Source organism: Thamnophis elegans, chromosome 6, assembly GCF_009769535.1.
Source record: "Thamnophis elegans isolate rThaEle1 chromosome 6, rThaEle1.pri, whole genome shotgun sequence".
NCBI lineage: Eukaryota > Metazoa > Chordata > Lepidosauria > Squamata > Colubridae > Thamnophis > Thamnophis elegans.
Genome location: NC_045546.1, coordinates 35,900,426 through 35,972,514, shown reverse-complemented (window position 1 = coordinate 35,972,514; position 72,089 = coordinate 35,900,426). Strand labels below are relative to the sequence as shown.

At 36.6% G+C, this 72,089-nt stretch overlaps 1 long non-coding RNA gene across 1 annotated transcript; it reads left to right on the top strand.

Annotated features, from left to right (window-relative positions):
* Positions 1 to 14,642: 14,642 nt before the first annotated feature.
* On the top strand, positions 14,643 to 64,423 carry LOC116510020. Its single transcript, XR_004255596.1, has 3 exons — positions 14,643 to 14,741; positions 15,175 to 15,275; positions 64,326 to 64,423. It is a non-coding gene; the product is annotated as an uncharacterized LOC116510020 (long non-coding RNA).
* Positions 64,424 to 72,089: the final 7,666 nt, after the last annotated feature.

The following is a 72,089-nucleotide window of genomic DNA, read 5'->3' as shown; positions in this document are numbered from 1 at the left end:
TTTCATTCCTTTCTGCCAAATTTCAAACAAAATGCAAAGCTCACTCTCTGGTCATTCCATTTAAAAGTTCTTTCTCCTGCATTTAAAACAGACTAGTAAGTCTATTTAAACACCAATTTCCCAACTAGTGGAAAAAGAGGGAAGGTAAGCATTTCTCCTAGAATATGCTAAATTTAAGAGAAGAGTGATACAGATATAGAGCCGAGGTAGCACAGTAGTTAGGGTGCAGTACTGCAGGCCACTTTAGCTGACTGTGATCTGTAGCTCAGCGGTTCAAATCTCACCGGCTCAAGGTCGACTCAGCCTTCCATCCTTCCGAGGTGGGTGAAATGAGGACCCGGACTGTGGGGGCAAGTTGCTTACTCAATTTGCTAAAAATTTGTAAACCGCTTAGAGAGGGCTGAAAGCCCTATGAAGCGGTATATAAGTCTAATAAATAGATAGATAGATAGATAGATAGATAGATAGATAGATAGATGATAGATAGATAGATAGATAGATAGATAGATAGATAGATAGATAGATAGATAGATAGATAGTCCTCAATTTACAACCTTTGTTACAACAGCACTGGAAAAGTGACTTAAGAACATTTTTCACACTTATGGCTATTGCAGCGTCCCCTGGTCACTGGATGGAAATTGAGGGGCTTGGCAACTGGCTCATATTAATGACGGTTGCAGTGTCCCTGGATTGAGAACTTCTAATAAGAAAAGTCAATGGGGAAGCCAGATTCACTTTACAGCCATGTTACTAAGTTAACAACTGCAGTGATTCACTTAACAACTGTGGAAAGAAAAATTGTTAAATGGGCCATAATTCACTTAACATCTGTTTTGCTTAACAATGGAAAAGTTGGGCTCAATTGTGGTTGTAAATTGAGGACTACCTGTAATAGGTATACTGTTGGAAGATGTGAAGCACTAGGATAGGGCCAGATCATCATAGGCAACATCTATATGATCATTAATAGTGAACATTGGATTAACAGGACATAATCAATCAATCAATATGCTAAAAATAAGAAATTTTTGAAGCACAGGTCTAGGGGCTTAATGTGAAACACCCAAACATTTCATGTTCCTCCCAGTCTTCTCAGTTTTATGCTCTAAGCCTGTGGTACCTCACTGGCTCCTCTTCCACATTCCTGTACACACACACTCTGGTCAGCTGGCCTTCGCACATGTGGGAGTGCTGGAACCTGGAAGAGCAGCATTCCGGTGTGCATGTGTGTTCCAGTACCCGAACTTATGGGTTTACAGCTCACACATGCGTGATGGCCAGCTGTACATCAGGGTGCTTCTGTGCTAGAAACCAGAACTTTATGCCATTTCTGTCAGGCAGGTCGGCACATGGTGACATAAAAAGTTAGCCATCTCTGCTCTAAGCACTGGTCTTCAGTAAGACCCCAAATTGTACGAAAAGCTACATATGGTATTTATTGGCATTGATTTTAAATGAAGTTGTATTTGTGATTGAGATTAAGAGGCTTTGGAAGCATCCATGTTTCGCTCAGGATAAGGTTACTTTCCTTGGTGGCCAAATTAGACCCGTTGTCCCCAAAGGCGTATCCATCCCTTTGCTCAAAAAAATTATGTGACCATGTTTTAAAGAAAGAAATGTTCTGTTTAAGGACTTTCAGAGGAAAATGGGATGAGCTGATTGATTGACTGAAAGAGACAGGGCAAAAAGGGGGCGACTGATGAGAAGAAATGAATAATATGAATACTGAAAGCTTTGCATGAATGAATTTTAAGATCCTTCCATGCTTACTAATAGGGTACATTTTTACATATTTTTACTTAGAATCATAATATCTACAAATATTATTCTACTTTCTAGAATATACGTGGGCAGGTATCATGATATCAATATAAAATATCAGAATCTGTGTGTAAGAGATTAAAGATAGTCAGACAAGAGGAACACGTCAGATAAAAATAGAAGCTAAAAATGAGATTAGCTAAAATAAAGCAGAAGTACTTTCTCATGAAAAGTAATTGCCTGGTACAAGGGTTTGAGAGAATGATAGGTGTGATAAGAAAAAAAAATCTTGCAGAATAACTTTTTAAAATTGGATATATCCAATCTTTACAGGAATAAATGCAATAACTGAACTGTATGATTAAATGTAGAGACAGCTGGTTATCATGTATAGCTGTTCAATGTTGCAACAACTGTTGTTCAGGGGAATTTAAACTTTTGGTCCACTTTCATGGCATTCTAATTAGTTTATGGGAGATTAATAATTTGAATGTAACAGTTAAAATGGGAAAATAGAGCTCACTTGTGGCCTATGTGAATTTTTATTTCTTGGTAACTAGTTAAAAATAAGTGAAATATATGTAATGATGTTCCCACTGATTTGAAAGTTGCTGACATTAGAAGCACACATTGCTGTAGAAGAAGGACTACAATACAATAGCAGAGTTGAAAGGGACCTTGGAGGTCATCTAGTTCAACCCCCTGCCTAGGCAGGAAACCCTATACCGTTTCAGATAGATGGTTATCCAACATCTTCTTAAATACTTCCAGTGTTGGGGCATTCACAACTTCTGGAGGCAAGCTGTCCCACTAATTAATTGTTATAACTGTCAGGAAATTTCTCCTCAGTTCTAAGTTGCTTCCCTCCTTGAATAGTTTCCACCCATTGCTTCTTGTTCTACCCTCAGGTGCCTTGGAGAATAGTTTGATACCCTCTTCTTTGTGGCAACCCCTGAGATATTGGAACACTGCTATCATGTCTCCCCTAGTTCTTCTTTCTCTTAAACTAGACATACGCAGTTCCTGCAACCGTTCTTCATATGTTTTACTCTCCAGTCCCCTAATCATCTTTGTTGCTCTTCTCTGCACTCCTTCCAGAGTCTCCACATCTTTTCTACATCGTGGCGACCAGAACTGAATGCAATATTCCAAGTGTGGCCTTACCAGTGGTGGGTTTGAAAATTTTTTGGAAACTCTTCTGTAGGTGTGGCTTGCTTTCCGGGTCCACTGGTGGAACCTCTTCTAACCAGTTCGGTAGATTTGACGAACCGGTTCTACCGAACTGGTGCGAAGTGGTAGGAACCCACCTCTGGGCCTTACCAAGGCACTATAAAGTGGTATTAACACTTCACGTGATCTTGATTCTATCCCTCTATTTACATTTGTTCTTTCATGGGGCAGTTTCAAAAGCTTGCAAACAGCCAATAGCAAAATAAAGCAATGGACTGAAATGCATTCATTATGAGAAATAAAATTTAAATGTCTACTCTATAAATATGAACTGCATTGGAAAAAAAATAAAGCTAATATCAAAGCCTGCAAAACAACCATTGGCAGATTTACTGCATTCTCTAATTGTTTTCCTGATGTTTTTTGTTTGTTTTTGTTTCAGTCTGAGCAAGTCTATGGAATAGTAGAAGCAAAGATCTGCATTTGTTTGGAGGGGAGATGGATGATTTATAAGTTGATGTGGTTTTTTAAATAATTAATAAGCATTTCCTTAATACGAAAAGGCAGCAGTAGGTGCCCATTACTGGGGCAGATGGGAAGATAAGTGTGTTTTACAGGAAGAATACTACTTTATCACTGCATTTAATGCATATTATTAGTAATTTAGTTTCATTTAAAACATTTCATTTTCCCTACTGTTTCACCAGCATCTGTGACTTGGAAAATTATCCTCTTTCCTATGTGGCATTTCTGTAAGATTGAAAGATGAAGAGATACTTGGCAGCAGCTGTTAACCCACCTGTGGTGACAGCTTCTGTTTCATTTCAGTTACAAAATTCTCAAGCCATCAGACAAATGTTTACTTGTCCACAATTAAAGGCACTACTTGGTCTGTTGAGATCCAGGGAGAAAGGAATGTCAGAGCTTTTCAGCAGGGAGACCAGCACTATTCTTGGTCAAATATTGCACCAATATGTCTGCTCTGAAAGAAAGAATGGCAGATAATGACAGGATAATACCGGCAAGGCTGTGGCTTGGAATGCATGGGCCAACCCTACTCAATTATTAAACTTATTCCTTTCTATGTGAACATCCACAGAGAAAGCTATCATTGTAAAAACTATTTAATTAAAAGGGAAAAGTTAGCAGAGTAACATGGAACACACTACTACAACAGCAGCAGCATTATATTGGTGAGCAGACATACAAAGGAAGAAAATGAACTAGCTCCTATCTCAAGAAATGAAATATCTCAAAAAATATTTGGCAAAAGTAAATAGAAGAAATGAAAGGATGCTAATCCTCAGATTTAAGTGCTGCTTTAGGTTTTTTTTTAAACTTATTCTTAATCTATTTTCAAACTTTTTCTGAAATGGAAAAACGTAACCAATCTCTCAACACTTCTAACATTTTTTATAATAGATGTTTAAATCACTGAATAACACCAATCAGGTTACCTTATTTTTTTCTATAACAATGCTGCAATATAGGATGCTGTATTCATGACCACCAATGGAAGAGCCTGAAGGGTCAGGTAAGACACAGATCATCCTGGAAAAGCTCTATCTATTGTATGTGGTTACTAAAAGTTGGTAGTCTATCTATCATGTTACAGTTCCAAAATAGCTGTAAATCATTGCTTGTTCTGGCTGACCAATGGCTGAGTGTGTTTTGAGGGCTCATCCACATTGGTGAAAATGTACCAAAACCTCACATAATTCACCCTCAAGTAAAATAATTTGTTTTCATTTTGTTTCTACTATGTATAAAAGAGAATTCAACAGTTTCTTATAGTACTCCCTGCTAATTCAATCTCGAAGCTAGAATTCCAGATAAGACATTACTGTATGACTGAGGTGATTTGTAGAGATCCTAGTTACCTCATTAGAAATATAATGGTATATTCCAAATCTAATTGCAATGGAAGACAATGTGTATAAGGAATAACTAATTTAAGAAAATTTAAATAAATGTAAGCTTAGTGTGCTATGAGTTGAAAAATCAGTCGCTGAGCAATGTTTGAAAAATTGAGATTGGCCATCAAATCAGTTGTAATGTACTAGAGCTGGCAGGGCTAATGGCTTTTTTATTTGAGGAAATAATTAACATTCTGGCTTTGGAGATACAATTTTACTGAGTATACTGAAGCTTTCTATAATGTGTTGGAGGTACAAAATTGATGGAGGAAGTAGTGGATCAAGTTTCACTCCATCTGTATCTACTGGTCTGAAACTAATCTTCAATATCAAATGTACCTGAAAGAGTTACAACAGAGGAAAGGAAATACATTGAAAAATATGATTAAAACATTTATTGGCTATTTCAACAGTAGTTGGATATTGTTTCAACTAAATTTAATAATTTATTTATGACTATTTGCTAAACTACAAAGATACCAAAGGAAAGTTTGTCTTGTACAAACCAAGCTGAATATTAAATTCTGGATTGAAATCAAATTAATTAGAATAACATTTACATTTCCTACAAATGCCAACACTAGCTATTCTTTTTTAAAATCTAAAGCCACGTTATAATGAAAAGGCTAAGGCCAGAAAGAAGTATTGGTGAATGAAAATAATAGCATCCCTTAATCTTGGTCTTTAGACACAGAGTCACTTCATTTGGAACTGGTAAGATATCTTCTGAACAAGCTTGAAATGTCACAGTCATTTTGAATGGCCCTGAAGAGAAGCTAGGTTTCCCCATAGCTTTCCCAAATGAAATGGCAAAGGCTGTGATGGAATATGATCACTTCAAATAGAAAGAAATTGCAGTGTAATTTTACTGGTGATAAATGGTAAAGGCTATAAAGTATTTGGCTTTAAAGCAAAGGAGAAGTCTCTGCAGAGCCTTTAGAATGAAATGTTTCTGATGGAAGTGACATTATGAATTTTTAGTCTAATATGAAAAGTTTCAGATATATTAGAATTAATCATCAAAGAGGATGGGGAGCTGCAATTCTCAAACAAGAAATATGTAGGCCTTCATACTTCTATATTGTTTTACCTTTTGTTTTGGCAAAATTTCTTATAGTCTGGAATTATATATTTTTTTCCACAGAATCTTTTGTATCCATAGAAAAATCACTAGACCAATTATATTTGCATATAAACAAGGTGGTGGAGACATCTACTCATACTATTCAAGATGAACTATAATTGTAGCACAGATTTATCCATTTACCTGCTTGCTGGCCCAGCATAGTGCTCTGTCCTCCTTTGCAAGACTTCCTGAACTCTCCCTATGCTTGAAGATGTGGCAGCTTGAAGGTTTTGGAAACTTGAAAAATAAAAGCAGACAGTAGGAACTGTTTTGATAGACAGTATCACCAACAGCAGAATCTAGCAGCAGATGCCTTGACAGTCAGGAAGCAGCTGTCCGGTGACTAGACCATACTGAGAAACAGAGACTAACAGCACATACCTTGCAGTCAAGGTCAGTAGCAAGTGGCTGTAAATTACCCCAATTATAAAAGTCAATGTGTTGCAGAGGTGGGTTGTACCGGTTCACACCGGTTCAGGCAAACTGGCAGTGAAAATTGCAACTGGGTCACCAAACCAGTAGGGTACGCTGGTTCCCCGGTTGCTGCGATATGGTTTTTTGACATTTTTGATGTTCTGCGCATGCACAGACTTCTTTACAGGCAACTGCCAAATCATGTGTGCACCGAACTGGCAGTAATGCCAGCAGAAACCCACTCCTGATGTGTTGCCAGGGTTGACAACACATCCTGAGTGATAAGTAAGCAGAGCCTGGTCAGGTGGGAAACCATGATAGGGCTCCAAAGATCTGAGTAAGATCAAGACCTTAGTAGACAGACTAACTCTTGGGAATAGGAGTAAGACTAAAGAAAAATTACCATATTTTTTGGAGTATAAGATGCTCCAAAGTATAAGAGACACTTAGCTTTTGGGGAACAAAACAAGAAAAAAAAATCTGCCTCCCAGCAATTTGCCTCCTTGCAGCAAACAGCAAGTTCCAGTTCCAATTTTCAGTTTTGGGCCTCCCGACGATCCTCTATTTCAGGCTGCAGAGACTGCCATAACCTATTGCTGCCTCTGCATCTTATTTTCAGCATCTGCAAGCTCTGTTTTCGGCTTCTATGTGCCTCATTTTATACCCGTTCCGGGCAACAGGGATCAAACTAGGCAGAAAATGGGGTGTGTGGAGGCAGCAATAGGAAATGGCAATGCAGCCTGAAGCAGCTGATGGTCAGTTGGCTGATCCAACCGACAATCAGCTGCTTGTGCTAATCAGGTTGTGCTGAAGGTGAAGCTGAAACTGAAACAGGCTGTTTATTGTTTGCTGCAAGGAGGCAAATTGCTGGGTGGCAAAGGCCAAAGGGTGGGGGTTGGAGGGCGGGCAGGGCTACATTCAGTGTATAAGATGCACCCAAATTTTCACCCTCTTTTAGGGGAGGAAAAATATGTCTTATACTCCAAATAATACGGCATTTTTTGGAGAAGGTCTAACACTATCTTTAAAAAACTGGGTTATGAAAAAACCTGGGGAAGGAACAGGATAGAGAAGTAAACTCTGTTGCCTGTCAGTAAAGCTCCACAACCATGAGATTGGAGCCATTCTACTTGTATGTTATACACACTAGGAAAAAATTACAACAGCATCACATGATCCTTTTGTTATTCCAGGAAGCATTTGAGAAGGCTAGCTTTTGAAAAGGAATTGGAATACTATCTCAATTTTTCTGGTGGCTATTTTTGGTCTTGAAAAAATGTTGGTGGGAATGGAATGCCATTCCCATTTTCTAACAGCATAATTTATGGTTGTATGTTTCACAACTCTAAGAGAATAAGTTGCTATATAATTCAATCATATTTTTGTGTTTTCTTTTTATTCCCAGAAAGTAAAGAAGCCATAGAAATTCACTGACATAATCATATTCAAAAAGGTACTATACATGCACTGAAAGCAAACCTGGGTAAAACTCTGAGAAATCAAAAAAGGATCAAGAAAGTCCCCATCTCAGATACACTTTTAAGAAAAGAAGGAAGAAATCTTTACTGTTTTTGCTTTTGGTATTTGTTCATCTGTACCTTAGGAATGACCAAAAGCAAAGTAAGAAAAGAAGAATGCCACCCACAGAAACCTCATTATAGCCTATGTGAAAAGAATCAATTCAGATTAAAGAGCAGTGGGCTGAAATTAGAAATCATTCATTTCTTTTGTTTTATTGTGCTTTTCTTTTTGTGCCTTTCAATATTCTTCTAGTTCTCTAACTTTGAGGTACATAACAAAAACTTCATGTTTACCATTTTGCCAAGATCAAGTGGTTGCCACTTTTTTTTTTGAGAAATTACAAAAAGAATTTATTCAAGGAAGACTGTAAGACAGAGGTAGTCAACCTTTTTATACCTACTGCCCACTTTTGTATCTCTGTTAGTAGTAAAATGTTCTAACCGCCCTCCGGGTCCACAGAAATGGTGATTTATAAAGTAGGGAAGTAACTTTACTTTATAAAATTTATAAAGCAGAGTTACAGCAAACCCCTACCGCCCACCATGAAAGCTGGAACGCCCACTACTGGGCGGTAGGGACCAGGTTGACTACCACTGGTGTAAGAGGTATAACATTCTATATTAGTGAAGTGACTCTTCCCAGGAGTTGGGAAGAGAATCTGGTAAAGATATGAGTAAGAAATGCCCTAGTAGGAGCCAGTATAATTCACAAATGCTTAAAATAAATAGTTTTGAAAGAGCACATGTAATTTGTATGTGTGGAGGGGTGTATCAGGTGAAATGCATTTTAGTCGGTTGCTGAGTGCTGCATTCAAAGTTTTCTTTGTAAACAGTCAACCCCTTTGGGACGGTTGCAAAATAATACTGATGTAATGATAGCTAGAGCTTCTATAAAATTACATAAGTTAGATGTTAAGTTTTTTTTCCCTGACAGTTAGCTAAGAGGAAAGCTACAAAAATATCTGCAAGGAAAAGTTAACAACTGTTCATTTCTCTCGGTGGACAAACAGATTAAGATGAATTCTTCAGACACCCCTAATGAGTGTATGTAAAAGAATGGATTTCAGGAAATGGGGGCATCTGTCATAGTTGATGCATGGCTGAGAACCTCCACATTCAAATGGACTTGAATAGCTGAATTTTAATAAGGATTTTCCTCCACCAGTATATGTTTTGCATGCATAGAAAGACCTCAAATCCAGTTGGAGCTTGATATGGCTTGTTTTTAATGCTCCCTAATGTCACTTATCAAACTCCTTCATGACATTTAGAAAACTCATTCTTCTGTGCATTTGTTTTCCAAGATGTCAGCAAACATAAAACTAGCTGAGGATGAAAATGTTTCAAGAGAAAGGACAGGGAATAGAAAGAAAAAATACATTGCTTCTTATGGACCAATCTATGCATATATTATACATACATATACATAATACATGTACATGAACATACATACATACATACATACATACATACATATATATGCACACATTTAATTGTGCATAATATACTTCATTAACTATCCTTCAAACTGACTAATTATACCAGATGGTATAATTTGGGGGAGTATTTGGCTTCCCATTAATTATCATTCTACTACTTATGAAAAAGGTATAATTCTTCATTTAAAAAGTGAAAAGTTTAATAAAAATTAAAGTTCTTGTCCAATGCTGAACATTTTGATACCTTATGTTGTTTTGTAATGAATAAGTATACACTCAAACAATAAAGGTCCTTCCATTTGTTTCATTAGAATTTTAGATTAAGATGATGTAAATTAGGATTACATGTACAAACCAAAACATAGTTTTCTGAAGCTAAACTGAGCAGTAACAATACTTTCAACCCTGAAGTAACAATACTGCATGTACCTCCATGAAGACATAATTCCTGGTGTGAAACTTGACTGAAAAGAATTAAGATAATCCATTTCCTTCAGAGCCTTTAATCAGAGGTGGTAGTCAGCCAGTTCTGACAGGTTCTGGAGAACCTGTAGCAGAAATTTTGAATAGTTCGGAGAACAGGCAAATAGGTTGGTCCCAACCTCGCTGCCTCCCGGCTGTTGCCAACCAATACCTTCACAAGAATATTAGACAGGACAAAAATGAGGTTGTTAGGGGCAATATACTCACTCTGTAGACCAATTCGAGAGGGCTGTAAAGCACTATGAAGCAGTATATAAGTCGAAGTGCTACTGCTATTGCAATATACAGCTGGCTCATGCTTACAGAATTTAGTGGCTTGTTTACTTCCTCTGGATTAGCAAACTCCCAGACCACCAAGCCAGTTGTGTCTCAATTGATGTCAGTTCTACCAGGTACACCAGATCAAGAAATAAACTCCACATGAAAACTAAAAAATAGTTTCATTGGAAATGGCTATAACAATAGAATTTGCAAGTTTGATTGCACTATCCTTCTCTTATTTTTATAATCCAGTTAATTAGAACTCAATCTGCCTGAACTACTGCCAAATATTATTTTATTTTTATGGATAACTCAGCCTAAAAAACCTACATAACAGGAGTGCAACTGCAAACAATTCCAAGCATCTTTATTTGACAGATGCCTGTTTTAATGTTACTTTAAGAGGACAGTAGTGGCACTTTTCAGCATTCTATTAAATATATGAAATATGGATCATTGCTGAATTTGATTTTTGCAGGGTTTTCATTCCCATCTTAAATTCTAAACCAACTTAGCCATTCCATTTCTCCAGTGATGTTCTTGAAAGTTTATGCTATTTTGTAACATTTATACCAAATTGTTATCAGGTTCTTTCTAATTTTCTTTTGCTACTATTGATTAAGACAGTAGACACCCTTTTCCTACAATGTCAACAAGTAACATGGAATGCATATAAATCTGGTTCTAAGCAAAAATTAAAGAAAAAATTATATAGAAAAATTATAGAATGTGTTTGTGTGTGTGTGTGTGTGTTCTGACCCCACTCCGTTTGGTGAGTAACGCCGACACAAGCTTACTGTAAGCCATGCTTTATTCACAGTAATTACTCACAGACAAGATGTTGGCAGCGACCCAGACTTCCACAGATAAGAGATACACACAAGAGCTTCTCCAGCTTAGTATAAACGGTTGTGTCCTGCAAAAAGTCTCCTCCCAAAGTATCTTCTTATATACTCTCTTGGGAGGAGCCAAATCACAACCACCTGGGCCTGATTATCTCCTATGAGTCTGTCTCCATAACTGCTGCCTTCACTTCTCCACTTTTCTCTGCCTGGTGTCAAGGACAAACTCCCTTCGATCTTCACCACTGCTCCAGTGCCTGATGTCAGGGAAAGACTCCCATCGATCTTCACCACTGCTCCAGTGCCTGATGTCAGGGAAAGACTCCCTTCAAGCTTCACCACTGCTCCATGCCTCAGGTGCCCTCCTGGTGGCCAACCAGCCTCTCTGGTCCCTGCTGGGAGTCTGAACCCTGCCCAGGGTCTTCTACATCTTCCAGATCCGGCTCATAGCCGGCTCTGTCGACAGCTCCAACAACTCCTGCTGGGCCACAACATACATACATACATACATACATACATACATACATACATACATACATATTCAGGAATTTCTGATCATTGTGTAGATGATTTTCTCTGTACTTAGTTTACATTTACAGATGACTTCTAGGTGAAGATGAAGTGCACAACAGAAGCCTGTGGTCCACTCAGTCCTCAACTTAAACGTACCCTTTATACATCATAAGCAACCAAATACTATTGGAAAATCATTCAACATCAGCAGACTACAAGATCCAGACCATGTCCATTGTACAAGGTTTACAAGATATACTTAACTCTCTGGTAATTTACCACTTGTAGGGATCTGCTTTGAAAAGGGGACACAATTTAAAGATGTCATTACACAGGCTGCAGCCGCATTCCATCAGCATTGAGTCCCTCATTTTCAAAACCCAGATGATAGATATAAACTGTCTATGGTATCACAGAATAACAACCACACTTGCTACAGCAATGGACTTCCAGTGCCCAGATTATGCTAGATTCTGCATTCTGAGACTCGGACTGCAGAATCACTCCCTATCCCCAGATGAATTGCACAATAGTGTGTCTTCTTCTAATCCAAAGGACTACTATAGAATTTATATATGTTCTATTTTATCTGACTAATAAATATTATTATTATGAAATAAATAATATTTATCTATCTATAGTGACAGAAGCCTTAAAGTAGACCTGTAAACTGTAATGAGCCAAGGGGACTTAAATTTAAGTGAACCAAATGAGTGTCCTTCTTTACTGTTCCTTTTTGAAAGAAGTGCTTCAGTCAGAATAAACGCTGGGAACAAATTCCATTTGTAAGCTTATTGAAAGGATTGGATTAGCAAGATCTTCCTCGCATTATATAGTCTTTCTTCTTAACTTGAATAGCTATTTGCCTTTCCTCACAGCATATTTTTAACAAATGCTACCTAACACCCCTTTTGAAACGGTACAATATGCTTTGAAACAGACAAGCCTGAGCAATTAATTGTATTTTTAAAATGTCTTTTGGAGTTGTATGCCTTCGAAAAATTGAAAGGTTTGGTGTTAGGTTTGACTGTCAATTTTATGGCAACACTACTATAGTCAGGCTCAGTGGGAGATGGTCAGATTGTTTGCTGCAGAAAACATGTCATTTGGGTTAGGAGGCCAAGGTTGCCTGTTTTACACCAAAGGGTCTGACTATTACAGTCAAAACCTACTTTTCATGTTTGCTTGACTCAAACCACTGCCTGTTTATTTCTGGATGTCTCTGGGGACTTGGCTTGGTACTCACAATTCCTAACAAATTTGAGAGGGAAAAATATCCAGAAAATACTCTCAAAGACTAAGAATATAAAGAACATTTCGGAGGTTGTCACTGGATTGAAAGCAAGTACATAGGTTTTCTTTCTTCTCAATATATTTATTCTTACTATGCCTTAAAGGTTAGTCATTCCCGACTTTAGTGTGGGCTACTCATCTCTGTTTCAAAGTCGAAGAGCCAGCACTGTCCTAAGATATCTCCATGGTCATGAAGCTGGCATGACTAAACATCATAGGCCCGGAACATTATTACCTTCCCACCAAAGGTGATTCCTATTTTTCTACTTGCATTTTTACATGCTTTCAAACTGCTAGGTTGGCAGAAGCTGGGCAAGTAACAGGAGCTCACTCCGTTACGCAGCGCTGGGGATAAAATCACCATCTTAGTGTCAATAAGCGTCCTTCTTTACTGTTCCGTCTTTACTGTTATGCTAATTTGGATAATATCTTGTTTTGCTTGATTAAATTATATCCATTTGTTTTATCCAGTTAAACAGGGTTAGCAAAATAAAATACACATTTTAAACAAAACATTTTGTTTACATGCAAAGATATTTTATTATGAAATTCAATGCAATAATGTTAACATCTTGTGGTTGGCAATAGTAACCATTTGACATGTTAGCCTTTTCCGGCTAACAAGCAATTTGGCCTCAAAGTTGAATATTACTAAGAGTGGATTAGTGTGCACCTCAGTGCAACGTATGAAGATTGCTGCTTCAACAAAGGTTCTTCATGTGAAATGTAATTGCTGTTCAGTGATGAGAAATGAAAGCTTCTGCACCTGAGTAGGAAAAATCAGTGTACAAGTGGATAATGGGTAATACTTGGCTTATTGTACTTTTGAATAGTACTTGTAAGAAAGATCTGCATGCCAGATGCAGATGATCCAGCAGTATAGTACAGCTGCCAAAAGAGCTATTATGGTCCTGGGCAGCATCAATAAATCTTGGGAAGTGATAGTCCTGCTCTATTGTCCATTGGTCAGAGTGGACCTGGAATACCGTAGTCACTTTTTGTTGCCACAATACAAGAAGGATGCTGAGGGAGAGTACAGAGAGGAGTAATAAAGATAAGGATCTTAGTTTCTCTGAACAATGATTTAAAAAACTAGATATGCTAAATCTAAAGATGAGAAGGCTAAAAGTGTAGACGTAATAGGAGTCTTCCAATTCTTAAAGGACTGTATGGGAAGAGGATATGGATTGATTCTCTGTCGTGCCCAAGAGTAGGACAAGAACCAATGGGCAAAACCTTAAACAGATTAATACAAATTCAAAATTGAAGCAAATTCCTATCCATGAATACTATTGAGCAGAAGAACAGCTTGCCCCATGGACATTTGGGTGTTCCATCACCAGATGAGAGGTTTTCAAAGAAAGGTTGGACAGCTGTTTGTCCAAGAGTATTCCTGCATTGGACAGAAAGTTGACCTAGAAAACCTGTAAGATCACTTCCAACGCTACCATACTAAGGATTCAAAGGGTCTTGTGATCCAGAAATTCTACAAAAAAAAGACCTTTTAATGAGTTCTGTTGCAGGAATAGATACCAATTTTTTTTTTGCCACATAGACAATGCATCAAGCAATAATGGACTTTTAAGATTTCAGAATCTTTGTCATATTAACACCTTGAGACCTCACAGTTTCTAAAAAATAATGAAAAATAAAATAAAAACAGGGTGTTAAGTTTGGAACTAACCTGACATTCTTAATCTTTATTTTTTTTAAAAAAATCTGTAAAACCTACAATAATATGGGAGTATAACTCCATTATCTGCATTCTCTCCTAACCTTTCACTTTGTAGGCTCAAAGATCAATTTTACATCAAATAAATCAGCTTCCAGGGTCCTTGAAAAAAAAGGCCTCTGGCTAGGACATGTAATCAATGTCCCCTTTACTAAAGACTGATGTTTACCCTTGCAAAGTATGCTTTATGCATACCTAGAGCAGTTACTAGGCACCTAAGTGACCGTGCCTTGCAGGACGTGCTCACATGTCTAAAGTTACTATGAATGTATGTATGTATTCAGTTACATCGCTTCAGTTAAACCTTTGCATAAAGAAGTTTAAAGGGTTTTGGTTTTTTGCTAGCTGCATTTTCTTTCAGAAAGGCTCATTGTTCACTAGGTTTGTTTCGCTCATTGCTTTTGGATGAGTTTGTGTTAACAGCCGGCTGTATTGTTAATACTTTTTCCTCCTAAATATAACATAACATCCATGTATGCTTATGTGTTTCAAGTTAATCTTTGCAAAAACATGTGTTTCTAACTTTTAGAAAAGCACTGTAGCTAAAAAAAAGCGATTCTTTTTATTGTGTTTAAGATGATGGTTTTAAAAATGCAGCAAAAATAATTTTTTATTAGGCTATAATTTCAAAAGTGGCCATTTCAATTGGATTTACTCCAATTTCAACTGGATTTGCTTCAAAATATTGTTTTCTCTTTCAGAGCAGTCAAGCCTTGATGTTACTAGAGGTTAAAGAAATCAAGTGGATGGTTTTATTAATCATCAACAAGGACTGGCAAACAACCTTTCCAGATGGGATTAGGTAACGTATCATATCTGGTAGGGTTTGTGATATGTGATTCTGTACCACTTGGATTTAAATTTTTATTTTGATGTAACAGATTGAAACACCTGGTAAGATCTCACCATATATCAGGGCTGTTAAAAGGGCCAGATGTGACACGTACAGGCCACGCCTACCTCAGCTCTGCAAATGGGGAAAAGTCACGAAACATCACATGACAGCAACATGACACCGCAAGTTTGATATATATTATAATGACTCAAAATGAAGTACATGTAGTCCTTGATTTACAACAGTTTGTTTAGTGACTGTTCAAAGTTACAATGACTCTGAAAAAAGTGACTTAAGATCATTTTTCATACTTATGACCATTGCAGCATCCCCATGGTCACATGATCTAAGTTCAGATGCTTGACAACTGACTCGTATTTTTGATTATTGTAGTGTCTTGGGCTCATGTGATGAGCCCAAGACACTACAATCATCTACGATCATCTAACAAGCATAATCAATTTTACGATCATCTAACAAGCATAATCAATAGGGAAGCCAGATTCACTTAATAACCATATAACTAATATAATGACTGCAGTGATTCACAACAACAGTGGCAAGAAAGGTCATAAAATGGGACAAAACTCACATTTTGACCAATGTCTCACTTAGCAACAGAAATTTTGGGCTCCATTGTGGTTGTAAGTCGACCTGTATGTTATATTTATTATGAATTCTTTTGGCCACAAAGTATAAAACCTCTCCCAACATAGATTTTTTTCTGCAAGTATATGTTTTAAAAACACAGCATGGAATGGAAATATTCTCATGTAAAAGAGAGCAGTACAAACAATCAAAACAAGATTTAAATGACACCTATGACCATTAGCAAAGCACAGCATCAGCATGTGGATGAATACTGAGTTTTAGGATACGTATTGGGAATTTCCTATCATTTTTCACTCTCAACGCCAAAATAATTAAGAAGCATTAAAAAGTAATTACAATGTATTCATTGGCATTTTTTAATTCATCCCAGTTGCTATATTTGAATTGTGTCTAGCTCTGCTTCACACAGATCAGTCTTAAGTGTGGCACCTGTACTGAACATTTTAGCATAAAACAGATGAGTGCTCCCTAATTTGATGCATTTCAGATGTCTTGGATTAAAATACTGAGGAATACAGCATTGCTAGTGCTAATGCTCATCAAGGATTCTGGAAGATGTAGGGCAACTTAGCTGGAGGGCATCAGGTTGAGGAAGACGGGAGTTGAAGATCAAGTCCACTGCTAAAGAGAGGGAACTAGGAGCTCCCAGCCAGGGAATAGCTCAATTTATTATAATAAGCAGTGACAGCAGCACAATCTGGATAGCTGCATGACTGAGCAATTTCAGAAACTGTTCTACTAAAAAGTGTACTGCTTTGGCCATCCATTATTATGATAAGTTTTTAAATGATTTCCCAGAGTCTCTGTGTGCATGTCAAAGTATAGCTCAGCACCAGTCTCCTGAAGTGCCACTTCCAGAACTGTTTCATACAAATTTCACAAAAACATAATGTGTTGGTTGGGAAACATAGACATTGTAATCCAATCTTCTGAGAGATGCCTTATTGAAAAGAGTGGTGCGAAACAATGCTTTGTTACACTGACTGTTCTTGTATAGTCATGTCAACAGCAGACCCCTAAAGAGATGAGTGTAAAATAATAAACAGCAATTCACATGGCCTGTGGCCTCCTTATTAAATGCTGTAAATACAAGAACATCACACTCCATTTGAAACACTTTCTGGAGTAATTTTCCTTTCCTCAAAAATAACTGATAGGAAAAAGAATTGTGCAACTATGTGCAACCGTGGGGAATGACTGCCAATCATTTGCCACAATATATATGTAGGCTAATGCGTCTAAACTTTTATTCAGTATAAAATACCTCACTATACTTCTATGGATTATTGTCTTTGCACTCTTCCAATGTAGCAAGAAATTGGCATAAACATTTTCTCATTACCCAATCAGAGTCCCGAACAGTGTCTCACTGTCACAATCAGCTGATCTTGAAAGGCCACCTAACTCTTTATATGTATGTAGGATGAGTCATAGTCATCTGGGAACAATACTCCTATAACAGCTTGAAGTCATCCAGAATTTCATTTTAATGAAATTTCTGTCTGTTGCAACAATAACAGAAGGCAAAAATAATAAAGACATTCATGAAAGTAAAGGCATGATTTCTATGAATCACAGAAAATTAATGATAAAGGATAGTAGAATCTTCTAGTAATCCAATTTATGCTCACTCCATTAGCCATTTCTTCTCTGATGGTTTGGGATCTAATCTCCCATTTTCGTTCAGAAAAATAAGAGTATAAGAAGTGAGCATACAACAAAGAGAAAAGGTAACGGCAGCATGAGATTAAAGCATAACTTTGTCAGTTGAGTAACGAAACCCTAGAATAAATAGATAACGTTTAGACTCTGATCTCACTGAGGTAAAATGCCTCTTTTAACTATCAGTGCATTGTATTTCACTTACTTCAACATGTGATAAGTCATCCCTATTAAAATTCAGATCCCTCTTGCAAATCTACCAACTCAACAGCTGTCACATTAGGCAATTATATTATATACATTATTAATTAGAAAAAATGTAATATTTTTTTATAAAATATTTTTTATAAATGAAATATTTCCTTATCACAGCAAAGCGTCCAAAATTTAAAGTACTTTCATATAGTAATCTAAATTATAATGAGACCATAGAAACCTTTTATACTTTAAGAATAAAGCATACTAAAGAACAGTTGATTGATTACAGCTTTTACTTGGGGGGGGGGGGGATGGTAAAAATAAAACTTGCATACATGCAATGAATTTAATTAAGGGTAGGTGGGTCATGTCATCAATAAATCACTTACTATCACTTTGTCAACACCTTATCTTTAGAAAAACAAATTGTCACTGTCCATACTGACTTTGTACTAGAGATAAAAAGAGAAAATGTAATTTGATCACATATTCTTCCTGGTGATCCTAAACCACCATGTACACAAAATAATGTCCTTATCTTCTTTTCTGAGCAAGTTGCCAAATTACATAAACAAAAATAACATGTGTCATCCCTTATATAATGCAGACACATAGAACCCCAAGAATAACCGTTTTGTTTCTCTTTATATAGAAAAATTGTCTGCTCAATTTCACAGTCCCATCTTTGATCTGTATACAATCAATGTGTGTGTGTGTGTGTGTGTGTGTATATGTATATATGTTTATATATATATATGTGTGTGTGTGTGTGTGTCTATGTGTATGTGTATATATATGTATATGTATGTATATATATGTATGTATGTATATGTATATGTATATGTATGTGTATGTGTGTGTATGTGTATGTGTATGTGTATTTATTTATGTATGTATATACATACATACATACATACATACACACACACACACAAACACACACACACACATATATATATATACACAACACACACGCACACACATACACCTTATGTACTTTAGATTGACTTGCTAGTAAAGTCCCAAAAGAGAAAGAATATGGTTTTTAAAATGTTATTTATTTGTGTAAATATTTTTTATAATGCAAAACTTCCCTGTCCTTGTCTAAACTATAAAAACTGTAGTTTAAACTATAAAATGTTAGAACAATAAAATAAAAAGTCAAAGAGATGTACATACAAAAATAAAGCCATACCAAATAAAACCAAATCTTACATGGTACCATCACCATTGTATTCCAAGAATAACCAAAAATAATGGGAAAATAACCAAGTTTTCAATGCATTCTGGAATATCATTGCAAAAATCAGATAGTACCTTTTGCAACTAACACATTGCATTAAAATAGCTTTCACAAACCTTTAAAGCTCCTACCAGACTTTATTTTTTTGGCTGCCACAGACTTACACTTCCTTTAGAAGACAATGAAGTAAAGATGGGATTACTAAAAGAGTGCAGAATGTTCTGTGTAAGAAAGAAAAATGAGAAAATAGTTGCTTTTAGACAAGAATAAATCTGGACAGGCTTCCTTAGAGACCATCCAATTAGCAATGAAAGAAGATAGAACATTTACTAATGTAATTTTACTTCTGAGTAGTGCAGAGATGGATTGTTGCCGGTTTGGCCTGATTTAGTAAAACCAGTAGTGGAATTCAGGCCTAGGTCGCACAACCAGCAGTGATGCAGGCCTCCCACTCCTCCAAACTGGTTTCCTCGCTGGTTTTTGCCAGTTCTCCGAACTACTCAAAGTTTCCGCTACCAGTTCTCCAGAACCTGTCAGAACCTGCTGGATTTCACCCCAGAACCCTCCCCTGGAGTAGTGGAATATACTTACCTTGAAGAAAAGACTATCAGGTATTGTTCACAAGGAAATAATTATTTATGTGCTAGAAACAAGATTAGGAATTTCCCAAATGAAAAGCTTCATTACTCGTATGAATATGTTAGCCCATATGTTGTTACTTGTGACAGAACAATAAATAACATTCTGACCTCCCTTTCCCTCCTACCAAAAAATATCAGGGTCCCCAATGACAAGATTAGCCATGTTATTTTGTCACCTGAAGCAGAAAAACCACAGAACGATAAAAAAATTGCTTATCCCAAATTCATTTCCCTGAAAACAAAGCTTCTGTTTTTCCATTTTATTCTCCAGGTATAGAATACCTGCTCTACTCACTTGTTTTTCAATTTGTTTTATTGGTGATGATGTGGAACTTTGATATTGCTTTTGTTTTTGCTCCACCTCTTTCCATTACTATGTGCCAGGCTGATCCTGCTTCTAAATCCAAAAAGGAGAAGTTCCCTTATCCATCTTATTTTGGAAATTAATTGAAATGTGGAAAAATGCAGATGCTGCAAGGCAGTAGGGAATGATTGAAGAATGACAAGCAAAACATTTGCTCTGTACTACTTGCTTAGAACTTAGAACTAGAATCAAGAAGCCCATATCTCATTCACTAGAAATGAACAGAATTACTATTCTCCCCTCTTTTTCCTTTCTTTTTCTCACAAGCCTTTTTTTCTTTTCTGTATTTTTACTTTTTAGTTTGTATTTATTTTTATTCATTCCATTGATAATTCTTAATAAAAATTATTTGAAAAAATATCACTGAATTTACAATTACTTCTCCATTAAACTGATTAAAAAGACCGCTCCTGTGTGAAGAGTGGAACATCTGCCAGTTTGAACTGAGGTAACAGAATGTGAGGCAACTGGCAGTTGGAACAGAGTTCTTTTCAGGTGAGGAGGAGGAGTAGAACTCCATAGTATCAGAGCATGTTAATTACTATATAAAAAATACTAATGAGATGATGGTCATTTCAACAAATCCTTTCTTAGTGAGCACCTAGAAGCCAAGAGGAAAATACATGCCAAATTTCAAGTTTGTAGGCTTTATGGTTCTGGAGATTTCATGATGAGTGAGTGGTATTTGCCGTGTGTGTGTGTGTGTGTGTGTGTGTGTGTGTGTGTGTAACGTAATATATTTGATAACAATTAACAAAGTTATGGTCCTTTACATTATTTCAAATTGATTTACTAGTGCTGTGTTCCACAACCTCGGTAACTCTAAGATATGTGTGGACTTAAACTTCCAGGATTCCCAGTTGTGCCAGATGAAGTCCACACAAAAATGGACTTCAAGGTTGAGAAGAACTAATAAATTGTTAACTGAATGGGCATTCCCACCTGAACCCTGGAAGATTATCAACAGACTATAGGCAAGATTTAAAAGCATAGCTGTTTCAAAGGAGCACACAACCAGACAATTGCAATGAGAGCTGGAAATAATGGACGACAAAATGGAAAGGCAAATCTCTGATTCCAAGATATAGAGATGGAACAGAAGGGGTCCTTGGTGCTTTCTGAGCTTGCTTGTTTTCTTACAAATGCTTCATTACCCTAAGTAGGTAACGTCATCAGTGTTAGAAAGGAGTGTTGTTTGCTTTCAGTTTATATTCTGGTGTCTTGCCTGTTTGTGTGGGTGGGAGAAGTCTTAGAGATTCTTTGGTTGACCTGTTTACTGATTGATCTTTGACAGTTTCTTGATTGGGTAGTGCTTCTTGATTGTTGGTCTGAAGTTAACCTTAGAGTTAATCCATGCTGATCTGAGTGTTAGTTACTGGTAGAGCGGTGCTGGAGTCTTTTTCTCTTTGGGGCTGGTTGATGATCTCTTTTTCATAGTCTATAGATGTTGTTAATGTCTATGTGTCTATTGATGGCAGATTTGTCAGAGTGCCAAGCTTCTAGAAATTCCCTAGCATTTTTGGACTTAAGCCTGCATAGGTTAACTCTGCATAGGTTAACTCCAAGGTTAATGTCAGACTACAATCAAGTAAGTAACACACCAATTCTGCAGTCAGCAGAATTAGGCTTCAATACTGCATTCTAACCCCTGCATCACCACGGCTCTTGTTGTTGTGTATTAATTGTACATTATTGTTATATTACAAGGAAAATACATGAATGAAAGGAACTAGAAGCCAAGAATAAAAGGTTGAGTAGGCTGGTGTTGCTTGAAACATCAGGCTCCAAATCACCAGATTAGAAAAAAATTGAATTTTTAGTTCGTCAAGAATAAAAACATATTTGAACTAATTTAAGTGACAGAGCTATTATTAAGCACAGTTTATGTAGAAGCCAATAAGTGCTTTAAAATAACATGCAGTGACATTCTTATAAGAACTCATGCCATATAATGGGAAGGCAGTACCTTAACCATGGTTTGCTGAATAGTTCATAAGAGCTGTGGTGACACAGTGGCTAGAATTCAGTACTGCAGGCTAACTCACTACTCACTCCATTCACAACAGCTCAGTTGTTCCATCCTTCCAAGCAGTGGTGGGATTCAAATTGTTTAACTACCAGTTCTGTGGGCGTGGCTTTGTGGGCATGGCTTGGCTTGGTGAGCATGGCAGGGGAAGGATACTGAAAAATCTCCATTTCCTCCCGATCAGTAGGGACTCAGGAGGCAGAGAATAGATGGGGGTGGATCAGAAGTGGTATTTAAGTTCCACATGTGGTTGGAGAAAATGACACACAAACAAATAGACTTTAAACCAGAGGTCTTTTTATTGGGGATCATACCAGAAACCTACCACAAAGACTTAAAATATCTGATTGTAAATGTGTTAACATCAGCCAGAAGTGTATTTGCAAAAAACTGGAAAAACGAAACAATACCAAAACAGGAAGAAGTTATCCGAAAAATAATGGACTGTGCTGAAATGAGTAAATTGACATTTGAAATTAGAGAGCAAGAGGATGAACAATTTTATAAGATATGGGATTTGTTTTATCGGTGGCTAGGGGGAAAAAAAACTTTGGAAATAAAAAATGATATACCTATGCCTTAATTGAAGAAAGTAAATGATGATATAATTATGCTGTGAAATAATTTAACAATGACACAATAAAGAATTAATATAAGGTCTGGGGATATAATGTATAAGGTTAAGAACTTATTATAATGATATTTCGCTGCTGATAAGCAATTCTAATAGGGGAACAAATGAAAACTGGTATATATAGGCAGCGATGCTTTGTTGAAAAATGAAGGAATAAGATCTCTGTTTGAAGGTATGAAATGCAAGGTTAACAATAAATATAAGTATACTTTCTGGGGAAAAATAATGCTAATGTTAACTGAATATATATTGTAGAATGAAAATGAGGCCTTTAGTTATATTAGATGAAATATTTGAGACAGTAAATATTATTTGAAGATGCAGATGTTAAAACACTTGTAACCAAACGACATGCCGCATGTGATGATGGTTTTTTTTCTTTTTTTTTTCTTTTTTCCCTTTTTTTTTTAAACCCTAGGTTATTGTGGTGTCTATTAAATATACAACAGAGCGATACAGGATGCGTGTATGGGGGGAAACATAGTAGGGATGCACCTGTAATCAAATGACATATTGTATGGGATGATGGGTTTTTTTTTTCGTTTTTTGTGTGTGTGGGGGGGTCCTTTTCCCTTTGCCTTTCTTTTTCTATTGTTATGTGATTATGTTGTCTATGTAGTAAAAAATAATTTTTTTAAAAAAAAAGAAGTGGTATTTAAGTGGTATCTACTCAAAAATTCTGCTACCGGTTCTCCAGAATTGGTCAGAACCTGCTGAATACCACCTCTGCTTCCAAGGTCAGTAAAATGAGCACCCAGATTGTTGTGGGCAATAGGCTGATTCTATAAAACTGCTTAGAGAGGGCTGTAAATCACTATGAAACAGTATATATGTCTAAGTGCTTTTGCTAAGTTACATACATAACTCTAAGATGTAACTGCAAATTATGACACAATATTATATTAGGCTGTATGTGAAAGCAACCTAGTTACTTAGAATTGTGATGTTTCCCCTACTGCTAGGAAGAAAAAAAAACTAGATATGTCAGAAGTTGCCAGTATACAAGGGAGCATTGCTCTGGTATTCTTTCCATACCATTGTTAAATCTTCCTCTCTCCTTTCTTTGCTTCTCTCTCAATATTTTTGGATCTGCCAGAAATATTAGTTATAAATCTGGTTAAATCAATACAATCTGGTTCGTAGGGATTTAAAAGCAAGATCTGTTATACTTCTTTTTGTTTTTGGCCTGTAGTATGTGATTCTCTTCTAAATGTAATATGGACTATGACATCTTTAGATGGTACAAATTAACCATACTTAAATGCTGCAGTTGCTGCCACAGCTGCTCATCATCTTCAATCATCATCATACTCATCATCTAAATATCACAATACTTCCAAATTCACATGATCTGCATTATTATGTGAGAACTATTCAGAACTTTTGTATTTCTTTAAAACTATTAAAATATTTTAAAATATTTATATAATATCACACAATGGTGTCTGTTTCCTGAAATACTTCCCCTATGCGAAGCCATTCATTGAGAAGCCCCCACTTTCATATTACTTGTAAATCATTTTACAATAATAGATTCTGTTAGTGTTTAGTTTGGCATTATTTGCGATTAAAAGATTATACGACATATTGACACCTGTCTTCATTTTATTTCATACTTATTTATCTTCTCTGGGACTGATCAATCTTCTGTTTATCTATTCTGCATCCACAGTTCTTTGGATCTATCAGTGCTCAGTCTGGAAACTTTCATGATTTCTGCAAAAAGAGATAAAAGTGATTCTAGGCATCCTTGTTTTCTTCAGCCTGGGGTTCTAACTATATAGTCAATTCTATCTCTTCATGCCATTCTCATACACCATTTGTCACCTTAACATCCATATTCTAAATGCTAATTTTGTTCAATTATCTTGTCTGTGTTGGACCAGTGCATAAAGCACTTATCTGCTTGAGTGAGAAGCAATTTATCTTGCTTTTTAAAATGAAGTATAGGTCATGGTATGGAATTACAATGGGAATAGAGCCAGAAAGAAGCTATCAAATATTAAGTCTTATTCTTCAATAAGTTTTTAATGTAATTATTGTAGTAACTGAGTTTCAGTAGAAGAAATCATCCCTACCAGTACTGGTAAGAAATCATTATTTCTACTAAATGAAATAAATAAGGAGAGCAAGTACAAATTGTTAATAAAAGCATCAGGCTGTTTTACTTCTTTTGCAGTAAATAGAGAATGTGTTTTTCAGCCAGCTTCAATTCTTCCTAACAGAAAACTTTTTCTGTGCATCATAACTGTGATTTTTTAAATGTTCTGTCCACAATAAATTCACAAATCAAAGTTAGTCATAGTTTTCTGAAAAATCATTCTAGTCTTTTCATTTATTACATATGTCACACCACCAATTGTTGGTTTATATATCAGGCTAAGCCAAACAATTAACATGATAGTTTAGGATAATTATTTCATTTGGCAACATCATATCAAAAGTAGTAGATGTCAGGGAGTTCGTCTAGAATATGATGCAATTCAGACTTCTATTTTTCAGGGGCAATATTAAATAAATTCCTTTTAAAATGTTTTAAAATTATTTAAAATTAAGGCTTACATGGCCTAGGATAATGTTTTTTTTTAATAAATGTTTTTTTTTTGTTACATAAACAACACATACCCACAACAGTGGGGGGAAAAAATAAAAACAAAAAAGAACAAAAAACAAAACAGAGGAAAAAAACACAACAAGTATATGTTATAAAAAAGTATATCAGCTGGTTACAAGTTTTTGTGCATCTCTTCCATTAATTCATATTAATTCAAATATCTTAACTCAAATGTTTACCATATTAACATCATCATACCTCCACTTTTAGTTGACTACAGTTGTTTAAACATCCTTCATCCTTAACTATACCAAAGATTTAATCCATAACCACATGCTGGCATTTCATTTACTTGTTTATAAAATCCTCCATTAACATCAAATCCTCATATCCTGTTTTAGCTAAACATCCATAATATTTAATACCAAAAATTCTATCCTCCATGTATATTATTTATTATCATTCTCCTTTCTTTATTTAATTATATCGTATATCATAGCATTTTCCCCATATTAGTTAAGATTTAACTGTATATAGTTTTATTTTATTTTTTATAATAATAATTATTGTGATTAATAACTTTTATATATAGTCCAAGGATATTTCTAACCTTCCCTTCTCATATCCAATTATTATTTATCATAGCAACTCAACATTATATACATTACTATCATTATCAATTATTATTCAATTATATCTATTACAAATGAATTTAACTAGGTTTAGCTAGTTTTAAATTGTACTCTTCCATCTATCAGCCTGTGTCTCTCCAGTAACAGAACCGCCTTAATCCTGTTGCCATTCGTGGGTCAAATTCTCCAAACATCTTTATGAGCAAGTCCATACAAAAAGATCTTTGCACCTTTTTGCTTATGGTGCCTCTCATATAATGCTGCCGTCCTCCTTTTATTTCCTTTATCAGCTTGTCTTTAATTCTCAGTGGTGGTATCAAAAGTTTTGCAGATGATATTTCATAAAGTATAAATTCTTTAATGCTTCTCACTCCTCCTGTGCCCTGTCTTTCGAAGTAAATCTTCTGTGTGGCTGCTCCCCCTTCAGACATTCCATCTTTTTCTCCCTCAGAGGTAAACCAGTTGCCCCGAATATCAGCAAATTGAAAATCTTTATCTCTGACATCCTTAGCTTGTATTTGAAGAACATTCAAACGTTCAACATTCTCATTTTTTCCCTCGTATTTTGTTGCTAGAAACAGAAGATAATCCAGTTTCCTCTCAATTCTATCATGTGTGGCAGATAATTTTTGTAGTGCCGAAGAAATCATTTGAATAGAGGCTTGAATAGACGCCATATTTGTACGCAGTTAGTATTTTTTCTTTGAGAACTCTGAGGTATTTGCAAGTAAAAACAAGCTGGGAACTGTACAATCTTATCTGATCTTAGACCAATACAGCCAAGCAATAAAAGTGTCAAGTTGTAAGGAGCCAAATTATAGTGAATTGGTTTACAGCCCACTTGCAGAGGATCAGAGGAGATGTTGGAGTAATCTATCCTTTGTCCGTGTAAATAGCATTTAAAACATTTAAAAAATAGGGTAACCACCGTCCATAAACCAATAAAGAGATCGAAATCGCCGCTAGATTCTTCTGTTCTTTAATTTAAATTAGCTTGAATTTTTAGGCGGACTGTCTTTCTCTGAGTAATAAAATCACCTTACCAGCTGAAAACACTTTCGCCATTCTTTGGAGCTATCTGCAGTTTCAGTTAGCCTTATGGCTAATCTGGAAGTCACTGGCAAAGGAGGTTAAATTCCAAGCCCCCAGAGACTTTGCGAACGTCTCTGGGGCCACTGGATCTCCTCCTACCTTTCACTGTCTCTCCGGTACAGCTTGGGTCCAAAAAGGGACCGTCCAAGTGCTTCAGAATAGGGGAATTTCAGGGATAGCCTGAAAATCCGTCTTCTCACTGCTAAGCCCCGCCTTCTTCCCCGGCCTAGGATAATGTTGTAGGATCCAATTTGGGTCAATTACCAGGACCAGAGATTTAGTCTTCTGAGTTTTCAGACTTGTGCTGGAGCCTATTCTCAGCGAAGGTCTCTTAAATTATTATTTTTTCTTTTTAACTTTCCATGTCAAATTCACATTTGAGCCATCCATGAGTTCTATGTGCCATGTTATAAATTCCAACTCTTGGTTTCGGTTAAACCAAGGCAACATCTAGTCTATCCTTTCCCACATTAGCTTCAGATATAACCAGATGCACATGGAACATCATATTCAAAATATATGTGACCATTTATAATTCCAATCCTATTGAAGTCTGAAGCCACAGCTGATTTTTCATCTAAAAAATCTTTTTAGTTCTGTTTTCTTCTCTATTTCTGAGTTGAAATTATATTTTTGCTGTTCTAGAATAATGTTAGGGGTTCCCCAATCTAACATTAAACATGAAAGGAAGTTAAGCAAATGTATGACTAGTGCAATTATCCAGGTTTTCCCCTCATTAAAAATGGCAGATTATGACCAGTTCTTCTTCCTGATTTCAAACGCACAAATATAGTGGACATGTGATAAAGCCAGAAAAAAAATTTGGAGTATGATTCTTACCCTAATACAAAGAATTCTGAAAACGGAGATAGAAATGAAACCAGAATTTTTCCTTTTGGGACTAATGGAAAAAGAACTGGAGAACAAAAATGGAACATTGTTACTATATATGTTGACAATAGCAAGATCTACAAGGCATCAGTATCAGCTGATGCCTTGTAGATCTGCATTTTGGTTCACAATAAAAGTATTGTGAAATACTTTCAATAAAATAGTGCGTATTAGTGACATTTCTTTTTACAATGCTAATGCTATATGGAATATTACAATTTCCAAATATATTTAAATCGTTAACATTAACAGTAGTGGGCACATATGGCTGGATGGTTCTTAAATGTTACTGTATAATACTTTGAATCATGGTAAAAAATAAATCTTATTGTGACATCAAGAAATTAAACTATTTTAATAGTAAATACTCTTTATAAATCTAGATGCTAGAACTTTAGAACAAGAACCTGTGTATTATTCATTAATACAATATAGCATATTTTGGAAGGAACAGGAAATTGAAATGCCAGGAATGTTCATGCAACTAGTAAGCAATGACATGTTTGCAAAACCTGTATTTTATACAAGGCATTGTTATAGGTACCTTACAGGACTTTTCTTGAATGCTTTCTGGGAAGTAAGATGAAATCTTGTCCATACTGCATGTTCATAGTACTTAATGAGTTTTAATGGAAATGCCCCATTTTCTTCAGGAGTAGGGTCATTTTTGTCTAACATATTATGGAAAATATTTTTAGCAATAACTACACTGAATTTCCATTGTTGTGGACAAAACTGTAGGGGCTGTTGTCTCATATTCTGCTTGTCAACTATCTAGAAGAACCTAGTTGAGTACAGAGAGTAGAAAAACCTAGCAGAAACAGCCATTTCTTTCCAACAGTACTTTGCTAAGGTGTTTAAAAGGTAAAGGTAAAGGTTCCAATTGTACATATGTGCTAGTCATTCCTGACTCTAGGACGCGGTGCTCATCTCCATTTCAAAGCCAACCCGCCAGCTCTCTCCGAAGAAGTTTCCATGGTCATGTGGCACTAGGGATTCAAACCGCCGAACTGCTGACCTTTCTGATCAACAAGTTCAGTGTCTTAGCCACTGAGCCACCATGTCTCACCTGCTAAGGTGCTTAGCAGTATATAATTAATTATAGTTGATTGTTTTTACAGCTATAATTACTCTATAATTACTCTTATATTGAAAAACACTAATAGCCTTATACAAGTGTTTATAGCCAAGAACCAATGATACAATTTGGCATTCTTCATCTCTGGACACCTGTCATTAACATAGATGTCTATCTAGCCTGTACCTAATAGATGAATATGCTACTATTTAAACCAAAGCAATACAAGATGATGATGATGATGATGATGATGATGATGATGATGATGAATCTTTGAATGTGAATTGTATATTATTGAATGTTAATATTTCCTTTTTGAAACAAACATTTTCTATTAATACATTAACTCATATTTCTTGAGTGATGTATGAGCCTTGAAATCCAAGGGTAAATGTGCAGTGCAATTGGGTTTCAAGAAAAGAACATCAGGTGGTTCTTAGGTTGACACTGGGATTATGTCAGTGGATCATATGACAATGATGACTCTATGAGCTGAAAATGAAGTTCAAGAGACACCACATGAATGCTTCCAAATATTGCCACAAGAGGGAATCCTGAACAAATGATTGAAACAAAGAGGAAGTAGCGAACCTCAGTCACATAAATCTGTTCCTTTATTCTATTTGTTGTTCTATTTGCTCTGATTCCTGAAATAAATTAAATGATCCCTGAAAGGATTCTTAAGGAGAATGCCACCTTGGACAGATCATCACTTTATGAAATAACAACAATTAGATTTATTCGAGTAAGTAATATCACAAATATATTCACTACTGATTAGCAAATCTTAAAGCATCAGAAAGGATAGATTCTAACTTTAAAAGAAAATGCTTTAACACATCATAGATGCCATGATTTCCACAGATGTTGTATATTAGCAACAGTACATTTTAATTGTGTTAATGTTTTCTATACATTAAATACAAATATATATACAATGCTGAAATCCAGAAATAAGATTACCTCAGCTGCGTAGGATTATCCTTTAAAATAATAAGCCAAGTTTCATATAATTGGAAAGGACTCCATGTTTCTCCAGGGGAAGTTAGTAGTTGACATAAAGGCAAGATGAGTAGCATTATCCTTTCAGTCACATTTTTGTAACCTGAATAAGGAACTAAGACTACTTTGATCACCCTTGTGTATAGGGTGTGGCATGTACACTCCTATTCTAAAACTATTTATTAATATAAAAGTTTATTTCCATTGATATAAAATTATCTTCTTTGTGATGCCCAGGGTAGTTGCAAGGAGTGTTGGACTGTTGGAGAGCTTATTCATGTCTTTATCACCTCATAATATTGGATATTGTTATTTGTTCTATCTGGAATTGCTCTTATATACTATTCATGTAGTTTTCAAGTATAGTTGGTACAGAATGAAATAATAATAAGTACATCATGGTTCACTCACCTTCTTTGGTGCCTGCATTGGTTTATTATTTGCATCTAGGATTTAAGATGTGGTCATCTAAGAGGCTACTTTCTGCAAGTGGCTTTTGTCCATTCATTGCCCTCAAACAGGAGATGTACTTTGCAACTCTCATCCTCTAGGAAATGTAAACCTCAGGGACCCAAGCATGTGCCTTCTCAATATCTTTCCTCTGAATTAGTGTACGTCAATATATAAGACTGGCCTATTTCTGCTACAATTACAGAAAGCTGTCAAAATCTTTTTTTTTAATTAAAATCTTTAGGATGGCTCGAAGTAGTGCGTGAAGGAGGAGACCCATTGATTTTTGTTTTGTTAATTTTATAATTGTTTTTGTGTTTTAATCCATTATTGGATTAATAATGAATAATTAAGCTACTCAGAGTCATTATTTTGGGAAGATCATATAAGCCTGGATAATTACGTTTTATGAGTCTGAGGCTAAGTAGCTATGGGTACCCAGCACTGATATAAATTTAAGCTTATTCTCAAATCAATTACTCCACAAAGCAAAATGCATTTCTTATTGGCTAGACATCCATTTTCACACTCCATTTTAGTATTTAGCTTTATTCCATATTGTCCCATAAAATCTATGTGCAGAAAACATTTTTTCTGCTTAAATCAAAAGGACAAATGACCTATTTTTAAAGATCAGGAACTTCTCTTCTCCCCCTGAAACAGTTCTAGAATTAATGGACTTAAATTAGAGCTAGATTAGTTAAGGTAGATTTTAAATATGTATTGGGAAGTGTGTCTTGATTGTAAGAGTAGTTCAACAACTGAAATTATTACAAGTTGATTTCTCTCCCTCTGAAACTCTTCAAGTAGAGTGTGAATAACCATGAGAATGCTCAGACCCTCAAGTTTCTTCATCGATTAATCTGTCATCCTAGCTGACAAACGAGTTTTCCTCTAGAACTATTCCTCCAGAACTAATTTTCTATGATTCCAAGATGTCTCTAATATTGTTAGTCCTCCCAGGTAAACCAAACAGAAAACACAACAATTCTGTTTTATTATAAGGTACATTAACCAAATCTTGTAAGTCCAAAAGTACAAACTTTCCAATACCAGTTTTAACTGCTTGATCCATTAGGGCAGATATTTCCTGGATTTCTTCCTTTTGACCATTGAGCCACTGGGGGTTCCTGCCTTTCTTGTTTCTTTCCTAGATAGCATCTCTTCCCTTCATCACCCCTCTCCCATTCGTCAAGATCACCCACACATTCCATTATAACTATATCCCTGATTAGGCAAAATGCTAAAGGCAGGAACCTAATTTCAAAAAACAGGCTGCCTATCTTGCAGGACAATTTTCACTGTCATGATGGTTGATTTTCTCCAGGTTTCTTAGAAGTGGACATTTATTTAGGATAAAAAGAAGTAAATCTGAAGTGTGTGATAATCCTAGTTGTGAATGTCTTTTTCTCATATATTTTGCATCTTGAGGGTATGAAACACAAAATGAAAAGTGTACTTTTAAAACAATTTAATGTTTATGATGTTATGTTAACTGGCTTGTTAAATGTGTAATATAACTATTTTCACAATACTGTATATTTTATAAATAAGACATTACATCGCATAAAAATAATATTCCTGATTATATTTTAAAATATTGCTTCTGTGCTCTCTACTTGATTAATACAATATTTTTTTTCTTTAAGGATACTTAAGTATTAATGAAAAGATAACATTTGTAATTTTAAGAAATATTTATTCAGGCATTAAATTAAATTTATCCCCCAAATATAATTTTAATATTAATATATAAAAATATTAACAAGATGTTAAGGTTGTCAGTTAAAATTGGATAAAATAAGTAGCATAGGTATATGAACAGTTTTGCTAAAGCATTTCTTTCCATTTTTCAATATATCAATAACTGTAGTTTTTCCGTTTGCTATTTCAGTAAAGAAACATTCCTATTTTTAAAAAAAAACTTTATGCCAGAAAGATACTGGTATTTTCAAAAACAGATCTGAATGGAACTGTTGTTCTTCTATAAAAGAATCCACTTTCTTTTTAATCTTGGGATAATATGATTATTGGTGCTCTTGTTCAGTCTTTGGTTAGATGTTTATCAATAGCTTTACATCTTTTCTTCACCTCAGGCTTATATCAGACAAATATAGAAAGATGTTTTGAAATGGTTTTTTTCAGATTAGAGTCTATTAAAAACAGTCCACAGAATAGTAACAAATGCTAATTCTTCCTTTCTCAGTGGGAACTTGTAATTGTGCGGAGGTGAAATCCACTCTTACCATTTAAGCTTCGCATCTGATGTGTACCTACTATCTTGGTTCAAAGCCAACTCATGAATTTCCTTTTAGACTGATGCATTTTGGCAACAGTTTGAAAATATTCAATCCAAACTGCAGGCTAACATATTCTGTCTTTAGACAATTCCCATGCTGCGATGCCCTTATAGGTTTTGCCTCTTAAATCAGCCTAGGAATATTTTAAATAAATCAATAAATCAACTATCATAACAGAGGCTTAAACACTGGCATAGCAAAGAGTGCCAATCTTTGTTTTGTTTTTAAAAAGAGACTTGCAGCAGGCAATAGACCTGTTCGGATTTAGTTTGGACTAAAGTGCCAATTTTATATGTCTCTGGGATAATGGGAATTAGAAAAGAGTAACATTTGGAAAGCTTTACCCTCAAGGTGTTTTGCCATCTTTTTATTTTCTTTCCATTTTGTAGTGCTGCTGTGTTTGTAATTTTTGTATGGGGTTTGATTTATGCTGTATTTGTCTATGCAAGTCTTTTCTTAGTAACTCTGGAATAACATTTAATAAATAAACATTAATATATGTGATAAAATGAATCTGCTTAATAAAAGTAATAAAATAAAGGTGTTTAATATATGCATAAAATTAAAAAAGTCATAGAAATAACTCCTTTTCAAGGGTACAGTGTATTTTTTTTACAGTTTTAAATATTACTTACACTCTGTCCATTTATTATAATAGCTTGTAACTTTGCTGCATACCTACAGTGGCATTTGTTTCAGTGTGGGAGAATGATGTTCTGAATCATTTGCAAATCCACTTAGGGTTAGGGTTATGTCTTCCTGCAGGGATGCAGTAGCTCAGTTCCTAAAATGCTGAGCATGTCGATCAGAAAGGTCGGCAGTTCGGCAGCTTGAATCCCTAGCACCGCATAACGGAGTGAGCTCCCGTTACTTGTCCCAGCTTCTGCCAACGTAGCAGTTTGAAAGCCTGTAAAAATGCAAATAGAAAAATAGGAACCATCTTTGGTGGGAAGGTAACAGTGTTCCGTGCACCTTTGGCATTTAGTCATGCCTGCCACATAACCATGGAGAAGTATTCGGACAGCACTGACTCTTCGGCTTTGAAACGGAGATGAGCACCGCCCCCTAGAATCGGGAACAACTAGCACATATGTGCAAGGGGAACCTTTACCTTTACCTATGTCTTCATGAATTGGGAGAGAAATATGGATATCACCAATGGGCTTGGAGCACAAAGTTATGCTTAGGAGTGTGCTGAGTTTGTGAGCCTATCTTATCTACATTTCCTGGTAAAATATATGGGAAAATCCCATTTGAGGGAAATCCCCATAGGGTTGGTCTCCATAAATTTAGAGAAAAAAATGTACATCACCAATGGATTTGGAGGAGAAAGGTATTCTTAGGAGGGCGATGACCTTTCAAGACTTACATGTAAAATACCTGTGAAAATCCATTTATGGTTCAGGAATAGGCCTCCATGAATTTGGACAGCAAAATGGACATTGCCAGTGGATTCAGAACACAAAAGTAGGTTTAAGAAATGCTGAACTTTTGACACTCCCTGATTTATAATTCCTGGGAAAATACATGGGAAAATCCCATTGCAGGCAAATCAAGTTATGGATGGGGGTAGGTCTCCATGAATTCAAACAGCAAAATGGACATTGCCAATGGTTTTGATATGGTCAGGAAGGGGCTGACTTTGTGTGTCCTTCTTTCTACTTTTCTTGTATAATACATTGAAAAATCTCATTCTGAGGAAAAAAACCTCTTGGGTTTAGGCTTACTTGTCCTCGAATTCAGAGAGCAAAATGACATTGACAATGGATTCATAATGCATCAAAATACTTAGGAGGGCATTCACTTTGTGAGCTTGCCTGATCTACATTTATTGAATACATTGAAAAATCCCATTGAGAAAGCAAACCAACTCAGATTTATTGTTAGGTCTTCATGAATTTGGAGATATAAATGGACTGTCAATGCATCCATAGAGCTTTGGTATGGTTAGGACTTTTGAGGCTGACCTTTGAGCTTGCACTTTCTACCTTTCTTGGTAAAATACATGGGAAAATCCCAATTGGGGGGAGGGAGACAAAATCTCTTTGGGTTAGGGTTAGATCTCCCTGAATTTGATCTTTAAAATGAATATCTCCAAAGGATTTGTAGTGCTTCAGTGTGCTTGAGAAAGCCTTGCCTTTTTTAAAAAAAATGCCCTAAGATGTTAATTTTATGTTTTTTGTTGTTCCATTTTCTTATTTTTCTAATTAGAAAGCTCATATATGAGATTCTTACTCCTTTTATTTTAGTATTGCTATTTTGACTGTTTACCAGCTTTTTTGCATATCTCTCACAATGCATTCTCTTAACAGAGTATGTCAGAGCAAAACTTGGAATATTCTTTTTGGTGAAACATACTGTAAGGTATATCACTCAACCTTTGTTTATCTCAGTAGTTCTGCTACCTATAGGAGGTTTTGTGGTTCTAAACATTCCAAATCCTTCTTTGCAACATCTGAAAGCCATTATGAAATTTGAAAGCTTGATGCATTGGTCACATTGCTACTCTGACCTAGGAATCTTTCATTAGTACTATGCATCAGCTCTGCACATAAATGTATCTACTATTATAATGTATTTCTCATGCCCAACCAGATCATGCCTAAGAATAGTTGGAGGATCTACAATAATAATACAAGGATGGGATGTATTAAAATGGTGAAAAAATAAGGAAATATATACAACAGCTCTTTAGATAGTGAGTTGTTGGTTAATATGGATGAGAAAGGGTCTCAAGAAAAATCTTAACTACATTCTTAGTTTGATGGTGGAGAAGATTTTGGAAAGATCTGTAGTGAGCACAATTGTTCTTTAACTAATGTAGTTAATAATCAAATGCTTTCACAACAGTGGTGGGATTAAAAAAGTTTTATGACGGTTCTGTGGGCGTGACTTGTTGGGTATGGTGTGACTTGTTGGGTGTGGCTTGTTGGGCATGGCAGGAGAAAGATACTGTAAAATCTCCATTCCCACCCCACTCTAGGGGAAGGTTACTGCAAAATCCCCATATCCTCCCAATCAGCTGGGACTCAGGAGGCAGGGAATAGATGGGGGTGGGGGCAATCAGAAAGGGTATTTACCGGTTCTCCAAATACTCAAAATTTCTGCTACCAGTTCTCCAGAACTGGTCAGAACCTGTTGAATATCACCTCTGTTTTACAAGTCATATGTTTGCTTGAATCCAGATTAGTCAACTGTTTTATTTATGAAGATTAACTGGCTACATGTCTTCAAAGAAATAAGTTATCATAAGGCAAATACATAAGAAGCTTGAGAAGAAAAATAGTACAGGTAAATTCAAAGTTTTTAGTTAGTTACACTGACCATAATCACTTTGTCATGATTTGTTTTTCCATAGAAAACTTGTGATGTATGATTGGATGAGAGGTTAGCTATTGAAAGACCATGAAGCTTGAAATAGACATTATTCTCCAAATATCGTAATACAAGTTCCATACTTTTGTAGAAAGAAAGGTTCTAGAATTGAAATTCAACTGTCATAGTAGGAATAACCAACAAAGAATTTTAAACAATCTCATTGCTATGTATCCCATATCATTTGGAAGTAATTATGAGATATTAACATAAAACAGAAATGTTGATACAAATATGTTGGCATCATATTTGATGAAGTTGAAAATGGTAATTAAATATTTGGAAAGATATTCACCAGAAAGAAACAGACCTTTACAACTGTTGTACATTTCACCACTGATATTATAACAGAACTTGTTAACTGGTTTGATTGTTATTGGAAGTGTCCTTAGTTGAACTATTTCCTAAAGTATTTACTTATTATTAATTAGATCTCTGCTGCAGAAGACACCAGACAAAGTTCTGTCTATTGAAAAGCATTTTTATTGACCAGATGCTACCATACTAAATTAAATGCAATGTTTATCTTATTTGTGCAATTTTATTGTTTTGTACATCTTATTGCATTTTATGTACTTTATGTTATAAAGTACCTGTAGCCAAGATAAAGAAATTCTGTAAGTAATAAATAATATGTACTCATGCTACACAGACCTCCCAAGCAGCATTTGATAAAATTTCAGTCAATGAGCCTCTTCGCATACAGAACCAACCAAAGTAATAGCTTAGTTTAAACCATCAAAACAGGCCTGTACTACTTTGATCCAGATCATAGATGGCTGTTTTCTTTTTTAGCTGATTGAAGTGAAACCTGCTTCAATGTTCTAAGGCAGAACAGTAAATCAATTGTTCAGATTAGAAGCATTGTTTCAAATCAGATCACTATGACAATCAGAATCAATGCACTACTTTAAACTGAATCACAGTTAAACTTTACACGCCCAATATATTCTCTTTGTTTCTTCTGTATTTATCAAAAATAACCCTGCTGCCATCATTAAATAAATAAATAGTAAATTGCTAAAACTGTATTTAGCTGTATATGAATTGGATACATAACAAGTCATGTTTATACCACTGATATAATTTAAGGAATTAAGGTAAATGCCATTAATGTAAACGAACCTATTGTAATTATGACTGGATATAAAGCAGGAGTAAATGAAACCTACATTATCAGGAATGAATGGGAAACAATGGAGGCAGCTTTGAAGAGCCTACCTTATTTTCACACTTTTCAAATATACCTGAAAATAACAGCATATTGTAGTATCTAAAACACCATTGTAAGAGGTGATATGCAATATGTTTCATGAAATACTATTTATATTTAACATAACACGATTGTGCTATTAAGTGATTTTTTTTTTAAAAAAAATAGTCCTTCCTTATTCTACATTTCACAGATAATTTATTATATCCTGTAATTATCTTCACTTTTTAGTATTACATATTCTCCACATTTTAAGTTTAAAAATCAGTGATCAACTATTCATTGAATATATTTTGCATTAAGATATTATCTTTTCTGGGCCCTAAAATGCTTCAATAAACTATACAGAAGGTTTTTGTTTCACACCTTCTGCTTCAAGAAATGAATATAAAAATCAATTTCCATTGTTTCTCAGTATACCTAGATTGAATGTTATGGTGGCAATGAAATATGGGTAGGCTTCAGGCTTGTCTTCAATCCTCCCTCCCAACTTTTTTTCCCAAAGAGCTCTACTCTGTTACTAAGAGAAAAGAAAGTGTTGCCAAGTAACAAGAAATAGTGTCCAGCACGTACCAATATATCCTGAGTTGCATATTAAATCCAAAACCCTCTTTCCAAACCATTTTCAAGGTCAATGCGTATGTTAAGGGTGCTTAAAAGCTCAAAAATTACCCACTGGAAGTAACTTTTACATAAGGAAGTCCTGTAAGGTGAATCTCATATCCCACAGATAACTCATGTTTAGTTTGAAACCATTACTTTTCCACAAAACCAGCTAGGGAATTCCCTAGTTCCTTGATGGTGAAGCTATGGCACAGTGCTAGAAGTGGCTCATTGAGCCATGTCTCCAGGCATGTGAGCCTTTGCCGGTTGCTCTTCTGGGTTCCGGGGTGCCGGACAGCTGATCTTCATGTGTGTGGGAGTGCTGGAAACCAGAAGAGCAGCTGCCAGCTGCACATAAGCACACTGGGCGACTGCTCTTCCGGTTTCCGGCAAGCGCATGTGCACCAGCCACCTGGTCTTCTGGTTTCTGGGGCTCATGCACATGTGAAGACAAGCTGGCTGGTGCTCATGCATGCGCCAGAAACTAGAAGATCATCTTCCCAGCATGTGCATGTGCACTGGGTGGCTGCTCTTATGGTTTCCGGCACGCATGCGCACATGCATGCTCCCGTTTTGGCACTCGGTGCCGAAAAGGTTCGCCAACACCTGCCTACTTTATACCTGTACATTTGATTCCATATATTTCTTGGCCTGTATTTTTGTTAAATATCACCCTGTCATTTTCAGCTGATATCTCTAACATGTCTTTAACGTGTTTGAAAGGTATATATTTTTCTAGGGTATTGTCTATAACATTTAGTCCTTTATCACATACAAATCTAGTAAGAGTGAAAACTACCAAGTCAGTTATAAGTATCAGGCCGAGACCTAAACATAAAGCACCACACTCAATGTCATTTAGGTCAGTGGTCTCCAACCTTGGCAACTTTAAGACTTGTGGACTTCAACTCCCAGAGTTCCTCAGCCATCAAAGCTGGCTGAAGAACTCTGGGAGTTGAAGTCCACAGGTCTTAAAGTTGCCAAGGTTGGAGACCACTGATTTAGGTAGTCTTTGATTAACAACCATTCATTCAGCAACTTTTCAAAGTTATAATGGCACTGCACAAGTGGTGGTTACAATCAGTCCCTGAGGTTCCAGCTGTGCCAGCTTGTCCATGCTAATGGGATTGGGATCTGGTCCCTTGACAATTGGCTGTTACTTATAATGGTTGCAGCATCCCACAGTCATGAGAATGTGATTTGTCATTTTCTGTAATGGCTTCCCATAAGCAAAGCCAAGGAAGCCAGCAGGGATGGTTGCAAGTTGCTTAGGCAAATCTTCCGCATTTTGCCTCAGCCTTCTGCACTTGTGCCATGCTACACTGTCTTCCTGCACACCTGTTTGTGGCATGCCTCACCTGCCACTCACACACTCTCCCTGGACATTCATGCACCTTCAGACAACTTTTCCTATCTAGCTGGAGCTACTCCAAATTCCATCAAGCTTATGCTGTGCTTCCTTATTTCTTTCACCCACCCTAGCCATTCTTGTATCCCAGTATACTCTTCCACATTCAGAAGCAGTCATGCCATACCTACTATACTTACACCATAACACCCATGCAGCCCAGCAACAGCCACCTCAAATTCCACTATGCTCATAGAGGCCCTTCCTGGTCACCTGCAGGCAAGTGGTTACTGTTGGTTGAACAGTACTTGTTCCCTCTTTCAACCAACAGTAACCACCTGCCTGTCTGTTGGCCTGCTTGCAAGTTGCCTCAGACTTGCAACTTCCTGAAAGCTTGTCTGCTATCTTTGGTGTTTGAAAACTAGTGGGAAGTTGCGGGGAGCTGCTTAATTAATGATGTACATTCTTAACAATGACAATAGGTACTGCAAAAATCTCTAAGTGATGAAGTCACATGATGTCACATTTCACCACCACATCATTAGTGATGGCAGTTCTGACCATCTGTACTCCAATTTATGTCCTGACCATCTGTACTCCAATTTATGAAGGAACTAATGATAAATATTAACTGAAAACGATTTTTGGATCAGGTTTATACTTGCTTAATTATCATATTATCTAGCTCATAATTAGCTACTTGTTAATTAAAAAGATAAAGGTTTCCCTAGCACATATGTGCTAGTCATTCCTGACTCTAGGAGCGGTTTTCATCTCCGTTTCAAAGCCGAAGAGCCAGCGCTCTCCGCAGAAGTCTCCGTGGTCATATGGCCGGCATGACTAAACACCGAATGTGTACAGAACGCTGTTACCTTCCCACCAAAGGTGGTTCCTATTTTTTTACTTGCATTTTTACATGCTTTCAAACTGCTAGGTTGGCAGAAGCTGGGACAAATAATGGGAGCTCACTCGGTTACGTGACACCAGGGATTCGAACCGCTGAACTGCCAACCTTTCTGATCGACATGCTCAGCATTTTAGCCACTGAGCCACTGCATCCCTACTTGTTAATTAGAATGTCATTAATTAATTGGAGAAGTGTTTTGTTAAAATAAAGTACTATTATATTTATAGCTTTTCTCAATTTACCGAAGTTACCTGATCAACGATGAAATAAAATTAGCCTGGCTAATCCTGTTCTTGATAAATCTTTCCTTATGGTATATCTAGTAATTACCACATCATTTTTAGATTGCTTTTAGATCACTCACTCTGTGATCTGTCTTAGAATCTTCGCAGGTAAAGATTACCTGAGAAATATTTCTAAGTGTAGAAACATGGATTGGAAAATATCAGTTTAAGATGTATATTCCTATGAGTTTAATTTTCAAAGTGGTTTTTATGTGCTTTAGAAATGCTAGTATCTGTAGCATTTGTCTTAGTTGGATATATTCTGACCTTCATTTTCAACAATTCATGTTTTTGTTTTGTTTTGTTTTATGTTGCCTTTAGAAACAGATAATTGTTTACTGCTTAAAACTTGCTTTTGTTTATTATCAAAACGGTCCACCTGTTCTGCCCATATGGTATAATCTTGGTCCTGTTCATTAATTAATAAGGATTTTCAGTTGTTCGAAATTGTAGAAATAGCTAAAACTATTTCTTTATTTCTTTTTACTTTTCTTTGTTTTGCAGAAATTATGGACTTTATTTTCATCTGACCAGCATGCATTATAATACTATTTCTGAATAATGCATCTTATTATTTTTCCTAATACTTTGAAAGTTTCTTCAACAATTGATTAATTTGCTAACAATGTTAACATAATTTGTATTAATTTTTTAAAAGGAAGATACAGACGAATATAAAGTAAAAAAAGAAAAAGAAAGCTAAAAGTAAAAAATAGAAAAATAGAAAAGAACGGGAAAAGTTACAAAGAACTCTAACCTTAAACTGTCTACTGTTGACCTCACCCCATTCCTAAGAGGTCAATAGGGATGTGCATAAGTGCACCAGCATGCCTACCATCCCTGTCCTCCTGTCCCCATTTATTTGTACATATTTCCTGTGTTCTTATTCATGTTTATTCTTTCCTATTATCTTGTAGATGAGTGATAAAATAAATAAATAAATAATAAATAAATAAAGTAAATAAATAGCTTCCAAATTTCTTTACAGCAGTTGTAAGTATAATGATAAATTTATCTCTATTTGCAACATAACACCGTTCTTTTAGTCTTCATCTATTTTGTCTAGAAAGATGTCACTTCTTCTATAGAAATTGGAATGATATTGATAAAATGCTATATGTATTGGCTGGATACCCCTCTTGTAATTTTTTTCTTTTCTCAATTTATACGCTAGTCACTCATCTATTTGAAAACTCTTTTTTTTTACTTTACATAATTCATTTTTTTCCATTTCTCTTCCTATCATTCAGCCTTAATTTTATTTAAAGATCCCATTTGTGGCTTCTACTTTTTTTCATCACGCCTATACTTTTGAGCTATCCTAGTTTAAGGGACTTTTTGAATATATTTCACACATCTCTGAACATGCATTTAGATTAGAAGATTCTTAGTGCAGAAAACATTAAGGAGTTGTGCTGTGGTTTTCACTGGCTCCTGATAAATTCCCCAAAGTAGAAGGGATGTTTTAAAACAATAATATAATCAGTTTAGACTTGTAATTAGGCCAATGTAAGAGGACATGTGAAAGGCCTCTTACACTGAAACACTTATTTCTTGATTCCTCCCCACACCCTCTAGATTAGCCTTCCTTAACCTGAGAGTGGCAGAAACATGTGAGCAAGCTGTTTGGCAGGCTGCACACTCTTCCCTTTCTTAAATATGTTTGGGAGGAGCAAGTTGATTTGAGGGAGATATTCAGTGACTGAAAGTGGCAGGTATAAGTGATGGGATATTGTCTGAATGCTTCAGTTTTATTGCTAATTTAATAGACTTTGTATTAACAATGATGCAATCAAGGGTTTTGTTTATACTATGCAATAAAATGCAGGTAGTGCAACTTGCAGCAATTCATTTAGTGACCATTAGAAATGAAAAAGGGACTTATGACTATTTTTCCCCATTTACAACCTTTGTAGTATCCCCATGATCACATGATGAAACTTCAGATGATTGGCAACTGGTTCATATTTATGACCAGATGCTGTTTCCCAAGGTCATGTGATCACCTTTTGACAAGCAAAATCAATGGTCAAGCAAGAGTCACTTAACAACCATGTTACCAACTTATCAACTGCAGTGATTCACCTTAACAACTATAGCAAGGTAAAGGCTAAATTCACTTAACAAATGTCTCACTTAACAACAGAAATTTTGGGGTCATTTGTGATTGTAAGTCAAGGATTATCTGTAATGTATTATTTGCTAAATGTTCATAGTGGTATATTGAATATATTAAGAAAATAATAATAATAACAATAACAACAACAACAACAACAACAACAACAACAACAACAACAACAATTCCGCTATTGCCGGTCCCAAGTCCGGATGAGAAAGAAGGAGGGTTGGGATCAGGTTGGCAACCTGACCCCATTAAAAAAAACCGCCAAGCCATATAACATGGTGAAGGAAACGAATAAAAATTCTATACCGCATCGGTTGTCGTGTGGGTTAACAAGGACCATGGCGGATGTTGAGGTCCCTGGGCTACAAGTGGACCAGCCAACAAAATGACAAAAATATAGTGCAGATGAAAACCGTGCCATAATGGCCTGTTATTACAACTCAGAGCCAGAAAAAAGGGGCTATTTAAAGTGAATGTATGAATTATGGAAACAACAATATCCAGATTCAAATGTCAGTGAACAATGACTAACAGATCAAAGGCGATTTATTATACTGAATAAAGTGTTTAGTGAAGTTGAACTTGAGGAAATTCAGACAATTTGCAAAAATAAAAAAACAACATCACAAGCAGAAACAACCAATATTCAAGACACAACTAAAGACATTGTAGTAGAACTCCCAGAAGAAGATGTCAGGGAGGAAATAACAACACTACCACCAGAACCAGATATCATTGAACCAATCGATGAACTAACTCAAAAACAAAAAGAATTGAAGGATAAGATCATGGAGCATTTTCTGCTTAATGAAGAAAGGCAACGTTTACCATCATTAAAAACTGTGCCTAAGAAAATTTTGGCCCCTATTATGAAAATGGTTAATGCGGTGCTTTCAACAATCAAACTGGGATCCATCTTGGAAACGAATCAGTTAATGTACAGTGCAGCTGTAATAGTCACTAAAGAACTAGGCATTAAAATCAAAGCACCTATTCACAAAATTAAAAAATCATCAAAGCCAAAGTGGAAAATCCGATTAGAACAAAAAGTCAAAAAATTAAGGGCAGATGCTAGCAACTTAAAGAACATGCATGAGCAACGGCTTAAAAACAGCAAAATCATATCAGCTAATCAGAAGATATAGATTGGATACAAGAAACATCAATGAAGCTGTAGAGATTGAAAAACAGCAGAAAACAGCAACAGCTAGAAAAATTGAAAGATATGAGGCACGAATCATCCAATATAAACAAAATCAGCAATTTTGATCAGACCAATGGTGTTTTTATCAAAGTCTTAATGTGAATGGTGACACCAAAAGTGAAAAACCAAAAAAGCAGGCCACAGTTGAATTCTGGAAAGAACTGTGGGAAAATGCAAAGGACTACAATAAGGAAGCAAAGTGGATACATGAATTTGAGAAAAGCATTGGCAACAAGCAAATGCAAGTATTAGAAATAACAACTGAGATGGTCAAAAATCGAGTAAAAAATGGTAAAGAAGTGGACATCACCTGGAAAGGACCAATTACATGGTTTGTGGCTCAAATATCTGACCGGTTTACATGCAATATTGGCCAGGCAACTGAATGAAATTTTAAAAAATGGTCAAATTGATGAATGGTTGACAACGGGAAAAACATACTTGATTCAGAAGGATGCAACTAAAGGAACAATACCTGAAAACTACAGATCAATAACATGCTTGCCAACAACCTTCAAATTACTCACAGGCATTATAACATTATGGATTATTTGGAAACAAATAACATCTTGCCAGTAGAGCAAAAAGGCAACAAAAGAAGGAGCAGGGGCACAAAAGATCAGCTCCTAATTGATAAAATGATATTAGAAAATTGTAAGAACAGAAAAACAAACTTGAATATGGTCTGGATTGATTACAAAAAGGCATTTGACTCACATAGTTGGATCATAAAATGCTTAGAAACAACTGGCATTAGCAAAAACATTACATCCTTTACTGAAAAGGCGATGAAACAATGGAGAACTGAGTTGGCGGTAGGGAATGAGATCTACGGAATGGTTAATATCAAGCGAGGAATTTTCCAGGGTGATTCACTTTCACCTCTTCTCTTCATCATCGCAATGATCCCACTATCAGTAATCTTAAAAAAAATGAAATAGCAATAGCAATAGCAGTAGACTTATATACCGCTTCATAGGGCTTTCAGCCCTCTCTAAGCGGTTTACAGAGAGTCAGCATATTGCCCCCAACAATCTGGGTCCTCATTTTACCCACCTTGGAAGGATGGAAGGCTGAGTCAACCCTGAGCCGGTGAGGTTTGAACCGCTGAACTGCTGATCTAGCAGTAGCCTGCAGTGCTGCATTTAACCACTGCGCCACTTAGGCTACCAAACAGCTAAAGAAGCTGAAAAAATTTCGCCTTTACTATATATGGATGATTTGAAACTCTATGGAAAGTCAGAAATAGAAATCCAATCATTGACAAACACAGTCCGAGTATTCAGCACCGATATCTCAATGTAGTTTGGCATGGAAAAATTGCTACTATATCCATAAAAAGGGGCAAAATCACTGCATGTGAGGGAATTGAAATGCCCAATGGCCAATTAATTAAATGCAAAAAAAATGAAGCCTACAAATACTTAGGCATTCTGCAGTTGGATAACATCAAGCATGGAGAAGTAAAAACTATTGTCAGGCAAGAGTACACCAACAGAGTTAGGAAAATTTTGAAATCTAAATTGAATGGTGGAAATACAATCAAGGCCATAAATACCTGGGCAATACCAGTTATAAGATACACAGCTGGTATAGTTAACTGGACACAAGCTGATTTGGACCTTTTGGACCGAAAAACCAGGAAACTAATGACAATACACTACAGTTTACATCCACGTGGTGATACTGATAGACTGTACCTGCCCCGAAAATCAGGTGGCAGAGGATTATTACAAGTGAAGCAAACAGTTGAAGAAGAAAAACATGCACTGGCTGATTATTTAAAAGAAAGTCAAGAACATCTATTAATTCAAGTAAAGAAGAAAAAACTACTGAAGGCCCAACAGACGAAACAAGAATACAGAAAACATATGATAAAATCAAGAATGGAGAGTTGGCAGAACAAAGCACTGCATGGCCAATTTCTGGAAAAAATAAAAGATAAAGTGGACAGTGAACAAACTTGGTTATGGTTAACAAGAGGTACATTAAAGAAAGAAACAGAGTCACTAATCCTGGCTGCGCAAGAACAAGCTATCCGCACAAAGGCCATTAAGGCCAAAATCGAAAAATCCTCTGATGATGCCAAATGCAGACTTTGCAAAGAAGCTGATGAAACTGTTGATCACATACTCAGCTGCTGTAAAAAAATCACGCAGACTGATTATAAATTGCGGCACAATTCAGTAGCACAAATGATCCATTGGAATTTGTGCAAAAATTATAATATTAAAACAGCAACAAACTGGTGGGAACATCAGCCTGAAAAAGTCACCGAAAATCAGATGGTCAAGATCTTGTGGGATTTTTGCATACAAACAGACAAAATACTGGCGCATAATACACCAGACATCACACTGGTTGAGAAAAATAAGGTCACAATCATAGACATTGCAATACCAGGTGATAGCAGGGTAGCTGAGAAGGAACATGAAAAAATTGCAAAATACCAGGACTTAAAAATTGAAATTCAACGACTATGGCACAAACCAGCAGTGGTAATTCCAGTGGTAATTGGCACACTGGGTGCTATTCCAAAAGCACTGGAATTACATTTAAAACAGTTAAAATTGACAAAATCACCATCAGTCAAATGCAAAAAGCCGCACTGCTTGGATCTGCACGCATATTATGAAAATACGTTACAATGTCCTAGGCCCCTGGGTGGGGCCCGACTAGTAACCAATGCCAAATCCGGCGAAACAACTGGCCGCTGTGATACAATTGTATAATAATAATAATAATAATAATAATAATAATAATGATGATGATGATGATGATGATGATGATGATGATGATGATGATGATGATGATGTTGTTGTTGTTGTTGTTGGTTTGAGCTCTGAGCTTGGTGATTTGGTTGCAAACGTTTCATCCCCATTTGAGGAGACATCTTCAGTATGCTTGGATTGTGCTTGTCTGGGGGAGCACTGGCCTTTAAATACCTTTCTGAGTCCTGATCTGATTTCAGGTTGTGTGATTGGCTGGCTATAATTGCTGAGTCATAGTCCTTGGTTTTAAGTGCCAACTTGTGTGATGTAAATTACTGCTGATGTTGTTGCTCGGATGACTTCCGATGGTGTCATGACATTTTATATCCAACTCTAGGGGACTGTACTTATTTCTATTTCTTAGCTGAGGAAGACAGTGTTGCCTGAAGTCATTTCCATGGTCATCTGACCAGCATGACTATAAGTTGAAGTGTATTGTATTGTACTGTTACCTTTCCACCAAAGTATACCTATTTATACCCTTTTCCACCTAATAGATACCTATTTATCTACTCGCTTTTACATGTTTTTGAACTGCTACATTGGCAGTAAGTATTCTAATACTTCCTGAAAATTATTCAGATTCCCAGCCAATAATATCAGGTCACTTGCATTTAAACATTCATGTACATTTTCAAGCAACTAGTTTTACTAAGCTTTCCTTCTATATTTATCATATCAAACTTCCTTGTCTTTCTTTATATATCAAAATAAATTGCTAAACATTTAATTTATTCTCAGAAATGCTTTAATTCACATACTGGTTTTTTTTCATATTCAATAGCTAATATTCAACTGTGTTCATGCAAAACATTCCATAAATTAAGTCAATTATTTTTATCATGTACCTTCTCTAACAAACATACAACAATTTTTTTCTCACATTCATTTATTCTAAATTATCTGTTTAGAACAAAAATCAGGCCTGCACATGTCTGTCTGGAAAAGAGCTACATTTCACTATTCTAATTTTATTCTTTGTCATCTCTTATATCTTTTGAGTCAGAATTCTGTTAACATCTTCTATGGCACACTTAACAAATCATTCTGTAGACTAAACTAAAAGGTTTTTGAATTAATTAGAACACCTGTGAGCAAGTATGTCTTCCTTTTAGTGCAAGGTTTATAAGGGTAGATTTGTCAGTCCCCAGGAGATTTGTGTTTGTGTTCTGTGTTTTTGTGTGGCTGGAGATGCTATGCATGTATAAAGAAACTTGATGCTGAAGAAAGAAGAAAGGATTCCTAAATGAAAGAAGTGTAACTAAGAACTAAAAAAAAGTAGAACTAGAAAGGAAGATCCACAGAAAAGACTGACTATATATTTGTCACCTGCAGATGTCCAAAGCTTGGTGGCATCTCCAGCACAGTAAAACACAGCACAGCACAGCACAATACAACACAGTGTGATAGAGAACCAGTTTTCCAAAAACATAAAGAAATGATGATAGATGATAGATGATAGATGATAGATGATAGATGATAGATGATAGATGATAGATGATAGATGATAGATGATAGATGATAGATGATAGATGATAGATGATAGATGATAGATGATAGATGATAGATGATTGATGATTGATAGATGATAGATGATAGATGATAGGATGGATGGATGGATGGATGGATGGATGGATGGATGGATGGATGGATGGATACATACATACATACATACATACATACATAGATGGAAATAGAGAGATGGATGGATGGATGGATGGATGGATGATAGATAGATAGATAGATAGATAGATAGATAGATAGATAGATAGATAGAGGGAAATAGAGAGAGATGGAGAAGGAGAGAGGGAAAGAGAGAGGGGGAAGAGAGATAGGGAAAGATAGATAGAGGGGGAAGAGAGAGAGGGTGAGATAGATAGATAGATAGATAGATAGATAGATAGATAGATAGATAATAGATAGATAGATAGATAGATAGATAGATAGATAGATAGATAGATGAGAAAGGAAGAGAGAAGGAGAGAGAGAGACCCAGAGAGAGAGAGAGACCCAGAGAGAGACTGTAGATCATACTCAGACATTGCAATTTTGGGTCTCAATGAAACTTTATTTCTGATATTTCTTCTCTAGAATTTCCAGGCATTGAAAGAACAATGCTTTATGCATTGAACACCCTTAATCGTTTATATAAAATATCACGATGGGAAAAAAGGAATTATGTTCCACCAATCAGAAGATGCGGTTTTTAGTCAGAGGTTTTAAACTGATATCTCTGATCACAGCATATTTGGAGAGATTACGGGATGAATTTGCTCTATAGCTCAAGATGGCCCTGACGACAACATGGCAGCCTGATGGCAGCCAACGACAATGGAAAGCAAGATTTTCTTAAGTTTGAGTTAAAAGTTACAAAATTTTCTAAAGAATAGGTTACAGGTTTACAACCACAATTGAGTCCAAAATTTCCATTGCTAAGCAAGGGAGTTGCTAAGTGAGTTTTGGTCCATTTTATGACCTTTCTTGCCACAGTTGTTAAGCAAATCACTGCAGTTCTTAAATAAATCATGTGGTTATTAAGCAAATCTGTTTTCTCCCACTGACTCTGCTTGTCAGAAGCCAGCTGGGAAGGTTACAAAAGGTGATCACATGACACTGAGATAGGGCAACTGTCATAAATGGGAGTAGAGCAGGGGGAAAATTCAGTAGGTTCTGACAGGTTCTGCAGAACCGATAGCAAAAATTTTGAGTAGTTCAGAGAACCGGCCAATACCACCTTTGGCTGACCACAGAGTGGGGTGGGAATGGAGATTCTGCAGTATCTTTCCCCTGCCATACCCAGCTTGACTTCTCAGTGGCCTTTGATATCATTAACCAGTGATTTCTGGTTAATGGGTGTGAGGGGGTGGCTCTATGTTGTCCTGGTTCACTTCCTTCCTCTGTGGCTGCTCTTAGTTGATAGGAAGCGAGAGGTCCAGCCCTTGTCCCTTGCTTTGTGGGATTGAGATCATCAGCCACTTGGACTGAGATATCATCGCTATGCAGTTGACATTCAGCTATATAATTCAGCCTATCGTGAGTTACCTAGCTTAACCATCTGCCACTGATAATTAATTTTAAGTATCCCAAATGGGCTGCTTTACTAGTGGCTGCTGGTTTCTTTTTTCTTCAGAAATATAATGCATTAAATTCAAGTTTCATTTCATGCTATTCATATCCACAACAAAGGGTTTTATTTTTATAATATCTATTTATTCAGAAGAACCAGATTTAAAAGTAAGGTTGATAGTTTACACTTCAGAGATAATATCATCCAAAATGTCAAAAACATGCTCCCTGATGTTTTTGCATTTATGGTGAGTGATACAGCATTAGCATTCAGTTTCTTTTAATAAAGCTCTACCTGAAATCTGCCTTTAATCACCTAAGGAAAAAAAAACATTGTCTACTGAACTTGTCAATACATGAGCAGCGCCTCTTATAGTCAGCAACAACTAGCCGAGTAAAATCTACAGGAACTCCTTTACCTTTATCTTTTATATTGATATCTTACAGTATCACTACCTCGGAATTTCCTCAGAGCATGGTAAATTTCTTAAGACATTTGATGGTGCACCACAGCATGGCTTCAGAAGTTTTTTCCAGCCTTACTTAATTTAGTTCACCCTTTACCTCCCCCCCCCCCAATTTTCATCAAATTCTTTAGCTTACAGATATTGACCCACTCCCTTTAGATATTCTAATTGCCTTGTTATTCCTGTCTTGGAAACCTGAACCATTCAATGTACTATATTTTTCTTCGTAACAGTGAAGTGGCTATTGGATTCCCCTCCCGACACCCCCTCCTACACACACACACTTTTCAATATAAGTGTAATACCTTAAAATTTCTCACAGATCCCCAACCTACGTATTTACCAGATCCAACCTCTAGTGTTTTTTCCCCCATGATCAGCTAAGTTTTGCCAACTGCTACTACCTGCTGGCTCTAGATCATACCAGAAGGCAACACAGCAACGTCTCCCCTGTAGTCATTCAGACCCAACGTATTAAGGATTACAAAGATTGACAAAAAAAAGATGGTATAAAGGAAATGTGATAATTGTTTCTATTCCAGCCCACTGCCCCAGTCCACTATTCTCTTCTCCTATGTTTTTAACAGGGCACAGCATAAATAACTTTACCATAAAGCCAATAGATTCTTGTAATTAATTCCCACTAACCTAATTCCCACTGAATTCATTCTCAGCTACATTGAATGGCAGCCTATGAATTTCAGTTTGAAATGTCCTATGATTTCTTTAAATATTCTGTTTCACGTTTCACTTCAGTGATGTTTCAGAAATCAAGTGATCACTATATCTGATGTTCAGCAGTTAAAGTAAACTTTTAGAAAACATTCCTTAGGATGCTAAATTTCAGTTGAAATCAAATTTATATTCAGGTGATGTACCTGTCCTTTTAGAGCAATGAAAGCCTTAATAAATACAGTTGTATAAATTGTTTCACTTTGAATGAAAAGGGAGAGGGTTTTATGTCTTTAAAACATTACTGTAGTAGTTAAACATTTTATTTCTACTGAAAAAAATGTAACGGGAATGTGTTCTGTGTATTAAGGAGAAGACATTCTCAATTGTACACAAATTAATCACCTTAAGATGCATTTCTATCCACCAGCCATCATTATACAAGATGAGATAAAAATAGAAGTATCACTACACCTCTATAATATCCATTAATTAACTTAAGATCATTAAGAAGTTCTCTCCTTTATAAATCTTAGCTATATGTGTAGCTCAGGGACGTGCAGTCAGGGGAGGCAGGGGAGGCAGAGCCTCACCACTGTCATTATGAAAAGGAAAAAAAAGTAAAAGGAAAAAGGCTGAGCTAGATGCTGCCAGAATCACCATGGATGACTCTGCTTAGTGCTTAACTGTTTAAAAAAGCCTCTAAAAAAGTGCCCTCTACAGGAGGTGGCAGGAGAACGAGGTGCCTCATGTAGTCTGACTTTATGATCACTCAAGCAGAGCTAAGCAAGGGTTAAAAGGCGAAAAATTCCTGACGTAGATGAGGCACGCCGTACTCCTGCCTCTTGTGGAGGGTGTTTTTTTAGAGGCTTTTTAGATGCTCTGGGAGCAACTAGCTCAGCCTGGCCTCAGCTCATGCCTTTTTCCTTTTACATTTTTTTTCTTTTCATGATGGCAGGCAAGAGCAGAGTTGAAATCCTCTCTGAAACAGCTGGAAAAGGTACGTGTGGGTCAGAGGGAGGGGGAGGAATTCAAAAAGTTTGATTGCATGCAGAGCCACATTGCTTTTTCAAACACACACACACACACACACACACCTGGATAAAAGTATATAAGCCCAGCTTCACTGATTACAAGTTTGAAAAGGCAATGTGGCTCCATCTGCAATCAAAAGCTCGGATCAGAAGGCAGCAGGGGAATGTGGAAGGGGTATGGCAGAGGAGCTGCTTTTAAACCATTGGAAAATATATCCAATCCAACTTCTGTGTTTGTGTTTGTTTGAGAGTGAGTGAGTGAAAGAGGGATCCAACTTCTCAGTGTGTCTGTTTGAGAGAGGGGGAAGGGAGGGAGAGAGGGAGGAAGGAGGGGGAGAGAGAAGAAAAAGAATGAAGTAAAACTTTTTCGCAAAGGAGAAAAACAAATGCTGTCACTTTAAATCGGAACTGAGCATGCCTGGCTGTGGAATTCTGGGAGTTGAAGTCCACAAGTCTAAAAAAATTTGAAACCCCTGTGTCAGTACCTCACCAGCCATAAACCTCACCGCACATCACTGGTGTAGCTATAGCTCTGATTATATTTTAAAAGGAAAAGAACCAAATAAATGTTTGGAGCTATAAGGGCTATAAAAAAATCTTTATCTGTTCCTTTTCAGTAGACTTTTAACCTTTTCAGTAGACTTCCTTTGCAGTAACAATGGCAATAATAACTAGATTAAGTTGTCCTTAATTGTTTTCTGTGAAATTTAAAATTATCATTATCATGATCATTATCATCACAAAATCAGCGAGATGGTCAGACTGGGTTTGGCATTTTTGTCTACCTATTGACTCCTTACCAAGGATCTGGAATAGGCAAATCTAGATGTTTGACAAATATCATCCCAGGATGGAAGCTGTTCCAGTAGAACCACCCTCTGCAATTGACTGATGGAGTATTTGTCAATGCTGCTGCTGCTGATGATGGTTGGTCACCCAAGCAGCAATATGTTTAAGTTGCATTTTACATTTTTACTGCTCACCTTTCGAGTTCTTCCCAAAGAGCTGTGAGAGGCACATATTTGATTGTGTTAAAGGCATTGTCACAAGATGTAAGATGTTCTAGTGATTTTTCCAATGGCAAATGTGTTCAGGTGGGATTTCACTCAAGGGGCATATTACAATTAGTACTATCGTTGTCTCCTTTTGCCATAGTCATTTTACTTTGTGATTTTTTTGTAGTACTTTCTGAACTATTCTTCAGAATAGTGTTCACTATCCAGGCTTTTTCTTAATTGATCATTGTTAAGCTTGGAGAGTTTCAAGTGCCTTTTTTTTAATTTTGAAGTCCCAGAGTTTTCTATTACTTTCTTTAGTAGAGGCTACCTGGTTTAGGAATTAAAACAAGGCCCAAAACCTTTTTGGTTCCCTTTATTGCTGAATCCACCTGGTTTCTCTCTACACGTTGAGTTGCATCTCACAAGGCCTTGATTCTTATTTCTGAACAGACCTTTGCACTTCTTCCAAATCTACTTTTAAGGATACTTTATTTTATATTAGAAATCAATATTAAATGGCTAGCCTCTGTTCTGTTATTTCTGACTTTGGATGTCATTCTTTCCAAAACTGCTGCCTTCTTTTCAGATATCCTCTTCTTGTTGGATTTCATTTGAAATAAGAAAACATTATTTTTAGTGTCCAGTTTTTGTATATTTTGATAGATAAACAATTTTTGTTCCAGTAGTTCTGTAGATGTTGGCCTGATGGCTCTGGCAACAGTCCTGAGTCCTATAGCCCATTTGTCACAAGTTATCCAGGAAATCCAACACATTGCAGAATCCTTGTTGATCTGGGAGATGACTGATCCAGTATGAATTTCTGTAAAGTATGATTGAACCTTTGATATACTGTAATTCTCATGTTCCTCAAGCACACAAGCACCACAACTACATCAAGCTACTGCCTCACTGGGGATTATTATACTTATTATTCCTTCAGTTGTATATGAAATGTACAAATTACTTGTAAGCCCTTGAGTGCATGTCTCAGTATCAATCCAATTCAAAGTATTATAGTAAGATATTAATACAATTCAATTCAAGGAAAAAAAGTTTGTACATGATCAAAACTTTACTGACTCATCCAATTGTGTACAGGACATCAGGTTTGATGCATAACATTGATTCCAGAATGCACTTTGAATTTTAAGTTAGAAGGCAATGGTTCATATTAAAACTATATCTTTGAATTGAAGCGTCACATAGCTTTAGCAGTAGGTTATATGCCAAATTTTGACATTGATAATACCTGCATGTGAAAATCTGAACAATGGGGTGCAAAATTGATATAATTGCAATTGAATAATGTATGAATAATGTACAGTGGACATAGGTTTAGGCTGATTTACCTATTTGTAATGTAAGTCAGTAACTTTATGTAGAATTTATTCTTCAAAACATCCCTGCAAAAGACATCTGCTATGAATCAGTAGATACTGTTCAGTCACTTTATGCTTAGAAGACTGTTTGCGGTTAAAATAATTCAAAAGCTTCACTGTTTCTTCCTTTGCGCTTTCGTCGTCACGCTGATATTGACGCGGTAACGTGGGCACGCTAATGATGACACATTCTTGTCAGCGCTTATTTGTCGCCGCTATTTTGACGAGCGCGGTTTTGTCAGGCCACGGTTCCGACCCCACCTATATCCCACTTTAACTCCACTCTCTATAATTTGTCTTATAGTTTTGAACAGGAAAAAAGTTTCTACAAAAATATCAATCAAAAATCATTGATATGTTCACAGATGGACAGAATTCTGTTCTGATATAAACATGTATGTACCTATATGTATTTTATTGATATGTGGTCCTCAGAATATGTACAATTCTAAATTATTCTTATCTCTTGTAAACAGTGTGTGTACATTTTCAATCGTTTTTGTTCAGATTTTCTTCTTTGAGTTCTATACATTAATATCATGTTCATATAACTAATGCATATTGCCTTCCCTTTTGACTCTTTTCCTTTTTCTAGTTAATACATTCTTCACTGTCATGTGGTAATTGAATGTGCTGTGGATAGCTGACCCGTACAATCAGAAGTGTAAAAAGGTTATCATAATGAAGGTTACTACAATGTATTGAGAACACTGCTCATTGTTTTCTCTTTGTAAAAATACATTCTGCTATATGTGAGTCCATGCCTTTAATGTACATATGTGAACAGTATAAACAAGTTCTGGAAAAAAAGAGCAATTAATATATCCCAGTAAGATTATTAACTCAACAACAGAATATCTTGTTTACCCAAAATGTATTAGTTGTCCTAATGATGCCAGCTACAACCCTGTCATCAGTTTTCTCATTTGTATTGCACTTTGAATTCAGTACAAGATTTATTTATGCTGACCTCTCTGCAAATATTAAATATTTTCAGTATGGTTAGTCTGGTCTACATGCTTGTAAAGCTGAGCAATGACTATGCTACAATTGCTATATCTAGAAAGCGAATGACAGAAAATCATTAAAATTTTAAAACAAGCTGAAGGTCATCTTCCACTTGGTGCTTGCCACAAAAGTAAAAAAAATAAAAAAAAAGCTTCTTCCAACATGTTAAAAAAAAAGTTAAGGAAACAATTGGTCCATTGCTGGGAGAAAGTGGCAAGAAGGTGACAAGCAACAGGTAGAAAGCAGAACTATTTAACTCATGTTTTGCATCTGTCTTTACACAGAGAGATAAAACAGTCCAACCTATCAAAAACAGCACCACAAAAATCAGATTAGGAACACAAATTTAAATAGGGAAGAAAATGTTAAGTGAGCACCTGTCTACCCTAGGCAAGTTCAAATCACCAGGACCAGATGGATTACACCCCAGAGTTCTGAAGGAACTGGCAGACGAGATCTCAGAACCACTGAACTATATCTTTGGGACCTTTCTCAGCTTTACTAGAGGGGGAAACGTTACCCTCCCCCTCTGCATACCCTCTGTGGACTGTGGCTGGGTTCTCAACCATCTTAGTCAACTTAATTGCCATAGGAAGGGAGAGGAGCGGAGTACCTCTCCCTCCCCCTCCCCATTTTTGTTTTGTTCCATCTAAGATCTGCGCAATTTTAGTTTCTCCGCATTTTATGAATGAGGTGTGTATGGTGTGACTGTAGATGGGTGTGCCCACTTTTAATTCCTATTATTACTGTAACTTTTTGTGTTTTTAAACTGTTAGTGGGGAGTGATTGGTGATGTGACTGTGTTTGTTTGAGTAGGCTGGGACTGCAACCGAGTACCCCCTGCACTGAGTGCTCTGCAGAAGTGTCAGGGGGGCCTGGGCTTAATCCCAGCCTCAGGATGATTGATTCGAAGGGCCTGTCGGGAAATGTGGGGGCTATGGGGGTGGGTGGAGGGACTACGGACACGGGAGTGGGCCGGAGCATTACGGTCTTAACAGGGAGGGGCAGATATGGCGGAGACTTTAGGGCTGGCCATTACCGGGGAAGGAGGGCTCGCTACATTACAGAGATCCCTCCTTCCGGCCCTATGAGTCCCACTCCAAGGCCAGATGGCGCGAGTAATCAGGACCCTGGTCTCAGGCTGCTGTCGCTAAATGCCAGGTCTGTAGTTCACAAGGCTCCCCTCGTCCGGGACCTAATTTTAGATGAGAGGGCAGACCTGGCATGTATTACTGAAACCTGGCTGGGCCCGGAGGGAGGAGTCCCCCTCATAGAGATGTGCCCAGAGGGTTTTCAGGTGCTTCATCAGCCACGACCCCAAGAAAGGGGTGGGGGTGTGGCTATTGTTATCCGAGAGTCTCTAGTACCTCGTAGGATCCCTGCTCCGGAGCTTGTCGGGTGTGAGTTCTTGCTGGTGAAGTTGGACCTCAAGGGTCAAGTGAGCTTGCTGTTAACGTACCTGCCTCCCAACAGCATTGCAGCAGCCCTCCCCTCGCTCCTCGAGTCAGTAGCTGAACTGGCAATTGAGTTCCCCAGGCTTATGGTTCTGGGGGATTTCAATTTGCCTTCGCTCGGTGAACACTCTGATGGAGCACAGGAGTTCATGGCTTCCATGACAGCCATTGGCTTGACCCAAGTAATTCAGGGCCCGCCTCACTTGGCGGGTCACATGCTTGACCTCGTATTCCTCTCGGAGCTGTGGAGTTGTGATCTTGGTTTGAGGGGTAGCGAGATCTTACTCCTGTCATGGTCGGACCACTACCTACTGAGGCTTGACTTTTGGAGACCAAACCCCCACTGTAGGGAGGAGGAACTGATTAGGTGGTTCCACCCCAGGTGCCTTATAGACCCTTTGGGCTTTCAGACAGAGCTTGGTGTTGTTCCTGATACCCTCGCCCGCAGTCCGGCAGAGACTCTGGTTGCTGCTTGGAATTCAGCAGCGGCAGAGGCTCTTAACCGGATTGCGCCTTTACGGCCGATCCGAGGCAGTGGATCCAGGAGGGCTCCTTGGTTTACTGAGGAACTCCGGGAGATGAAGCGCCGAAAGAGACGCCTAGAGCAATGATGGAGATCCAGTAAGTCTGAGTCAGACCGAGCGCTTTTAACATCCAGCATCAGAGTTTACCTTCGGGCAATCAGGACGACAAAAAGAACACACATTGCCTCTCTGATTGCTTCCGCTGAGTCGCGCCCAGCCGCCTTGTTCAGGATAACCCGTTCCCTCCTAAATAGGAGGGATATGAGTGATCCTTTGCAAGGCAGAGCTGAGGACTACGTCCAATTCCTCGCAGATAAAGTTGCTCGGCTTCGGACGGACCTGGACTCCAATTGCGCAGAGCCAGCCGAGGCACCAGGGGAGAATCTGGATGGACATCACTGGATTGATTTTCAAGCTGTTACCCCTGAGGACATGGACAAGGCCATGGGAGCCGTAAGTGCCTCCACATGTGTGCTGGACCCGTGCCCCTCCTGGCTGGTTGCTAACAGCAGGGAGGTGACACGGGGCTGGATCCAGGCGGTTATTACCGCCTCCCTACGGGAGGGGTTCTTTCCCCCCACTTTAAAGGCGGCGGTGGTGAGACCCCTTCTGAAGAAGCCATCTTTGGATCCAGCCATTTTAAACAACTATCGTCCAGTCTCCAACCTCCCCTTCGTGGGGAAGGTTGTTGAGAAAGTGGTGGCCTTTCAGCTCCGGCGGTCCTTGGAGGAAACCAATTATCTAGATCCCTTCCAGTTGGGATTTAGGCCTGGCTACAGCACGGAAACCACTTTGGTCGCGCTCACCGATGATCTCTGGAGAGCCAGGGATGGAGGTCATGCCTCCGTCCTAGTGCTCCTTGACCTCTCAGTGGCCTTTGATACCATCGACCATGGTATCCTTCTGCGACGACTACGGGAGGTGGGGATGGGAGGCACTGTTCTACGGTGGTTCTCCTCTTACCTCTCAGACAGGTCGCAATCGGTGTTGGTCGGAGGGCAGAGATCGACCCCTAGGCCCCTGAATTATGGGGTGCCTCAGGGTTCGGTCCTGTCCCCCCTCCTGTTTAATATCTACATGAAGCCGCTGGGTGAGATCATTCGACGGCACGGGATAAAATACCATCAGTATGCGGACGATACACAGTTGTATCTGTCTGCCCCGTGCCAACTCAGTGAAGCAGTTGATGTGATGTGCCAGTGCCTCAAGGCTGTTAGGGCCTGGATGGGGGTTAACAAGCTTGTACTCAATCCGGATAAGACCGAGTGGCTGGTGTGTTTCCCTCCTACTAATTGGCCAAGTTTTCCATCTCTCAGGCTGGGGGGGGGGGTCAAACAGTACGCCGCTCAGACAGGGTTTGCAATTTGGGAGTCCTCCTGGACCCACAGCTGACTTTCGAACACCACTTGTCGGCTGTGACCAGGGGGGCATTTGCCCAGGTTCGCCTGGTGCACCAGTTGCGTCCCTACCTGAACCGGGAGGCCCTCACAACAGTCACTCGTGCCCTTGTGACCTCTAGACTGGACTACTGCAACGTGTTCTACATGGGGCAGCCCTTGAAGAGCATTCGGAGACTTCAGCTTGTCCAGAATGCAGCCGCGCGAGTGATTGTGGGTGCACCTCGGTTCACCCACGTAACACCTATCCTCCGCGAGCTGCACTGGCTGCCTATTGGTCTTCGGATACGCTTCAAGGCGCTAGTCGTCACTTATAAAGCCCTTCATGGTATTGGACCTGGGTACTTGAGAGACCGCCTGCTGCCAATTACCTCCAATAGACCGATTAGATCCCACAGATTAGGCCTCCTCCGAATTCCATCCGCCAGCCAATGCTGACTGGCGACTACCCGGAGGAGAGCCTTCTCTGTGGCTGCTCCGACCCTCTGGAACGAGTTCCCCGTGGAGATTCAAACCCTCACCACCCTCCAGGCCTTCCGCAAAGCCCTTAAAACCTGGCTGTTCCGACAGGCCTGGGGCTAAAGAGCTTTTGCCCCCCTCCTCGAATGGTATGGCTGTTGTGTGCTTTTAAATTGTGTATTGTTATGTTCATCTTTTTTATCCCCTGTCTGTACCCCCTTTCCCTGACTTGAATAAGGAATCTAAGTCTCTCCCTCCTTAAAAACAAGTCACCTGTTTGAAAATTTATTTAGTTGTACTTATTTATAAATCAATTTTTTATGGCTGCCCATCTCATGGAAAGTGACTATGGCTGGCACACAATAATCCAATAAAACAGTAAATAATTATATATAATTATTTTATATATTTTATAATAATTATTAAAACAAATTAGAAATTATATTAAAAGTAGAAGTAAAATGGGAAAAGAGACTAATAGATGGAAAGACGTTAATAATAAGGGAGCAAGCCTCACAAGTTCACTAGTCCCCCGTGTTCCCCAGGCCTGCTGGCATAACCAGGTGTTGAGGTTCTTTGAAAGTTCAGGAGTGAGGAGGCCAATCTTATCTCAGGAAGGAAATTCCATAATATGGGCTCCATGGCAGAAAAGTTCTGCTAGGTAAGGCCTGCCAAATGTGAGATCTGGTGGGATAGGTGGATCAATTGCTGAAAAGTGATCCTCAATTAACCAGGTGCCATGCCATGTAGGACTTTAAAGGTCAATACCAGCACCTTGGATTGGACCCATAAACAAACTGGCAACCAATGTAACTCATGCAGGAAAGGTCTAAACACACATAACTGCTCACATCACTGTATTTTGCATCAGTCCAGGCATGACCAGGCATAAGTGACTGTGAGTAAGGCCCCTTGACCCAAGAATGGGTGTTACTGGTGCACAATTTGACAGCAGAAAATGTGATGGAATTAAAAAGAGATGGTGATTTATTTTAAATTATCCAACAGTTTCTCAAGGGAAGAATGCTAGTGACAATACAGGAAAAGCCCAATCTGATGAGCACTTCTGTAAACTTCTTATTGGGGTTTAAGTGAGAACATGCAAAGGCAGTCACTAAATAGTCTTCAGTGACAATCAGTTCATTCACACACACACTTCTTGGCTGTCTCTGACTTCAGATTGTTACAGCAATTTGAAAGAGATGGTCAAGGAGACCTGCTAACTTCAGCTTTCTGTTCATAGAAGAAAATGCTCTGCCTCAATTTTGCATCCAGGTATCCTTGGCTTGCCATATCTTTTTATGAAGGGTTGTTGTAAGTTAGTTGTTTAGACCACATCACAAAGGTTTGCTTTCCTAGCAGTTATTTTGCTACCAATTTCTGCATGTACCTTGGATCTGCAATTTCTCACCTACTTTTAGTTAATATTAAAATTCTTTTAAAATTGGTAAAAGCTAATCAAATATTAATGAATGAAGAAGAGCAACAGTAATAATAAAAGGCTCATGTTAGATTAAGGTCAGAACCTAAATTATTCTTGACATTTTAGAAATATTATTATTTCCCTTCTGCCATAGCATGCTGTAATTATTCACAAGCACTATAGTTTTATAGTCTGATCTATGTTATGATATTATACAATTTTTAAATAATACAAAATATAAGAATCAACATTGAAGTAGTAGACTGTTCAATTTGTTTGGAAGTATGATAGGTAGGATGAATCATAGGTTTAAATGAGGTTATGTTAAAAGATATTGAACATAAATTAAAACAAGCTCTATATTTCAAAGCACCTCCTTCTTGAAACAGAAAAAAAGAATTATTATTAAATCCACAACTTTGCCCATACGTGCCTTCCATTGAGGAGGCAAAGCTAGGCAGCAAAATTAAATGTGTCATCAGTTTAGAGTCATTGCATTCCCAAAAGTGCTCCAAGCACAACCCCTTCTGAGTTCCATTGACCTTTATGTGATGCCAATTTAGTGTTGAACTTTAGTTGACCAGATTCTTCTCTATAGACTTGACTCTATGCTGAACCTAACCAGTGGTTCTGATTCTTTGAACCTGTCACTTTAAGCATTACACTGAGATTGGGAGGGACTGCAGTTGTTGACTCTATTGTCAGTGCAACAGTCAGCTCATGGTGTATCATTCTGATAGCCATTTGTACCAATAAATACAGGATGAAAAAGCTGTATCAAAAGTAACCTTAACCAGGTGGAAAATAATCCAGAAGACCATTATGGGAGCAAAGGTCTTTGTTTTGTAGTAAATATGCAAAGTTCTTCAGTCCATATGCTTGTTGGTGGTTGACAATCAAAATACGTATGTTGCTAAAGTGCACAAAAGGAAGGAGCTTGAATCATGACATTGGGGACACCTCCTTACAGATATTGACACATGACACTGCACACACTGTTGACCCCAAATATATGGTAGGTCTAGAGAGAACCCATTCTGGAGAAATGTAGGTCTCACATGCAGTAAAGCAAAAAGTTGAAGCATTGGTTAGAACAGTAGGTAGGAAATTGACCTTCATTTCATCCCTAAGATTTCATCTTAGTTTTAATGTTTCAGTGTACCTAAAAAAGGATTGAAATTTAAAACTTAGGTTCCTAAACAGTGTGATTTTGGAACCCTGCATTCTTGGGGCTATAATTTTGTGCAATCTACAAAACAAATACTGCTATTAGATTTTTATTATTATTTTTGAGTACTATCTAGGCTATATAACTTCTGTAAGTTTAGTCATGCAATCCATTTAAACTGTTTCCTAATTGTTCAGGAAAGTAATACTATTTCTGAATATTAACCTTTACAGCGATGTAAAGTTTTCTGTAACTATGACATTATTTTTTTTCAACCATAAAATTGCAAACTTCTGTGTTTTTAGTAAACTTGTTATTTATGCAATTTCTTTTCACCTGCCATCATTTTTTGTTATACGCTATTTTATCAAAAATTACAACAGGACAGAGTTAATTGTCTTGGATCTTTTCCTAATATATGTCATTGGCTATGCCCTTATTTTCTTTTATTATTGTTTAGCTAGAGCAGCAGGCTAAATAGTGTCAGCCAAAAAAAAATTATATATTACTCCCTGTTGTATGTGCTGGCATATTTTTTGTGTAGTTATTTAATTATGGAAAAATTATATCAACATATCAAAGTATGCCAATAAATTAGCAATTTGCAGCATCTGTGTAAAAACAAAATGAGCAAGCTTTCTGCGATGAGAATGCAACCACTGGCCTGTTTGGAAATGAGGTTTATCTATCTCACAACATGAACTCATTTGGCCAAGCAAAGCCTCATTTTAGAATTCTGGTGTAAGCACAAACATTACAAATTTTTAGAATTACACTTACTTTCATGCATGCTGGTTAACATTTTTAACCACCAAGGAAGCATACCTTCAACATTTTATTTTTGTGTGTTTATGCATTTGTACCTATTAGGTAGTACTCTGTGTAGTTTACAGACAAATATATAAACCAATAAGCAAATCTTAACCTGAACAAATTAAAACCACCTAAGTTAAATTAAAACAATAAAAAAATTAGATCAAATAAAAATAGATCAAATCTCAGTAGGCATCCCAAAAACATTAAGACATTGTCTTAAGATCTTACAAAATAATGATAGAGGAAAGCCCCCATGAAATCTAAACAATAAACTGTGCCATAACCTGGCGATTTTATTTATTTAAAATATTTGTATGATGAAACCAAACTTTGTGTTGCTCACCACCAAAAGCTAAATATTGTATACAAACAGTAAAAATAGAAAGTAATAAAACTATTTTAAAAAATCTGTTATTACAACCAAATTTAGGCAGTGCAGCCTACAACACCTTCCTCCTACAGAGAGAGAGAGAGAGAGACAGAGAGAGAGAGAGAGAGAGAGAGAATTACTAAAGATGCAATGTTAGTTATCACATGAAAAGTTCAAAAATAAGAAACACATTGTAATTAAATTATATATGCCATGTCAGAATATGAACAGAAACTTATTAAAATATACACTAATGAATTGGATTTATTTAAATGTATTTAGAGTCATTGTAGCTTAGGTTCATTGTTTTCAGAATCTTTTAAAAGTAGCTGCATTATATAGATGGCTTTAAAGTTAAAGCCCCCCCCCCCCCCGCGCTTTTATTTATGGCCTATGTATCCTATAGTGAAACTAGATATTAAGAGGATTTAGTAGGCTCGAATAATGAATGCACAACAAGAAGCATCCTATCAAATCTATGAAAGAAAGAAAAGGGAATAAGTACGCCATAATTATTTTCTTCGCTGCATTTTTTTCCTGTGAGTATCTCCAGTCTATCCAGGATATTTGAAAGCTGATTGTTTAAATCAACATTGACCCAACTACACCAGCAATATTAAGATACGGGAAGTCTAAAATAATTTTACTACAGATACTTCTGAAAGACAATGGGTATTTTGTTTCCAGAACATCTATATCAGATTAGAAACAAATAGGAATGAAGATGGACTAAGCATTGGTCTTTTCCCTAGGAAAGATCTTTTCTATAATTTATGAGATTTTTGGTATTTTTAGTTCTTTTAACAGCAAAAAGGCCCATATAGTTTATTAGATAAATGGATCTTTTGCCAGAGGTTTATTTTTCTTTTGTTTTTTAAATAATATTACTGAGGTTTTTTGATAAACATAGTAAAAAAATAATGCAAACTAACCTAAAAGAAAAAAAGTAATATGGCATGTCTAACATAATGATTTTTAAAATCTACATTAACTTTGCCCTCCAAATCTCAGGTCATGTGTTACAACATCCAGTCTTTCATCCAAACTAAACAGCAAGCTGCAAAATTACAATTTTAAATTAGGTGAGATTAATCTTCCTTTTTTATTTTTCATTGTGTAGCACCTTATATTTAAGTTGCATTTTTTTCCTCTCCTTGCCATACAAATGTAGATATATCTTTTTCAAACTGCTTCAATTATGTATCAGTTGTCAGAAGAGGTATTGTCTGAAACAAAAGGTAGGACATTCTAGGTAGGACATTCATTTTTATTATAGAAATTCTTCCCAGCAATGCCAATTGTAGTTTCTCTCATTTTAACATGTGTTTTCATTCCATGTCTTAAGATAGTTAATTTAAAATAATATACGATTCATATTTGTCATAGGGATATCCAGACATTTTACTTTCTTCTCAATCTTAAAACCCTTTTCTTCACCAGTTGTATTGGATATTCTATTTTCATGTATATCAAGCTATCTATTTCATTATTGTTAACATCTGAACCTCTCCCCACTTTTAACATCTGTAACATACATATAACTGCCACCTTGACCTTTTTATCTCTTATACAGATGTCCAGAGTACCATAGAAACTGGAGTTAATGCAGTGGTGGGATTCAGCCGTTTCAGACCGGTTTGGGTGAACTGGTAGCTCAGAGGATTAGCTGAGAGTGAACTGGTTCGCTCTGACACGGGCCCACCTGCCTGCCTTGCACTTTACTTACCTATATCCTCTCAGCTGATTAGCGTAACAGAGCGGATTGCCACACCTCAGCTCTGTTACTCCCCAAGGAGTAATGTGGAAGGTAAGTTTTGGTAAAACTGCACACACATACATGCACGCGAGCAGGAAACATGCGATCACCAAACTGGTTGTTAAACCAGCAGGATCCCACCACTAAGCTAATGTTAGATATTGTCTCACTTACATTACTAAAGTCTCCTGAAGTTGTTTCAGAGCTGTATCCCAATGCTTGATTTGAAATGAAATTCACTACTTTATAAAAGAAAGGTTTCATTCCTCTTGTTGGATAACCTCCTCCCTGGCCTCATATAATTACTTTGTATAAAACTCCTGGAGGTGGGCTGCTGTGATTTTGGATTAATGTATTAGCCAAATTGAAAGAAAATTGGCAGTGATCACTATGTGTGAAGAACCTATTCTTGATAAGAAAAATGAATTGATACTAATTTTCCACAAATATAAATTGTCAGTCAGAATTATTATGCATTCTGTTATGAGCCATTGAGATTACAGACATTTGCGTTGTTGTTGTTTTTCTTCTCAGCCACCATACATTTCTTTTAACTGACTGCTTGAAATTACAAAATTTGCAGATTGGTTTCATTCTTTGCACCTGTCCTTAATCATAGTGACATTGGAAAAATGCTCTCTCCTGGAGAATGTTTCACAGCATAGATTTCAAAGGTCATTAATGATTCATTGGGGTTTTCTTTTTTGCTTCTGGCATGCAGTGATTTCACAGAAGCAACTATTTGCTGTGGAAAATATATCTTGGCTTTAGAGCCACTGAATATGGTTGAAAGAAATGCCTTCATTTTTTCTGCTTTATCTCTATATTTATTGCTAAAATATAAAAGTACAGGGGAAATAGGAAAAAAAACTGAAATAAAAAGAAAATGAAAAAGCACGGGAATAGAAAAAAACCCTTCTAGATTTCAATTAAGAAAATATAATGAAAGACAAAAAGTAAATTTTATATCCTTTTCTACTATTTCTATCTCCAACCATGGACCACAGTTTAGACATTTGAACTTTGTATCAAACATTAGTAGTTGTTAGTTTTTTAACCTTAAAAACCAATGCTCAGATGAATTTGTTTGTTTGTTTGTTTGTTTGTTTCTATTATGTTAAAATGATCCTTCCTAGTTATGGTGTTTCCAACATTTCTGTTATATGCTTGATCCATCTTGGAAATTGCAAATAGAGTTATATGGTATTCTATCTATAGTATATAGCATTTTTTCTTAAACTACTTTGGAATAAATTGTATTGATTTTTCCCATAGGTCTTTTCTTTGGTCTATCAGAATGACTGCTCTCAGATTTTGCATCCATTTTTCATACAGTTTATACCTACATTCTAGTAAATGAACCTGTTGTGTATAATAATGAATTAATTGAGTATTACTGGCATTTTGTGACCCATGTCTTATCTGTTTTAGGCGAAACCTCTATTTTTACTTGATTTATTGTTAAGTGAACGATACAATACAATAGTAGAATTGGAAGGGACCTTGGAGGTCTTCTAGTCCAACCCCCTGCCTAGGCAGGAAACCCTATACCATTTCAGACAAACGGCTATCCAACATCTTCTTAAAGACTTCCAGTGTTGGGGCATTCACAACTTCTGGATTGATTGATTGATGTGCAATCAAGCAGGGCTGATTTTTAGTGACCACATACTTAGCTTTTTCAATGACAATCTGTCCATAATCTGATCCTTCAAGCCTTCCAATAGTGCCCCCATTTTCACTGTAATTGAGTTTATCCACTTTGATGCTGGTTTCCTCTTTTTTCCCACTTTTTCCGGTATTAAAGTCTTCTTCAAAGAACTGGAAACAACTCTCACTAAATCAATTATGACCACCTAAAATGTGCACTGGTTATCTATCTGGGCTTTGAAATATAGAATATAAATATTCTACTTCATTAATGTTATATGAAGAAACACTTATCTTCTATCTTCTTCAATATAGTAAACAAATATGTGCATATGTACACTGACTATTGAGAAAGGCTATAAGTGCCATTCTCTTCTACTTTTGGATCTAGACTGCTTAGAAATATTCTGAAATAGGCAAACTGTCCCCTCTAATTATTTTAGAACATAATACCATTGATGGTGATCAGCAATAAGTTCTTAGGTGGGAGATACATAGGATGAACTCTGTCATTTTCATTTATACTGCAATATTTTTCTTAATTTCCTAATAATTCTATTATTTATCCAGGCCAGGGCCAAACTACACTACCAAGAATTACTTATTGCTTGTCTCCCAATTATTAATTGCATTCCCTCTGAAACTCTTTCTCAAACTTCCTGCCAAGAGCAATTTTGACTTCTTAATTCCTACGACATCCTAAAGAAGAATGTAGCAGTCACCTGGAAGACCCTATCTTTGTTCTGTCTACTGTTCTGTATGTTTTTACCTTCTTTTCTTCTTGTTGCTTGCAATATGGGCTAAAAAGTTGCTATTATTCATTCTCGAGTATGATGACGATTCCTATTTATTTGAGCATCCTGTCCATCTTTCAAGACACTGACATTTCAACATTTGTCTTTCACACTGCAGCTTCCAAGTCATCTGCTACAATTTTTAACACAAAGATGGAAAATTGCATATTACTTTCGCAAAAGGTTTTATTTCCAATGATACATTAACTGTGTCTGCAAATGAATATGTGTTCCTTTTTTTATCTTGTAAAGTAATGAACGAAAGGTTTGCACAGCACTGAAAAAACAATTCATTTTGTAATGGAAACAAACAGCTGTGTCTGCTTGGTAAACTGAAATGGTAGCAAGATTCACCCCCTTCTTTCCTTGAATTTCAACTGAGAAACAAACTACAGGATAGTAACTGTCTGTTGTAATAAAGGACAGTGAATTGCATGTGAATGATAGATGATGCTAAAGTTGCAATGTTATCTCACATATGAGTCTGAGAAATATGACAAGATGATATACATCAGGTCATGAAGAGTCAGAAGTGACTGAATAAGTGAACAATAATAACAATGCTTAAAATGCAGACCAAACAATATTCTCTTTAAACGCTCTTAAAGCTGTAAAATAAGTCAGATTTTTTGAGAGATTATATGTTATCAGGAAGCTGATTATGTCAGCTTTCTGAAATAACAACAACAAATAACATATCTTGTTAATGCTTGTCCCAGAGGTGAGTCATTTGGGGAAAGGATTGCTTAGAGTTAGAAAACTAAAGTGATTTACAAAAATATCTGAGAAGGAAAACAGCCATGAGGCCATGAGGGACTGTGAGGTGTATGGCATCTAGTTGGGCTGTGACAAATAAAAAGAAATGGGAAGAGAGAAAGTGATGGGAACAGATAATGAGGTAAGAAAAAAAAACAGAGAAAGGACTGAATTCAACTTATTTCTGACAGTTAATCTTGTTTCTGTTAGGCAGTATCGATTAGCAATATTTTTTATTCTTCTTTATCATTTGAGAATAATTTAAAAATTATTAGCATGCCAAAATGGCTAACATGGGTTACATTTCCTTAGCTTCTGCTATTTGCTGAATAGCATCAACTCTAAAGATTGAAATTAATCTTTTATTTATTCAAAAAGAATAAATTATATGATTATTTTGGCTGCAATTATAGTTTATTTCTACCAACCTTCCCCAAACTCCACAATCTTTGCTCAATTTAACATAGACTTCTACAGATACAAAACTTAAATGGAAGTTTAAGAAATTGCACGAAAAATCTTCAAATCTAGGGGGGGGGGGACGACAAAAATAGAATTGCCATTATTTTTAAGTTCATATGATTTATTTATTCATGCGTTCATTCATTCATTGCAATTTTCATTCCTGCTGTTCATTTGGAAATCAGGAAATAATATAGGAAGCCTGCCTTGTTCCACAGCTGAAATTAATATTGTAATTGGTGTATGGCGCTTTAAAATCAGTTTACTTTTTGAAAGAAAAGCACCTAATCTGAGGTTTAAAATCATGTATTTATAATTGGCACAATTCATAGTCGTTAGTAAATATCTATATGTAAAAGCAAACATGGCTTTTTAGTTAAATAGTTAAAAATATAATTAGCAAAACAGTCAACAATTTGAATCAAAACTTTCAGTATCCTTATTTACTATTTATGATCTTTATTTGTGTTCTGTGTTTTTTTCTAAATTTTCTTCAGGAAAATTCAGCTTTATTTTTTTATCACAGAGATATAGGTTGATAATTATGCCTGTTGAACTATCTCTATTTGAATAAAATCAATCATGCCTTTCCTATAATGAAATTCCTTTTGGCATAGGAAGGTGGCAAATATAATTTCAGTTCTTATCGAAGCTTTTGCATAGCCTTATAGCTTACTCCTAAGAATTACATGAGGCATTGAATTCCAATTAATACTAGTCAATTGTACTTTGAAGTCACATGAAAACACAAATAGGACAAATTGTTTTCTGCTACAACAGGAAAAAGACACTGGATAAATGGAAATTGCTCATGTTTCACTATTCATTGGATGCTTAATTAAAAATCTTTCTTAAAATGAGAACTATTTTGAGCCAATTTTAATACTTATGTAATGAAACCATCAAATTACATTTAGAAGGCTAGAATTTTTCTTAATGTGTTATTGAGTCCGTTTGTCTTCTTTTTCAGAGATTGATTAATTTATATATCACTGTGATAGATCTGTATGATGCTTTACTAACAAAATTTTATTTATGCATTCAAGTTAGTTGACTCCTGGAAATTTCCCTCTGCAGTTTTCTTGGCAGCATATTCTGGAAGAGGTTTGCCCTAGCATTCTTTCTAAATTTGAAAGAAGTGACTGGGTCAAAAAAACTGGCTTTCGGGCTAAGATGTCTCTTGGTTTTTGCTTTGATGCCTTAACCACTACCCTAATAGTTTATGTTACAGGTGCCTTGGAAGCTGATGAATGGAGAACCTGCTGCACAAAATATCTATGTGTACAGTACACTTTTAAATCTAACACTGTGGTCTTAATATTATTTCATTAGTGTAAGAGTAAGCAACCTGGTACCTGTAGCCACTAAAAGTCCGTAGAACCTCCTAAGGATAAGCTTCTGAATTAAGGTATGCATTGTAGAATCAGTAAGTCAGTTAATCCATCAATAACAAGTCGATGCAAAGCAAGATGCCAGTTTATGTTATCATTTTTTAATCTTCATTCATTCATTCATTCATTCATTCATTCATTCATTTGTCTTACCTCACCACCCATCTTATAAGACATAACTCTGAACTGTTCACAGCAGGAATAGAAAACCACTAAGGAAACAATAAAATCAGAATCTGGTATCATAACAATACACCTATGATGCAACCAACAGCACCATCTTCTTTTTTTCAATTTATTTAATGTCTTCTTATTCTAGCATTTTGTTAATCTTAAATTCCATTTTATATCAGTTGTAGAAAAGTATAAACCTGAATATCTGCACATATTTTCATACTCATTTTCCTTTGCGTCAATTTTATTGCATGATGCACATGCCTTTTGCAATCCATTTTTCCTGAAATCTTTTTTTGTGCACGTTTCCAATATTTATGTAAGTCACACATACTTTTTTTAAAAATTATGGTTGAATCCAAAATTTTTAAAATGTGAATTTTAGTATGTAGGATATGCAACATATGAATCATATATAGCTTAGGGCCGTGATGGTGAACCTATGGCACATGTGCCAGAGGTGGCATGCAGAGCCATCTCTGTGGGCACACATACTGTTGCCAGCTGCTTTTCTGGTTTTTGATGTCTGCATGGCCAACTAGTCTTCACATGTGCTGGAGCACCAGAAACCCAAAAACCAGGTGGCCAGCACCACTGGCCAGCTGGTCTTCAGGTTTCCAGCACTGCGGTGCATGTGTGCACGTTCCGGTTTTGGCACTCAGTGCTGAAAAGGTTTGCCATCACTGGCTTAAGGACTGTGAATTGGGTAAATCTTCCTCTACATGAGAACTATCAGTGCTCCACCCGTTTCATAGCATACATAATATATAACTAGTAGTTCGATATTTAATGCCTAACCCACATCTTTGCTGCAGGAATGTTACTATGATTTGAAGGGAAGTCAAACTATGAATGATTACGTCATGGTACATTACACAGATCACAGCAAGTTATTTGGAAACAAATACATTAGAGCAAAATAAAAATATTGATTGTGGAGTGAAATCCAAAATTGGTTTTGCTGGTAACTCAAGAACTGAAATATATAACAAGGACTTTTTATTTTAGAAAATCTTAAGGCATAATAACTTCTGGCACTCCTAGGATAAAGGAGACATTTGATAATGGAATGAATGGCTTAATAATGGCTCCTGAGATTCAGTGCTGCAGTAAATATTATTATTATGGGTGATTAGAGATCAAGATTAAAATACTTTGCACATAATGGAAAAGTGATATACTTTAAGGGCACACTGCCAATCTTACAAATAGAATCCATTGTCAGCAAAATGAACATACCTAGGGTTTCCATAGCTTTGACATTTTTCTTAGTGATACAACTGAAGAACTGGCTGGAGTTCAAATGTCAACAGTGGACATAAATCAGTGTTGTGACTGCTGGATGAAATTGTTCTATAATAGGTATTTGTGATCCAATGCAGTTCAAAATTTCCCATAGATTTAGTGTGTGTGAACATTCAATATTACTGAAATGTTTAATTTTAAAAGACCAAGAGTTAACCTCTTTTGGGGAATGCCATGCCATGTTTTTTGCACTGATTTAGTTACTCTTGGAGGGAATAAAAGCTAGAAATAGTAGATTATACAGAATCCGTCTGGAAGGCTCAAAGAAGACTGATAGAATCCAACTAACAATATATTGTACTTTACCTCTAAAACCTAACCCTAAATAAACAATCAGGATAGTCAATTGTCTCAATGTATACTTACAGAGAATTATCTTAGAGTTAATTAAAGCCCATCAGTGAGCTTCCATAATTATAATCAATTTCCCATAATTATAAACAAATCTTCCTTTAGTGTAACATAATCATATTCATTTCTTGCACATGCATATTGTAAGGTGATGGTTCTCAAACAATCCCAAAATCCTGAGAAAAGCTCAACATCTAGGAGAAAATGAATAAAAGTAGGAAATGCAGCAGTTATATACTTAATAGGAGCAACCTCATAGAGTTAAGGGCACTGAATTCTTATTAAAAAGCTTCTGTGTTTCATCCTTTGAATCTATTTGCTAGCAAGTTAACAAAAGGACTAGCTGAAACGTCAGTGTGGCGAATGAGAAAGAATATGTGCAAATCAGTTTTAGTTGTTTAACCCATGCTCAGGATTGATGTCTTATTTAAATAGATCTGAAATTATATCAGTGCTGACAGTACAAGAAAGTGGCAGTAAAATATCAAGATCATCTGCCCATCCCATGTCTGAATCAAACCTGTCACTTAGTTTATGGCAGGCAGACTCATTATGTAGCAGAGAATCTTAAGCATTATACTAATTTGCTAGGTATTTGCACATTCTAGTTTAGAAAAGAATTTGTTATTGCAGTACCTCTCAAAAGTTAGTAAAAAATATTTCTACTGATTTATCATCTGAAAAAGAAACTGGATACC